General features: G+C 36.9%; 1 protein-coding gene and 1 non-coding gene across 2 annotated transcripts; both read left to right on the forward strand.

Moving 5' to 3' along the window:
• Positions 1-26,763: 26,763 nt before the first annotated feature.
• Positions 26,764-59,225, forward strand: LOC142348239 (uncharacterized). The gene is made up of 6 exons (XM_075399528.1): positions 26,764-27,010; positions 27,331-27,673; positions 53,667-53,808; positions 55,388-55,526; positions 57,828-58,036; positions 58,828-59,225. The coding sequence occupies exons 2-6, from the start codon at positions 27,548-27,550 to the stop codon at positions 58,878-58,880; spliced, it is 669 nt and encodes a 222-aa protein (XP_075255643.1). The 5' UTR covers positions 26,764-27,010; positions 27,331-27,547; the 3' UTR covers positions 58,881-59,225.
• Trnam-cau (transfer RNA methionine (anticodon CAU)) lies at positions 51,174-51,245 on the forward strand. The gene has a single exon. It is a non-coding gene; the product is annotated as a tRNA-Met (tRNA).
• Positions 59,226-72,089: the final 12,864 nt, after the last annotated feature.

The following is a 72,089-nucleotide window of genomic DNA, read 5'->3' on the forward strand; positions in this document are numbered from 1 at the left end:
GAGCAAGACCATATATGGACACCTCTGTTGAACAAGACCCTATATGGACAACTCTGTTGAGCAAGACCATATATGGACACCTCTGTTGAGCAGGACCATATATGGACACCTCTGTTGAGCAAGAACAAATATGGACATCTCTGTTGAGCAAGACCATATACGGGCAACGCTGTTGAGCAAGACCATATATGGACAACTCTGTTGAGCAAGACCATATATGGACACCTCTGTTGAGCAAGACCATATATGGACACCTCTGTTGAGCAAGACCATATATGGACACCTCTGTTGAACAAGACCATATATGGACACCTCTGTTGAGCAACACCATATATGGACACCTCTGTTGAGCAAGACCATATAGGGACACCTCTGTTGAGCAAGACCATATATGGACACCTCTGTTGAGCAAGACCATATATGGACAACTCTGTTGAGCAAGACCATATATGGACACCTCTGTTGAGCAAGACCATATATGGACACCTCTGTTGAGCAAGACCATATATGGACACCTCTGTTGAGCAAGACCATATATGGACACCTCTGTTGAACAAGACCATATATGGACACCTCTGTTGAGCAAGAACATATATGGACACCTCTGTTGAGCAAGACCATATATGGACACCTCTGTTGAACAAGACCCTATATGGACAACTCTGTTGAGCAAGACCATATATGGACACCTCTGTTGAGCAGGACCATATATGGACACCTCTGTTGAGCAAGAACAAATATGGACACCTCATTTGAGCAAGACCATATACGGGCACCTCTGTTGAGCAAGACCATATGTGGACACTTCTGTTGAGCAGGACCATATATGGACACCTCTGTTGAGCAAGACCATATATGGACACCTCTGTTTAGCAAGACCATATATGGACACCTCTGTTGAGCAAGACCATATATGGACACCTCTGTTGAACAAGACCATATATGGACACCTCTGTTGAGCAAGACCATATATGGACACCTCTGTTGAGCAAGACCATATATGGACACCTCTGTTGAGCAAGACCATATATGGACACCTCTGTTGAGCAAGACCATATATGGACACCTCTGTTGAGCAAGACCATATATGGACACCTCTGTTGAGCAAGACCATATATTTCGACACCTCTTTTGAGCAAGACCATATATGGACACCTCTGCTGAACAAGTCCATATATGGACACCTCTGTTGAGCAAGACCATATATGGACACCTCTGTTGAACAAGACCCTATATGGACAACTCTGTTGAGCAAGACCATATATGGACACCTCTGTTGAGCAGGACCATATATGGACACCTCTGTTGAGCAAGAACAAATATTGACACCTCTGTTGAGCAAGACCATATACGGGTACCTCTGTTGAGCTAGACCATATATGGACACTTCTGTTGAGCAAGACCATATATGGAGACCTCTGTTTAGCAAGACCATATATGGACACCTCTGTTGAGCAAGACCATATATGGACACCTCTGTTGAACAAGACCATATATGGACACCTCTGTTGAGCAAGACCATATATGGACACCTCTGTTGAGCAAGACCATATATGGACACCTCTGTTGAGCAAGACCATATATGGACACCTCTGTTGAGCAAGACCATATATGGACACCTCTGTTGAGCAAGACCATATATGGACACCTCTGTTGAGCAAGACCATATATGGACAACTCTGTTGAGCAAGACCATATATGGACACCTCTGTTGAGCAAGACCATATATGGACACCTCTGTTGAGCAAGACCATATATGGACACCTCTGTTGAGCAAGACCATATATGGACACCTCTGCTGAACAAGACCATATATGGACACCTCTGTTGAGCAAGAACATATATGGACACCTCTGTTGAGCAAGACCATATATGGACACCTCTGTTGAACAAGACCCTATATGGACAACTCTGTTGAGCAAGACCATATATTGACACCTCTGTTGAGCAGGACCATATATGGACACCTCTGTCGAGCAAGAACAAATATGGACACCTCTTTTGAGCAAGACCATATACGGGCACCTCTGTTGAGCAAGACCATATGTGGACACTTCTGTTGAGCAGGACCATATATGGACACCTCTGTTGAGCAAGACCATATATGGACACCTCTGTTGAGCAAGAACAAATATTGACACCTCTGTTGAGCAAGACCATATACGGGTACCTCTGTTGAGCTAGACCATATATGGACACTTCTGTTGAGCAGGACCATATAAGGACACCTCTGTTGAGCAAGACCATATATGGAGACCTCTGTTTAGCAAGACCATATATGGACACCTCTGTTGAGCAAGACCATATATGGACACCTCTGTTGAACAAGACCATATATGGACACCTCTGTTGAGCAAGACCATATATGGACACCTCTGTTGAGCAAGACCATATATGGACACCTCTGTTGAGCAAGACCATATATGGACACCTCTGTTGAGCAAGACCATATATGGACACCTCTGTTGAGCAAGACCATATATGGACACCTCTGTTGAGCAAGACCATATATGGACAACTCTGTTGAGCAAGACCATATATGGACACCTCTGTTGAGCAAGACCATATATGGACACCTCTGTTGAGCAAGACCATATATGGACACCTCTGTTGAGCAAGACCATATATGGACACCTCTGCTGAACAAGACCATATATGGACACCTCTGTTGAGCAAGAACATATATGGACACCTCTGTTGAGCAAGACCATATATGGACACCTCTGTTGAACAAGACCCTATATGGACAACTCTGTTGAGCAAGACCATATATTGACACCTCTGTTGAGCAGGACCATATATGGACACCTCTGTCGAGCAAGAACAAATATGGACACCTCTTTTGAGCAAGACCATATACGGGCACCTCTGTTGAGCAAGACCATATGTGGACACTTCTGTTGAGCAGGACCATATATGGACACCTCTGTTGAGCAAGACCATATATGGACACCTCTGTTTAGCAAGACCATATATGGACACCTCTGTTGAGCAAGACCATATATGGACACCTCTGTTGAACAAGACCATATATGGACACCTTTGTTGAGCAAGACCATATATGGACACCTCTGTTGAGCAAGACCATATATGGACACCTCTGTTGAGCAAGACCATATATGGACACCTCTGTTGAGCAAGACCATATATGGACACGTCTGTTGAGCAAGACCATATATGGACACCTCTGTTGAGCAAGACCATATATTTCGACACCTCTTTTGAGCAAGACCATATATGGACACCTCTGCTGAACAAGACCATATATGGACACCTCTGTTGAGCAAGACCATATATGGACACCTCTGTTGAACAAGACCCTATATGCACTACTCTGTTGAGCAAGACCATATATGGACACCTCTGTTGAGCAGGACCATATATGGACACCTCTGTTGAGCAAGAACAAATATGGACACCTCTGTTGAGCAAGACCATATACGGGTACCTCTGTTGAGCTAGACCATATATGGACACTTCTGTTGAGCAGGACCATATATGGACACCTCTGTTGAGCAAGACCATATATGGACACCTCTGTTTAGCAAGACCATATATGGACACCTCTGTTGAGCAAGACCATATATGAACACCTCTGTTGAACAAGACCATATATGGACACCTCTGTTGAGCAAGACCATATATGGACACCTCTGTTGAGCAAGACCATATATGGACACCTCTGTTGAGCAAGACCATATATGGACACCTCTGTTGAGCAAGACCATATATGGACACCTCTGTTGAGCAAGACCATATATGGACACCTCTGTTGAGCAAGACCATATATTTCGACACCTCTTTTGAGCAAGACCATATATGGACACCTCTGTTGAACAAGACCATATATGGACACCTCTGTTGAGCAAGACCATATATGGACACCTCTGTTGAACAAGACCCTATATGGACAACTCTGTTGAGCAAGACCATATATGGACACCTCTGTTGAGCAGGACCATATATGGACACCTCTGTTGAGCAAGAACAAATATGGACACCTCTGTTGAGCAAGACCATATACGGGTACCTCTGTTGAGCAAGACCATATATGGACAACTCTGTTGAGCAAGACCATATATGGACACCTCTGTTGAGCAAGACCATATATGGACACCTCTGTTGAGCAAGACCATATATGGACACCTCTGTTGAACAAGACCATATATGGACACCTCTGTTGAGCAAGACCATATATGGACACCTCTGTTGAGCAAGACCATATATGGACACCTCTGTTGAGCAAGACCATATATGGACACCTCTGTTGAGCAAGACCATATATGGACAACTCTGTTGAGCAAGACCATATATGGACACCTCTGTTGAGCAAGACCATATATGGACACCTCTGTTGAGCAAGACCATATATGGACACCTCTGTTGAGCAAGACCATATATGGACACCTCTGTTGAACAAGACCATATATGGACACCTCTGTTGAGCAAGACCATATACGGGTACCTCTGTTGAGCTAGACCGTATATGGACACTTCTGTTGAGCAGGACCATATATGGACACCTCTGTTGAACAAGACCATATATGGACACCTCTGTTTAGCAAGACCATATATGGACACCTCTGTTGAGCAAGACCATATATGGACACCTCTGTTGAACAAGACCATATATGGACACCTCTGTTGAGCAAGACCATATATGGACACCTCTGTTGAGCAAGACCATATATGGACACCTCTGTTGAGCAAGACCATATATGGACACCTCTGTTGAGCAAGACCATATATGGACACCTCTGTTGAGCAAGACCATATATGGACACCTCTGTTGAGCAAGACCATATATTTCGACACCTCTTTTGAGCAAGACCATATATGGACACCTCTGTTGAACAAGACCATATATGGACACCTCTGTTGAGCAAGACCATATATGGACACCTCTGTTGAACAAGACCCTATATGGACAACTCTGTTGAGCAAGACCATATATGGACACCTCTGTTGAGCAGGACCATATATGGACACCTCTGTTGAGCAAGAACAAATATGGAAACCTCTGTTGAGCAAGACCATATATGGACAACTCTGTTGAGCAAGACCATATATGGACACCTCTGTTGAGCAAGACCATATATGGACACCTCTGTTGAGCAAGACCATATATGGACACCTCTGTTGAGCAAGACCATATATGGACACCTCTGTTGAACAAGACCATATATGGACACCTCTGTTGAGCAAGACCATATATGGACACCTCTGTTGAGCAAGACCATATATGGACACCTCTGTTGAGCAAGACCATATATGGACACCTCTGTTGAGCAAGACCATATATGGACAACTCTGCTGAGCAAGACCATATATGGACACCTCTGTTGAGCAAGACCATATATGGACACCTCTGTTGAGCAAGACCATATATGGACACCTCTGTTGAGCAAGACCATATATGGACACCTCTGTTGAACAAGACCATATATGGACACCTCTGTTGAGCAAGACCATATATGGACACCTCTGTTGAACAAGACCATATATGGACACCTCTGTTGAGCAGGACCATATATGGACACCTCTGTTGAGCAAGACCATATATGGAGACCTCTGTTGAGCAAGACCATATATGGACACCTCTGTTGAGCAAGACCATATATGGACACCTCTGTTGAGCAAGACCATATATGGACACCTCTGTTGAGCAAGACCATATATGGACACCTCTGTTGAGCAAGACCATATATGGACACCTCTGTTGAGCAAGACCATATATGAACAACTCTGTTGAGCAAGACCATATATGGACACCTCTGTTGAGCAAGACCATATATGGACACATCTGTTGAGCAAGACCATATATGGACACCTCTGTTGAGCAAGACCATATATGGACACCTCTGTTGAACAAGACCATATATGGACACCTCTGTTGAGCAAGAACATATATGGACACCTCTGTTGAACAAGACTCTATATGGACACTTCTGTTGAGCAAGATAACATATAATATATGGACACCTCTGTTGAGCAAGACCATATATGGACACCTCTGTTGAGCAAGACCATATATGGAGACCTCTGTTGAGCAAGACCATATATGGACACCTCTGTTGATTAAGATCATATATGGACACCTCTGTTGAACAAGACCATATATGGACACCTCTGTTGAGCAAGACCATAGATGGACACCTCTGTTGAGCAAGAACATATATGGACAACTCTGTTGAGCAAGACCATATATGGACACATCTGTTGAGCAAGACCATATATGGACACCTCTGTTGAGCAAGACCATATATGGACACCTCTGTTGAGCAAGACCATATATGGACACTTCTGTTGAGCAAGACCATATATGGACACCTCTGTTGATTAAGATCATATATGGGCACCTCTGTTGAGCAAGACAATATACGGACAACTCTGTTGAGCAAGACCATATATGGACACATCTATTGAACAAGACCCTATATGTACACCTCTGTTGAGCAAGACTACATATAATATATGGACACCTCTGTTGAGCAAGACCATATATGGACACCTCTGTTGAGCAAGACCATATATGGACACCTCTGTTGAGCAAGACCATATATGGACACCTCTGTTGATTAAGAACATATATGGACACCTCTGTTGAACAAGACCGTATATGGACACCTCTGTTGAGCAAGACCATATATGGACACCTCTGTTGAGCAAGAACATATATGGACACCTCTGTTGAACAAGACCCTATATGGACACCTCTGTTGAGCAAGACTACATATAATATATGGACACCTCTGTTGAGCAAGACCATATATGGACACCTCTGTTGAGCAAGACCATATATGGACACCTCTGTTGAGCAAGACCATATATGGACACCTCTGTTGATTAAGATCATATATGGACACCTCTGTTGAGCAAGACCATATATGGACACCTCTTTTGAGCAAGACCATATATGGACATCTCTGTTGATTAAGATCATATATGGACACCTCTGTTGAACAAGACTCTATATGGACACTTCTGTTGAGCAAGATAACATATAATATATGGACACCTCTGTTGAGCAAGACCATATATGGACACCTCTGTTGAGCAAGACCATATATGGAGACCTCTGTTGAGCAAGACCATATATGGACACCTCTGTTGATTAAGATCATATATGGACACCTCTGTTGAACAAGACCATATATGGACACCTCTGTTGAGCAAGACCATAGATGGACACCTCTGTTGAGCAAGAACATATATGGACAACTCTGTTGAGCAAGACCATATATGGACACATCTGTTGAGCAAGACCATATATGGACACCTCTGTTGAGCAAGACCATATATGGACACCTCTGTTGAGCAAGACCATATATGGACACTTCTGTTGAGCAAGACCATATATGGACACCTCTGTTGATTAAGATCATATATGGGCACCTCTGTTGAGCAAGACCATATATGGACATCTCTGTTGATTAAGATCATATATGGACACCTCTGTTGAGCAAGACCATATATGGACACCTCTGTTGAGCAAGACCATATATGGACACCTCTGTTGAGCAAGACCATATATGAACAACTCTGTTGAGCAAGACCATATATGGACACCTCTGTTGAGCAAGACCATATATGGACACATCTGTTGAGCAAGACCATATATGGACACCTCTGTTGAGCAAGACCATATATGGACATCTCTGTTGATTAAGATCATATATGGACACCTCTGTTGAGCAAGACCATATATGGACACCTCTGTTGAGCAAGACCATATATGGACACCTCTGTTGAGCAAGACCATATATGAACAACTCTGTTGAGCAAGACCATATATGGACACCTCTGTTGAGCAAGACCATATATGGACACATCTGTTGAGCAAGACCATATATGGACACCTCTGTTGAGCAAGACCATATATGGACACCTCTGTTGAACAAGACCATATATGGACACCTCTGTTGAGCAAGAACATATATGGACACCTCTGTTGAACAAGACTCTATATGGACACTTCTGTTGAGCAAGATAACATATAATATATGGACACCTCTGTTGAGCAAGACCATATATGGACACCTCTGTTGAGCAAGACCATATATGGAGACCTCTGTTGAGCAAGACCATATATGGACACCTCTGTTGATTAAGATCATATATGGACACCTCTGTTGAACAAGACCATATATGGACACCTCTGTTGAGCAAGACCATAGATGGACACCTCTGTTGAGCAAGAACATATATGGACAACTCTGTTGAGCAAGACCATATATGGACACATCTGTTGAGCAAGACCATATATGGACACCTCTGTTGAGCAAGACCATATATGGACACCTCTGTTGAGCAAGACCATATATGGACACTTCTGTTGAGCAAGACCATATATGGACACCTCTGTTGATTAAGATCATATATGGGCACCTCTGTTGAGCAAGACAATATATGGACAACTCTGTTGAGCAAGACCATATATGGACACATCTATTGAACAAGACCCTATATGTACACCTCTGTTGAGCAAGACTACATATAATATATGGACACCTCTGTTGAGCAGGACCATATATGGACACCTCTGTTGAGCAAGACCATATATGGACACCTCTGTTGAGCAAGACCATATATGGACACCTCTGTTGATTAAGAACATATATGGACACCTCTGTTGAACAAGACCGTATATGGACACCTCTGTTGAGCAAGACCATATATGGACACCTCTGTTGAGCAAGAACACATATGGACACCTCTGTTGAACAAGACCCTATATGGACACCTCTGTTGAGCAAGACTACATATAATATATGGACACCTCTGTTGAGCAAGACCATATATGGACACCTCTGTTGAGCAAGACCATATATGGACACCTCTGTTGAGCAAGACCATATATGGACACCTCTGTTGATTAAGATCATATATGGACACCTCTGTTGAGCAAGACCATATATGGACACCTCTTTTGAGCAAGACCATAGATGGACACCTCTGTTGAGCAAAAACATATATGGACAACTCTGTTGAGCAAGACCATATATGGACACATCTGTTGAGCAAGACCATATATGGACACCTCTGTTGAGCAAGACCATATATGGACACCTCTGTTGAGCAAGACCATATATGGACACTTCTGTTGAGCAAGACCATATATGGACACCTCTGTTGATTAAGATCATATAAGGGCATCTCTGTTGAGCAAGACAATAAATGGACAACTCTGTTGAGCAAGACCATATATGGACACATCTATTGAACAAGACCCTATATGGACACCTCTGTTGAGCAAGACTACATATAATATATGGACACCTCTGTTGAGCAAGACCATATATGAACACCTCTGTTGAGCAAGACCATATATGGACACCTCTGTCTAGCAAGACCATATATGGACACCTCTGTTGATTAAGAACATATATGGACACCTCTGTTGAACAAGACCGTATATGGACACCTCTGCTGAGCAAGACCATATATGGACACCTCTGTTGAGCAAGAACATATATGGACACCTCTGTTGAACAAGACCCTATATGGACACCTCTGTTGAGCAAGACTACATATAATATATGGACACCTCTGTTGAGCAAGACCATATATGGACACCGATATTGAGCAAGACCATATATGGACACCTCTGTTGAGCAAGACCATATATGGACACCTCTGTTGATTAAGATCATATATGGACACCTCTGTTGAGCAAGACCATATATGGACACCTCTTTTGAGCAAGACCATATATGGACACCTCTGTTGAGCAAGACCATATATGGACAACTCTGTTGAGCAAGACCATATATGGACACATCTGTTGAGCAAGAACATATATGGACACCTCTGTTGAGCAAGACCATATATGGACACCTCTGTTGAGCAAGACCATATGTGGACACCACTGTTGAGCAAGACCATATATGGACACCTCTATTGAGCAACACCATATATGGACACCTCTGTTGAGCAAGACCATATATGGACACCTCTGTTGAACAAGACCATATATGGACACCTCTGTTGAGCAAGACCATATATGGACACCTCTGTTGAGCAAGACCATATATGGACACCTCTGTTGAACAAGACCATATATGGACACCTATGTTGAGCAAGAACATATATGGACACCTCTGTTGAGCTAGACCATATATGGACACCTCTGTTGAGCAAGACCATACATGGACAACTCTGTTGAGTAAGACCATATATGGACACCTCTGTTGAGCAAGACCATATATGGACACCTCTGTTGAACAAGACCATATATGGACACCTCTGTTGAGCAAGACCATATATGGACACCTCTGTTGAGCAAGACCATATATGGACACCTCTGTTGAGCAAGACCATTTGTGGACACCTCTCTTGAGCAAGACCATATATTGACAACTCTGTTGAGCAAGACCATATATGGAAACCTCTGTTGAGCAAGACCATATATGGACACCTCTGTTGAGCAAGACCATATATGGACACCTCTGTTGAACAAGACCCTATATGGACACCTCTGTTGAGCAAGACTACATATAATATTTGCACACCTCTGTTGAGCAAGACCATATATGGACACCTCTGTTGAACAAGACCATATATGGACACCTCTGTTGAGCAAGACCATATATGGACACATATGTTGAGCAAGACTATATATGGACACCTCTCTTGAAAAAGACAATATATGGACACCTCTGTTGAGCAAGACCATATATGGACACCTCTGTTGAGCAAGACCATATATGGACACCTCTGTTGAGCAAGACCATTTGTGGACACCTCTGTTGAGCAAGACCATATATGGACAACTCTGTTGCGCAAGACCATATATGGAAACCTCTGTTGAGCAAGACCATATATGGACACCTCTGTTGAGCAAGACCATATATGGACACCTCTGTTGAGCAAGACCATATATGGACACCTCTGTTGAACAATACCATATATGGACACCTCTGTTGAGCAAGAAAATATATCGACACCTCTGTTGAACAAGACCCTATAAGGACACCTCTGTTGAGCAAGACTACATATAATATATGCACACCTCTGTTGATCAAGACCATATATGGACACCTCTGTTGAACAAGACCATATATGGACACCTCTGTTGAGCAAGACCATATATGGACACATATGTTGAGCAAGACTATATATGGACACCTCTGTTGAGCAAGACCATATATGGACACCTCTGTTGAGCAAGGCCATATATGGACAACTCTGTTGAGCAAGACCATATATGGACACATCTGTTGAGCAAGACCATATATGGGAACCTCTGTTGAACAAGACCATATATGGACACCTCTGTTGAGCAAGACCATGTATGGACACCTCTGTTGAGCAAGACCATATATGGACACCTCTGTTGAGCAAGACCATATATGGACAACTATGTTGAGCAAGACCATATATGGACACCTCTGTTGAGCATGACCATATAAGGACATCTCTTTTGAGCAAGACCATATATGGACACCTCTGTTGAGCAAGATCGTATATGGACACCTCTGTTGAACAAGACCATATATGGACAACTCTGTTGAGCAAGAACATGTATGGACACCTCTGTTGAACAAGACCCTATATGGACACCTCTGTTGAGCAGGACTACATATGATATATGGACACCTCTGTTGAGCAAGACCATATATGGACACCTCTGTCGAGCAAGACCATATTTGGACACCTCTGTTGATTAAGATCATATATGGACACCTCTGTTGAGCAAGACCATATATGGACACCTCTGTTGAGCAAGACCATATATGGACACCTCTGTTGAGCAAGACCATATATGGACACCTCTGTTTAGCAGGACCATATATGGACAACTCTGTTGAGCATGACCATATATGGACACCTCTGTTGAGCAAGACCATATTTGGACACCTCTGTTGAGCAAGACCATATATGGACACCTCTGTTGAGCAAGACCATATATGGACACCTCTGTTGAACAAGACCATATATGGACACCTCTGTTGAGCAAGAACATTTACGGACACCTCTGTTGAGCAAGACCATACATGGACACCTCTGTTGAGCAAGACGATATATGGACACCTCTGTTGATTAAGATCATATATGGACACCTCTGTTGAACAAGACCATATATGGACACCTCTGTTGAGCAAGAACATATATGGACACCTCTGTTGAACAAGACCCTATATGGACACCTCTGTTGAGCAGGACTACATATAATTTATGGACACCTCTGTTGAGCAAGACCATATATGGACACCTCTGTTGAGCAAGATCATATATGAACACCTCTGTTGAGCAAGACCATATATGGACACCTCTGTTGAACAAGACCATATATGGACACCTATGTTGAGCAAGAACATATATGGACACCTCTGTTGAACAAGACCCTATATGGACACCTCCGTTGAGCAGGACTACATATAATATATGGGCACCTCTGTTGAGCAAGACCATATATGGACACCTCTGTTGAGCAAGACCATATATGGACATCTCTGTTGATTAAGATCATATATGGACACCTCTGTTGAGCAAGACCATATATGGACACCTCTGTTGAGCAAGACCATATATGGACACCTCTGTTGAGCAAGACCATATATGGACACCTCTGTTGAGCAAGACCATATATGGACAACTCTGTTGAGCAAGACCATATATGGACACCTCTGTTGAGCAAGACCATATATGGACACCTCTGTTGAGCAAGACCATATATGGACACCTCTGTTTATTAAGATCATATATGGACACCTCTGTTGAGCAAGACCATATATGGACACCTCTGTTGAGCAAGAACATTTATGGACACCTCTGTTGAGCAAGACCATATATGGACACCTCTGTTGAGCAAGACGATATATGGACACCTCTGTTGATTAAGATCATATATGGACACCTCTGTTGAACAAGACCATATATGGACACCTCTGTTGAGCAAGAACATATATGGACACCTCTGTTGAACAAGACCCTATATGGACACCTCTGTTGAGCAGGACTACATATAATTTATGGACACCTCTGTTGAGCAAGACCATATATGGACACCTCTGTTGAGCAAGATCATATATGAACACCTCTGTTGAGCAAGACCATATATGGACACCTCTGTTGAACAAGACCATATATGGACACCTATGTTGAGCAAGAACATATATGGACACCTCTGTTGAACAAGACCCTATATGGACACCTCTGTTGAGCAGGACTACATATAATATATGGGCACCTCTGTTGAGCAAGACCATATATGGAAAACTCTGTTGAGCAAGACCATATATGGACATCTCTGTTGATTAAGATCATATATGGACACCTCTGTTGAGCAAGACCATATATGGACACCTCTGTTGAGCAAGACCATATATGGACACCTCTGTTGAGCAAGACCATATATGGAAACCTCTGTTGAGCAAGACCATATATGGACAACTCTGTTGAGCAAGACCATATATGGACACCTCTGTTGAGCAAGACCATATATGGACACCTCTGTTGAGCAAGACCATATATGGACACCTCTGTTGAGCAAGACCATATATGGACACCTCTGTTGAACAAGACCATATATGGACACCTCTGTTGAGCAAGAACATATATGGACACCTAAGTTGAGCAAGACCATATATGGACACCTCTGTTGAGCAAGACCATATATGGACACCTCTGTTGAGCAAGACCATATATGGACACCTCTGTTGATTAAGACCATACATGGACACCTCTGTTGAACAAGACCATATATGGACACCTCTGTTGAGCAAGACCATATATGGACACCTCTGTTGAGCAAGACCATATATGGACACCTCTGTTGAACAAGACCCTATATGGACACCTCTGTTGAGCAGGACTACATATAACTTATGGACACCTCTGTTGAGCAAGACCATATATGGACACCTCTGTTGAGCAAGACCATATATGGACACCTCTGTCGAGCAAGACCATATATGGACAACTCTGTTGAGCAAGACCATATATGGACACCTATGTTGAGCAAGACCATATATGGACACCTCTGTTGAGCAAGACCATATATGGACACCTCTGTTGAGCAAGACCATACATGGACACCTCTGTTGAGCAAGACCATATATGAACAACTCTGTTGAGCAAGACCATATATGGACAACTCTGATGAGCAAGACCATATATGGACACCTCTGTTGAGCAAGACCATATATGGACACCTCTGTTGAACAGGACCATATATGGACACCTCTGTTGAGCAAGACCACATATGGACACCTCTGTTGAGCAAGACCATATGTGGACACCTCTGTCGAGCAAGACCATATATGGACAACTCTGTTGAGCAAGACCATATATGGACACCTAAGTTGAGCAAGACCATATATGGACACCTCTGTTGAGCAAGACCATATATGGACACCTCTGTTGAGCAAGACCATACATGGACACCTCTGTTGAACAAGACCATATATGGACACCTCTGTTGAGCAAGAACATATATGGACACCTCTGTTGAACAAGACCCTAAATAGACACCTCTGTTGAGCAAGACTACATATAATATATGGACACCTCTGTTGAGCAAGACCATCAATGGACACCTCTGTTTAACAAGACCATATATGGACACCTCTGTTGAGCAAGACCATATATGGACACATATGTTGAGCAAGACCATATATGGACACCTCTGTTGAGCAAGACCATATATGGACACCTCTGTTGAGCAAGACCATGCATGGACACCTCTGTTGAACAAGACCATATATGGACACCTCTGTTGAGCAAGAACATATATGGACACCTCTGTTGAACAAGACCCTAAATAGACACCTCTGTTGAGCAAGACTACATATAATATATGGACACCTCTGTTGAGCAAGACCATCATTGGACACCTCTGTTTAACAAGACCATATATGGACACCTCTGTTGAGCAAGACCATATATGGACACATATGTTGAGCAAGACCATATATGGACACCTCTGTTGAGCAAGACCATATATGGACACCTCTGTTGAGCAAGGCCATATATGGACAACTCTGTTGAGCAAGACGATATATGGACACATCTGTTGAGCAAGACCATATATGGACACCTCTGTTGAGCAAGACCATATATGGACACCTCTGTTGAGCAAGACCATATATGGATACCTCTGTTGAGCAAGACCATATATGGACACCTCTGTTGAGCAAGACCATATATGGACACCTCTGTTGAGCAAGACCATATATGGACAACTCTGTTGAGCAAGACCATATATGGACACCTCTGTTGAGCAAGACCATATATGGACCCCTCTGTTGAGCAAGACCATATATGGACAGCTCTGTTGAGCAAGATCATATATGGACACCTCTGTTGAACAAGACCATATATGGACACCTCTGTTGAGCAAGAACATATATGGACACCTCTGTTGAACAAGACCCTATATGGACACCTCTGTTGAGCAGGACTACATATAATATATGGACACCTCTGTTGAGCAAGACCATATATGGACACCTCTGTTGAGCAAGACCATATATGGACACCTCTGTTGAGCAAGGCCATATATGGACAACTCTGTTGAGCAAGATCATATATGGACACATCTGTTGAGCAAGACCATATATGGACACCTCTGTTGAGCAAGACCATATATGGACACCTCTGTTGAGCAAGACCATATATGGACACCTCTGTTGAGCAAGACCATATATGGACACCTCTGTTGAGCAAGACCATATATGGACACCTCTGTTGAGCAAGACCATATATGGACAACTCTGTTGAGCAAGACCATATATGGACACCTCTGTTGAGCAAGACCATATATGGACACCTCTGTTGAGCAAGACCATATATGGACAGCTCTGTTGAGCAAGATCATATATGGACACCTCTGTTGAACAAGACCATATATGGACACCTCTGTTGAGCAAGAACATATATGGACACCTCTGTTGAACAAGACCCTATATGGACACCTCTGTTGAGCAGGACTACATATAATATATGGACACCTCTGTTGAGCAAGACCATATATGGACACTTCTGTTGAGCAAGACCATATATGGACACCTCTGTTGATTAAGATCATATATGGACACCTCTGTTGAGCATGACCATACATGGACACCTCTGTTGAGCAAGACCATATATGGACACCTCTGTTGAGCAAGACCATATATGGACACCTCTGTTGAGCAAGACCATATATGGACACCTCTGTTGAGCAAGACCATATATGGACACCTCTGTTGAGCAAGACCATATATGGACACCTCTGTTGAACAAGACCGTATATGGACACCTCTGTTGAGCAAGAACATATATGGACACCTCTGTTGAGCAAGACCATATATGGACACCTCTGTCGAGCAAGACCATATATGGACAACTCTGTTGAGCAAGACCATATATGGACACCTCTGTCGAGCAAGACCATATATGGACAACTCTGTTGAGCAAGACCATATATGGACACTTATGTTGAGCAAGACCATATATGGACACCTCTGTTGAGCAAGACCATATATGGACACCTCTGTTGAGCAAGACCATATATGGACACCTCTGTCGAGCAAGACCATATATGGACAACTCTGTTGAGCAAGACCATATATGGACACCTATGTTGAGCAAGACCATATATGGACACCTCTGTTGAGCAAGACCATATATGGACACCTCTGTTGAGCAAGACCATACATGGACACCTCTGTTGAGCAAGACCATATATGGACAACTCTGTTGAGCAAGACCATATATGGACAACTCTGATGAGCAAGACCATATATGGACACCTCTGTTGAGCAAGACCATATATGGACACCTCTGTTGAACAGGACCATATATGGACACCTCTGTTGAGCAAGACCACATATGGACACCTCTGTTGAGCAAGACCATATGTGGACACCTCTGTCGAGCAAGACCATATATGGACAACTCTGTTGAGCAAGACCATATATGGACACCTATGTTGAGCAAGACCATATATGGACACCTCTGTTGAGCAAGACCATATATGGACACCTCTGTTGAGCAAGACCATACATGGACACCTCTGTTGAACAAGACCATATATGGACACATATGTTGAGCAAGACCATATATGGACACCTCTGTTGAACAAGACCCTAAATAGACACCTCTGTTGAGCAAGACTACATATAATATATGGACACCTCTGTTGAGCAAGACCATCAATGGACACCTCTGTTTAACAAGACCATATATGGACACCTCTGTTGAGCAAGACCATATATGGACACATATGTTGAGCAAGACCATATATGGACACCTCTGTTGAGCAAGACCATATATGGACACCTCTGTTGAGCAAGACCATGCATGGACACCTCTGTTGAACAAGACCATATATGGACACCTCTGTTGAGCAAGAACATATATGGACACCTCTGTTGAACAAGACCCTAAATAGACACCTCTGTTGAGCAAGACTACATATAATATATGGACACCTCTGTTGAGCAAGACCATCACTGGACACCTCTGTTTAACAAGACCATATATGGACACCTCTGTTGAGCAAGACCATATATGGACACATATGTTGAGCAAGACCATATATGGACACCTCTGTTGAGCAAGACCATATATGGACACCTCTGTTGAGCAAGGCCATATATGGACAACTCTGTTGAGCAAGACCATATATGGACACATCTGTTGAGCAAGACCATATATGGACACCTCTGTTGAGCAAGACCATATATGGACACCTCTGTTGAGCAAGACCATATATGGACACCTCTGTTGAGCAAGACCATATATGGACACCTCTGTTGAGCAAGACCATATATGGACACCTCTGTTGAGCAAGACCATATATGGACAACTCTGTTGAGCAAGACCATATATGGACACCTCTGTTGAGCAAGACCATATATGGACACCTCTGTTGAGCAAGACCATATATGGACAGCTCTGTTGAGCAAGATCATATATGGACACCTCTGTTGAACAAGACCATATATGGACACCTCTGTTGAGCAAGAACATATATGGACACCTCTGTTGAACAAGACCCTATATGGACACCTCTGTTGAGCAGGACTACATATAATATATGGACACCTCTGTTGAGCAAGACCATATATGGACACCTCTGTTGAGCAAGACCATATATGGACACCTCTGTTGAGCAAGGCCATATATGGACAACTCTGTTGAGCAAGATCATATATGGACACATCTGTTGAGCAAGACCATATATGGACACCTCTGTTGAGCAAGACCATATATGGACACCTCTGTTGAGCAAGACCATATATGGACACCTCTGTTGAGCAAGACCATATATGGACACCTCTGTTGAGCAAGACCATATATGGACACCTCTGTTGAGCAAGACCATATATGGACAACTCTGTTGAGCAAGACCATATATGGACACCTCTGTTGAGCAAGACCATATATGGACACCTCTGTTGAGCAAGACCATATATGGACAGCTCTGTTGAGCAAGATCATATATGGACACCTCTGTTGAACAAGACCATATATGGACACCTCTGTTGAGCAAGAACATATATGGACACCTCTGTTGAACAAGACCCTATATGGACACCTCTGTTGAGCAGGACTACATATAATATATGGACACCTCTGTTGGGCAAGACCATATATGGACACTTCTGTTGAGCAAGACCATATATGGACACCTCTGTTGATTAAGATCATATATGGACACCTCTGTTGAGCATGACCATACATGGACACCTCTGTTGAGCAAGACCATATATGGACACCTCTGTTGAGCAAGACCATATATGGACACCTCTGTTGAGCAAGACCATATATGGACAACTCTGTTGAGCAAGACCATATATGGACACCTCTGTTGAGCAAGACCATATATGGACACCTCTGTTGAGCAAGACCATATATGGACACCTCTGTTGAGCAAGACCATATATGGACACCTCTGTTGAACAAGACCGTATATGGACACCTCTGTTGAGCAAGAACATATATGGACACCTCTGTTGAACAAGACCTTATATGGACACCTCTGTTGAGCAGGACTACATATAATATATGGACACCTCTGTTTAGCAAGACCATATATGGACACCTCTGTTGAGCAAGACCATATATGGACACCTCTGTTGATTAAGACCATGCATGGACACCTCTGTTGAACAAGACCGTATATGGACACCTCTGTTGAGCAAGACCATATATGGACACCTCTGTTGAACAAGACCCTATATGGACACCTCTGTTGAGCAAGACCATATATGGACACCTCTGTTGATTAAGACCATACATGGACACCTCTGTTGAACAAGACCATATATGGACACCTCTGTTGATTAAGACCATACATGGACACCTCTGTTGAACAAGACCATATATGGACACCTCTGTTGAGCAAGACCATATATGGACACCTCTGTTGAGCAAGAACATATATGGACACCTCGGTTGATTAAGACCATACATGGACACCTCTGTTGAACAATACCATATATGGACACCTCTGTTGAGCAAGACCATATATGGACACCTCTGTTGAGCAAGACCATATATGGACACCTCTGTTGAGCAAGACCATATATGGACACCTCTGTTGATTAAGACCATACATGGACACCTCTGTTGAACAAGACCATATATGGACACCTCTGTTGAGCAAGACCATATATGGACTCCTCTGTTGAGCAAGACCATATATGGACACCTCTGTTGAGCAAGACCATATATGGACAACTCTGATGAGCAAGGCCATATATGGACACATCTGTTGATTAAGACCATACATGGACACCTCTGTTGAGCAAGACCATATATGGACACCTCTGTTGAGCAAGACCATATATGGACACCTCTGTTGAGCAAGACCATATATGGACACCTCTGTTGATTAAGACCATACATGGACACCTCTGTTGAACAAGACCATATATGGACACCTCTGTTGAGCAAGACCATATATGGACACCTCTGTTGAGCAAGACCATATATGGACACCTCTGTTGAGCAAGACCATATATGGACAACTCTGTTGAGCAAGGCCATATATGGACACATCTGTTGAACAAGACCATATATGGACACCTCTATTGAGCAGGACTACATATAACAAATGGACACCTCTGTTGAACAAGACCATATATGGACACCTCTGTTGAGCAAGACCATATATGGACACCTCTGTTGAGCAAGACCATATATGGACACCTCTGTTGAGCAAGACCATATATGGACAACTCTGATGAGCAAGGCCATATATGGACACATCTGTTGATTAAGACCATACATGGACACCTCTGTTGAGCAAGACCATATATGGACACCTCTGTTGAGCAAGACCATATATGGACACCTCTGTTGAGCAAGACCATATATGGACACCTCTGTTGATTAAGACCATACATGGACACCTCTGTTGAACAAGACCATATATGGACACCTCTGTTGAGCAAGACCATATATGGACACCTCTGTTGAGCAAGACCATATATGGACACCTCTGTTGAGCAAGACCATATATGGACAACTCTGTTGAGCAAGGCCATATATGGACACATCTGTTGAACAAGACCATATATGGACACCTCTATTGAGCAGGACTACATATAACAAATGGACACCTCTGTTGAACAAGACCATATATGGACACCTCTGTTGAGCAAGACCATATATGGACACCTCTGTTGAGCAAGACCATATATGGACACCTCTGTTGAGCAAGACCATATATGGACACCTCTGTTGAGCAAGACCATATATGGACACCTCTGTTGAACAAGACCATATATGGACACCTCTGTTGAGCAAGACCATATATGGACAACTCTGTTGAACATCACCCCATATGTTACTTTTACGCTATTAAGTGAATGTACTATTTTTACATAGTAACGTGCTATATAACAATGCATAAATTGTAAGTAGGGAATTATAAAAGCGGGGGGAGTGGGGAAGAATCGATGCATAAAAAAAGTGTCTGTAACTTCCATTATTAAAATGTTTTGTCTGCTCAGCTTTTTCCATAATTTAAATGGCTAGCGCTGAGGGTCCACCCAATTTTTAAAGCTTTACATATCCAAGACTGTGAATGCTTTGAACAGGCTGAACATCAGTAGTAATTCTGCCGAAATTATCAGTTATTTATATTAACCGAATTTATGTCGTCGACAAGAAAACATCAAATGTGGAAGCAAAAACCAGTAGTTGAGTTACTTTGAGACGATAATAACAACCGTTTGTTTATATTTTAAATCAACTCTCGTTGCGGTAATAACCGTTGCATGATTTAACGGCGGAACAATGCGTTAACGCTCAATTACAACTATTAAATTTTGACGCACAATTAGCACAATTACCCCCCCCCCCCAGTACGTTATGCGCCCCCCCCCCAATCACAGAGCACGTGCCATTACATAGTAATTCATTATGTAAAAATTTTGCACGTGCTTCTGGGGGTGCAAATAATATGCACCCACTAAGCTGGGGGGGGGGGGGGGGGTCACAAACGGAAAGGAAAAGATCCGCTTTGTCAATAGACTTCGACTTTATCACCACTCTTACTATAGAAACAGTGGTGATGAAACAGTGTCATATTCACATCGTCTAATTAGGGCAACAGAGTAAAAATGGCAGCCAATCATTAGAACATTGGAATTTCAAGTTGATCACGTGTCGTAAAAACGGCATAGACGGAGCAAGACAAATTCATAGAAGCAAAAACTTATTGAGGTTTAAAGACCTTTTTTTAAAATAAAAGTTACCATCGATAGATTGGAAGAATTTGGCGAGACCTTTCTTCACGTCTTCTTCACATCAATTAATAAATTATTATTATTAATTAATTAATTCTTCAGGTTGCTTTTACTTTTAGTGAAATTCAAATAAAATCCTTAGATGGAAAACAGCGCAAGTATGAAGAAGCAATTAGAAGCTTTTCCAACAAAAGTTTGCACGAGCAAACTCCAAGGAACGACACCATGTTAAAAGGTTTAAAATTATGGACTAACAACTGCACTCGCTGAAACAGCATGACCTCAAGAAATTAGGCTTGTAAAAAGATTTGCCCCGCACTGATGTTGACTTGGCGCTAGGTAAATTGAACTTTCTATATTAAAGTTTTGAAGCAGTTACGTAGTTTTTGCGACCCGTCCCTAAATAATCACCAAAATAATCAAATAAAGATGATTTTTCTTACGTTTGGACTCCATTTGAAGAATTCAAAAAATACATTGAGCATTTAATTGATTAAAAATTTTATCCTACTGCTGGATTAGTCACATCTTTTCATATTGCTCGTAATTCATTATATTTTGTTATAATCGATTATAAACATCGCATACTCCAGACAGATTTGGTAACTGGTTGCGACCTTAGCGCATCTATAGGGATCTATTAATTGGCTATAACCAATAAATGGAACGACAAACCGGCATTCCTATACGGACTAACAAGTTTCCTAATCTACAAACTTAAGACTTCTAAACTATGTTATCTAGTCTTTGAACAGACGAAAGAGTTCTCAATCTGTATCAATTTTTAAATCAGATTTTGAACCAGTATGATTTTAGTGCTCACCGAAAGTAAGTTTCCATATCTGTTACTGATTCTTGGTAACTTTGAACTCAATGTTCTATGAACAGCCATCTGGTCAGTAATGTAAACCTATTTATTTAATTCTGAGCTTTTCCTTTAAAATTACATAATTTTCAACATGCCCACTGAATGAGTCCTCTCTTTAGGCAGGTTGCTTTTTTTAAACAATTTATAAATTTTGTTGAAACTGCTATTCTTTGATCATATTAAAAAAAACTGTTGGATTTTATCTAGAAAACTTTACCTTTTAACTAATAGTTAAATAATCAACAAAACTATATTACAATCTCTTACCTTGATGCTAGATTATCGTCAAATGATTTAAACGCTCAAAATATATTCTGATCGGATTTTACATGGTACTAACCCAATTTACAAACCCAAACTGTAATATAACGTATTTTACATGCGAAAAAGCTTTAAATATATTCGTTGTGTATATTCAACAAAAGTGTTTGTTCTTGTGCAACATGTCAGAGTTCCATAGAACAAAATGTCGCTAAAACAAACGATAATCAACATCCAACAAAATTTTACAGAAGAAGAACTTGAAACAGCTGCCGGATTTTTTAGCTAAACAATTTTTAGCTCATTCGGTAACAACAGCAAAAAAATGATTTAAACCCTTTCCCTCTCGGATTGATGTCTACTTCTATGTGAAATGCTGCTGTTTCGGCAGACGATCCTACATTTCCTCCAGTTGATATGACAGTTTTTTTTATTTTCAATCTTTTCTTTCAGACCTTAAAAACCTAAAATTAACATGTTTTAGATTCAACGTGACGATATTTGTTATTGATTTAATTTTACTAATTGTTCATTTTTTTAAAAAAAAATAATTTTTTTGCAGGAAGATCTTGATTGCTTAAAAAGTCTTAGTTTATTGATAAAATTGGTTTATAAACTATTTTATTAGGCCAAGATTTAATTTGTTCATGATTGACGATTTTCAGCCATTGACGATAAGCTTTCTAAACTCGTCCGTTTTAACTCAAATCTTTTTCGTATAACTTTAACAGCACAGCAATATTTTTCATTTTGTACTTTTCTAATTGGTTTGAGTGATGTTGTTGAAGTTCGTTCTCCTTCTACCCATATGCTGTCGATATTGTTCAAATTTTCTGAACTGGACACTCGTCTCGATATTTTGACCGGCTTCAACACATTTTTTTTCTGTGTTCTTGATTATCCCAAATAGCCTACAATATGCAGAAATATACTATGGTCAGGAAGATTTTGTTCTACACAACTTCATAGGAACTCACGCAGATAAACTAGTGAAGTGAATTGAATTGTTCAGCTGTGGTTGTAAGTCAACAAACATATGAATAATCTGCTGAATATTTAGAAATTTGATAACAAATCTGCAAAACGTGTTAATTTATTATATCGAGAAGCTCAACGGAAACCTGGCAGATATTTCAGCAGATGTTTCAACAAAACGAGTGATGCTAAAAATTTTTTAAAATTTACTCTTTTCTCGAAAATGTTAATTGTAGAATTAGTATTTTAAAAAAGTTTTCTCAATTATAATTCATCTCTCTTAATTTGTCGATATTTTAGCACATTGTAAATTTAATACAATTTTAAACTTTCACAATATGTGACGTTTGTTTCATTTATACTTCTTAACACTACATTGCCTTTAAACTATGTTCTGTATTTTATAGTTCATACTCAAAGGAATTAATAATGTTTTCTTTTTTTAAAAAAAAAAAAGAGATCTATAATGTACAGATTTTCTGCCTCCGTTCGTCAGTTTTTTCATAGCGGACCTGGAGGTAATAATTAAATAAAAACTACGTTATGCAGTAGATCATCATCGGTTTGTGCCTCCATATTCAGAGAAGTCAGATTAAATGAAGCACAAAGCAATTTTTTGGTGTTTTTAACAAATTCAAAATAGAATGCAGGTGAATTTAAAAGATACAACGGAAGTTCTGTGCTCTCTTCAAAGTTAGTCGAGAAAATATGAATTTTCTCGAGATATAAAAAAGAGATCGGAGAGAAATTTGGATTTGAAAGGCTAGGTATAATGAAGCAACCGATTTTGTAGCAAACCAAGCAAGACTTTTAAACAATAATGTTTACTTGATTCAAAAACTGTGTTCCTCGTGATTAGATAACGCAGAGAATCGCAATGTTTTCTTCAGTGTCATATATATCAGAAACATTATATTTTTTCATGTTTCCTGAAAAGTTTATTGAAATTAGACGCTGACGAGTTTACGAAACTGAAAATAATCAACAAAAAAATGGTACTATCGAAAAAAAATTTGATTACTGATGAAGGAAAAATGGAGCAGAAGTATTTCTGCAAATTCAAATTGCAATTTTCCATCAAACATCAAATTACTTGATTTTGGGGAAAGGTGATTCAAGAACAAGAAAATGCAAAAAAATGGTTCCCAGGTTGGAGTCACAGGCGGAATCAAGTATGCTCAGACCGAAGATGAACGCAGGGGGCATCATGTGTTCAAAATTACATCAAAAAACGCACAAAAATCTTAACATGAACACACGAAAGTCTGAACATAAACGCAAGAAAGTTTGAACATTAGTGCACGAAAGTATGGACATGAACACACTATTTTTTTCCAGCCGTGTTGAAAAAATTATCTATTAGATGACTTAACACTCTTACTCCAGAGTACCCACCAAGTGGCAGCCTTCAATGCTGAAAGTTGAAACTCACTTGAGTCCAAAATATCAATTGCAATATGTCGATTGTGAAAAAAATGCACTCGGCCTTTAAGGTTGTTATTAAAACTGTTACTCTTAGTGTTACAAAAGTAGCCGATGTTGAAAACGAAAACAAAATCATGCCTTACAGCGATTACTATATCAAATTTGGCCAAAAATTTCATTTAATTTTTTAAGTTTAGGCAAAGGTTTTCAATACTTTACAAACCAGTTATTGATTTTGAGGATGAACATAAGAAATGAATAAGTTATGTTAATTTCTAGTATATATGTTATGTATTATTGCAGTTTGTCTGACTTTGAAAGCATGAAAGTCTGGACATGAACGCACGAAGGTCTGAACATGGACGCACAAGAATTCAGTGAACTCACGAAACTCTGGAGAAGGTACGAATGTCTGGACATGAGATCTTTCCGTCTGGGACGGTGTAGACATCGACACTTTCCTTTGAGACGGTCTGGACATGCCGGTTTCTGTCTCAACCTAGGTTGTAACTAACTCTTCTATGGAATATAGATTTCTGGTGTTACTGCTACCACCACCATCAATTTGTTTTCTTTGCCATTTGATTGGGTTCACCTACTTTTCAATTTTGTGATTGGTTAGTTAATTTTCTTAAAGTAATTTCTACAATTCAAAAATAGAAGGTCAAATGGATCCTTTTAAAATAATATCATCAAATTGAGAGTTAGAAAATGTATCTGTCGTGTTATAAGAGCACTCAACTACTCTTCTAGAGAGGCTGTTTGTAGTTGCTTTTCTGTAATCCTAAGAAATGCATTCAATGACAGCAATTAAATTTTTCCAAAAATCTTGACAATCAAGTTGGATTATCCAGTGCTATGCACACTGAAGCACGAGATCTTTTGTTTATCATTGCAGTTTTGTTATCAATGAAAAACCATCAATATTTTGTTCACACAAGCCTGAAGATTATCAGACAAGATTATCAGATGGTTTTTGAGAACTCATATGAAGAAAATGTTAATTTTCTTTGATTGCACAGGTTAGAGTTTATTAAAATAAATTATTAGAAAATAGAAAATCTAAGTATCTGTCCACCATGTCCCAATGTGGAATTCAAACAATCAGTTTTCTCATATCGTTAAGGATGTTTTTTAAGCTAAGTTTAAGGCCTAAAGGATCAAAAGAATTTAAGACAATTCGAGGTATTGACAACGCGTCATTTTAAGCAAATTACCACTTTATAGTCTTTTTTTTCAGTTCCCAATGAAACTTGGGGTCATCCATAGAAACGAGTAAAATATTGCTGAAGGAATTTGACTAAACCCTATTGTATTACTCGAACTTAATTCGATCCTAATTGATTGTTAATACCTGTATAATTGTTTTCTATTCAAATTTTCACCAGGCGAACGGTAGGAACAAAACGCATAATTTTCCTTGCTTTAATCTCCCCTCAATCCCTTCAAATGGCCAGAATAATACTGGGAAAATTGGGAAAAATTGGGAAGGAGTTCTATTTTCCCTAAGGATGTAAACTAATCATAAACAGGTGCACAGTACACACTGTGTAATAACAAGAACGTGAACAAATAAAGAAACCAAGTCCATTTTTTATTTCAACAAACAAACAAACAAATAAACCATATAGACATACACGTTTTATAACAATGATAATAAACAATGATATTATTCTGTTCGCTCAAGCGTTTAATGAGCCTACATTTCCGTATTACAACCGAAAAATCATTATTTTTGCAAAATTTTTTGATTGCTGATAAATTTTGCTAAATGTCACTATATGATAAACTAATGGTTTACAATTAAAAAAAACTCGTCTTCTAACTTTTTTTCGAATTCAATATTAAATTTGATTAAACTCAGTTTTGTTTATGGTATTTAACATGCATGTGATTTAGGCATGGTTTTTACCGAAAAATAACTCTAACTTTTGATTTTGAATTCTCTTTGTTAAAATGACCTTTAAAAGACTGTCAAAAATGACCACTGAGCTCAACAATTCGTTTAATTGACTTTTCAACGCAAAAACTAAATTTGGCTCGCAATAAATTTCTTAAAAAGTTGTTGACGAGTTTTGGGCTGACATTAGCCCGCTCAAAGATTTGTTTTTTCAGAACATTAGAATTCTTTCTACGGAAAATCTTAATTGTCATTAAAATTCCTTATTTCAATTTTTATTACTGATAATCCTCAGTTATAACTGGTAAACTAATTTCATAAGTTATAATTAACAATTTATAACTTACAATTTATAATTGACAATTTATAATTTACAATTTTAAAACTCAATTTGGTGCATCGGAAAGTCACTACTTGTTTTCACTGAGAATTATGTCTGGTCGTGTGAACAAAGTGTCCACTGCCTCTTCAACCGGGCTCAGATCAGGTGGGGGTGTGTCTGGGGGAGCTTCTTCAGCTACTGGGGGGCGATCTTCATTATTCAGTACCAGTTATCAGGTAAGCTGCGTTTCTGGTTGCCCGGGTTGGGATGTGTCAAAAATTGGATCATTTATGACAGTGTTTTACTTCTCATCGTTAGACCACAAATGTTTTTTGCTCCGACCCACTTGTGGGAGGAGAAACTCTATAACTTTATACTCAAATTTTTTTGTACAGCCAATTTTCGCCGATCGATATATTCATCGTAGAGTTGAGACTGGTATCATTAGAAAGCCTGTCCACCGTAGAATATGGAATTAAAAAGATATTTATTATTTTTGTTTTTTTACAGAGTTATAGAGGTTGAACATTTTGTAAAGAGTAGACGAAATCCGTTTTTTTTGTTCACATTTTCCGTATTTTTCGACCAAATGTTTGTCAATATTTGTCAAATGTGATAACAACAATCTTATTGGTTTTAGTTTTAAGGATAGAGAAGGCTGGTCGATTGCTTTTATCCGAGTATTTTGGTTGGTATTATTGCTAATTTTTTTGATTTTTAGACTTTTTAAATCAAAAATGGCGACAAACGCTTTTTTTAACCACTTTGTTTAAAAATGCTTCAAGCAGAGACATAAAGTACCATAAAGTTTGAAATTTCCAAAATATTATGGTGGTGGCTTCGTTTCCTATTGGAGTCTTTTTGAATCAAAATTTTGCCGGTTTTTCGGAAAATTAAAACAATAATTAAGCAAAATGCATAATTTGTTTTTTGTTTATTGAAAAATTTCACCTGCTAATTGATCATTTTTGCAAACGCATGGAAAATTTAATCGTTTTACTTGTTTTACAGTAAACTGTGGCTAGGTTTTGCAACCTCAAGAATTCACCATACTAATCAAGGATTCAATTGGGTCCTCTAAGACCTACAAGTGGAGCTATGCAATTCTTTCAATTGTGTTTTTATGCCTCTTAGGCTTTTGAATATGTTTCTTTTAAGAAAATCGCACTGATGCTTTGCTGTTTGCCAATGTTTTAAATCTATTTTTCCCCATGTAGCCTGATCTCGATACATACAGTCAGAAACTTATTTGAAGTGATGTCAAAAATGCTCTTTCAATTGATTTGCTTTTATTTTAGGTTGTAATTTGCTCGCTTTTCAATTTTTTACCACAAGGATATTTCAAATTGGCATTGAAAGAGTTTGCAAAAGAAGATTCTGAAAAGTTTTAGCGAACATCCTACAGTTTAAACGGTTGCAAGAAGATATCTCAAAAATTTAATTTGAGTTTTTTTGCTTTTAATACAATTTGTGGTTCTTTTGTTGACGTACGGCGTATTCTTGCCAACCAAAAATTTCAGTTGTTTCTATAAAAATTTAAATGAGTCTATCTACTGATCTCTGTTTATGGCTAACATCGTTTTCGACTTTCAATTTTTTTTAAAGAAAATGTTTCTTTACTTCCGACATTTTGTTCTCATTGTCGTTAACAAGTAACTTAATCTCATTTTGACAGAACTCATAAATTTTCCTTTGATACAAACAAAATTTGCACTCCTCACTTTGTTTTTTTGACAATTTTAGAGCTTTGAAATGTGTTTTTATAAATATTTTGATAAAGATGCAAGCGGAAAATTCAAATATTTTCTCAACTCAAAGTTTTTAATAGTTTTCAATAAACTCATAGTTCTAATGATTCAACACTGTCTTTTAAATTTTTTTTGTGAAATCATGAGTTCTGTCCTTAAGCCGTATCTGACGTTTCTGTCGTGTTATGACTCGACCACACTAACAAAAAGCCCAACTAAGTTCCTGGGCAGTTGTAAATTAATCTGTTTCTAGTTAAAAAAGAAAGCTTGTAGTTTGTTTAAGCTTTTTAACAAATCATCTTTTAAAACTTATTTGAAAACAAAATCAACGAATTTTTGAGCTCTAACAATTTAACCTTTGAAATTTGTTGGTTTTTTAGCTTGGCCTCTACCTTGGCAATTCGCATCAACTTTACAGGAAACCAAGATCTAATCCTTATATTGGTTTTATTTTCAACTAACGGTTTCTTGGCTTTGGTACTACAAATTTTGATAAAAGAAGTGTGCTGTTTAGAAACCTGCCCATTTCTAAGTTTTTTGTCTTATTGCAACCTTATCACACTAACCGGGTTGCCCAAAAAGCGTTGAAAAATTATGCAATTGAAGATATTTAATGTTTTTCATGAATACGTTTTCCATGATAATCGTTTGCAACGCCGCTTTGATATTTTATGAATAATGCCAGCTTTCAATTGCTTCCTTTGACGTAAAAACTAAACTTGTTGATGAGCCAATTTGATATTCATTGGATTTTTTATTTGAATTGCAATTGGTTGTTTTCAAAAATAGAAACCTTTTTTTGAACGGTGATATTTTTGCTCATCTTTGTCGAACTGTTACCGGGCCTCACAATTGACAGGTCTCAAATCTTACCTATTAAAGTCCAGGTCATCCTGTTTTGTTCAGGTTTTATCTGATTCCTTTTTCTTATGTTGTTTAGTGTTTTCTTAAATATAGACATCGTGTTTTGTTCTCAGTTAATGGTTTCAATTGTTTGATTTTTAAATGATTTTTAAATTTTAATTATTCAAAAGATATGTAAAATTTTGGAAGTTTCCGATCTCTCCTCCTTTGGACGAGAGGGTTGGAACTTTATGTGTGAACGCACACTACCCAGCCTACTTGTTTTTCAAATTGTCACTTTTTTAAAATTTAAATATATATATACTTGAAATTTATGATTCTACGCATTTATATTGCTGCTTAATATACTATCAATGTTTCAATTTCAACGCTCATTAAAATTTTTGCTCTCAGACCAAAGCGAGAGCCTGTACTGAACTCCAAGTAGGAAACAGTTCTGGGCATGTCTAAATGTAATTCCCCAACAGTACTGATTCATGCACTGATTCATGTCAAATACTTTACTCGCCAGACGTTTGTTTATACTGATTCTACAATCGTTCTTTAAGGACAAATTGAATAACATGGAAAAGCTTGGGTTTCAAAATGAAAAAAAATCAAATAGAAAAAGAGATAAAAATCAGCAAGCTGAAAAATGTCCAAGAAAGCGCGCAATATCTTCTTTCACAAAATCCCCTTTGCAAACTTCTTGCGCAAAGGACCCATTGTAACCAATACAAGTTATTATTACGATTTGATTATTAAATTATTCAAAACACTAGAACTGACTGAGGGCAACATTGGCTTTGTACTAACAAAAGTTGAGGCATTTGCATAATTTCCAAGTTGTGAATTGATTCCTGTTGTTGCTCGGTACCCGTTAGTGCTCTGAACCAAATTTTGTTTGGATTTGATTTCGGATTATAGGACCTCGAGACAGCAAAAAGACATCCGATATGTTCCCCAGTTAACAATTTTGCAATGGTTAGACAATTTTGACATTTGGTATATCTAAAAATTACAAAAATTTGGCGATTTCGGCTAATTTTGGGCTGTAGTTTGGATTCAAACTGCTGAAAATGTCAATGTAATAACCAAATGAAAACGGATGAATGTGACTCCTCTGACCCCGGGGTTACTGACTGACCAATCTGTGTTTTAAAAACACCGCTGGGAAATGGATGAAAACTAATCCCTGAAGAGTGCACTTGAACTTTTACTCAAAAATTTTTGAAAAACTAGTTTTGACTTTGGAATCAAACTGCCAAGATACGACCGATATGACCTGATATGACCGATTAATTGATTTTGTAATAATTCAGTACTGATTTTATTTGAAAAACTGGAATCTATGCGCGCCCAGTACTGAATCGTTCTTAGAGTTCGTCACGGGAGGGCATTTACAAAGCAGGAGATATCAGTCTCATGCTAATAATTCTCAAATAAGTGTCAAAGTTAAATATTAGGGTGCAATATTGCAAATGATCCTGAAAAACTAAAAGTCATTCTAGATGGGTAAACTAAACAATTTTTTTAATAAATAAAATAAGAAAATTTTTAAATGATTAATTAATAACTGAGTTCTGTTAAATATCCTTGTGCGTACAAGTGACCAGCTCAAAAAACACGGTCATACGCGGAGCGAGCTAAAATGACTGCTTGTAGTCTGGGTGGGTGTGAACATGGCTGGATATTGTCTGACTTGTCTATCAATTAACGCACATATAGTCCTCGTGTGAACCATCACGCATGTTTAAACCGGGTCTCTATAAACTATTAATTCTTTTGTAAACGTGATTTAGACCCGTAATTATTCTTTTTCTTAAAGTAATTTTCATGTATGACTTTGCATTAAACGTCTAGCATCAAAAATTGAGAGAAATCAAAGTTAGCAAATTGTTTTCTACTATATGGATGAAAACTGATGTTTGGACTGTAAGAAAGCTGAAGCGATTTATTGCTACATATCATTTGCGAAACTCTTCAATTGGTAAATTGCGAAAACGCAAATTTAATTTTCTTGTTTGAGAAACCTTAAGTACATAAGATGTTAACTGAGAAATTACGACACAAATTAGGTGAGTGTGCATATCAATACAAACGTAAAAAGTTACATCAATGTAAGTTTTAAGTTTCAATCAATATGTCCTTGTTTTCAACGTCATCTCAGAACATTTGCGTTAAAAACTAAATTTGATTTATTTTTGTTCTCAAACTTCAAAAAAGAAAAGCACCATGATTGTGGCTAACAAAAAATGCCGGCAAATGATAACTTTGATAAGGGTATTGGTAAAAAAAAATAGTAAAAACAGTTTTAATTAATTTTTATTAAATTTCATTGGTAGAATTAATGGTTTAAATTTCCTTCCATTATTTGAGTGTTGTGTCCGTTTATTTACCTCAAAGATTTTTATAAAAGATTGACCAAAAAAGTCAAGACTCATTAGACGTGATCAAGCAAACTGTTTTTTTTAAATGACGACTTTAAGTTTCTAATAAGGCATTTTGTTGTTAAAAACCATCTTTTCAAATACGTATTTGGGGACGTTTCAAATTGAGGACGTCACAAAAAACAACCTTCAGTAAGTACCTTATTCGAGACGAAGTTTTTTAAGGGGCTGTTGGGAACTTTTTGGAAATTAATATTCGCTTTCTGAAACTCACTTTAGGTTTGCTTTTGTCGCACTTTCTTCGGCATTTGCGAGTTTTTGTCAGCAATCGAAAATTGAAAGACATGTGAAAATCAGTAGACAAATGTAAACATCTTTTATACAGTACATCCAAATTAGTAGTAATATAGTGAGCTACACTCCCCCGGGGGGGGGGGGTGAGGTCCCCCATTTATTAAGATAGGGTATAGCGTATTTTTCGGGATTTGGGTCCTCCCTAACGTATTAAGATAGGGAATGAATTAGCATGTATTAAGATTAGGTATAGCGGGGTTAATGTATTAAGATTAGGTTGCATGTATTAAGATTAGGCTCCATGTATTAAAATTAGTTATAGCCGGCGATATGTATTAAGATTAGTTATAAGCGCCGACATGTATTAAGATTAGTAATAGCCGCCGACATGTATTAAGATTAGTAATAGCCGCCTACATGTATTAGGATTAGTAATAGTCGCCGACATGTATTAAGATTAGTTATAGCCGCGGACATGTATTGATTAGGTGCCGCCATGTATTACGATAGGGTATAGGTTTTGTGTATGTATTTGTGCATGTACATTTTTTAGTAGTATAGTCGGAGCAATTGTGGGGGGTAGGTTCGGAGAGGCTCCTGATTGGCTGAAATTTTGAGGGGAAAATATCAATGTTTGTGTAGTTATTAAGTGTTTACTTGAGAACAATAGAATTGGCGTGGGTAATTAATTGCTGTAATTATATGAGTGGTAATTATGTGGCAGGTTGATTTTTGTTTACAAATTTTATGTTATTTAATTGTGAAATCAATTGGTGGGGTTTTTCAATTACCCTAGTTATCTGAGTGGTAATTATGTGACATGTTGAATTTTTGTTTACAAATTTTAGGTCAATTGCAAAGATTGTTCCCCTAATTGTTTGAATCAATTGTGTAACAAATGTCTTTTGCGCGCTCATTAATTGGAAAAAATTCAATGATAGAAAAAAATGAATTAAAATTGTATAAAATTACAGACACAGTATAAATGTAAAAGAGAATACTAAAGAATTGTGCTCTAGTAAAAGGATTTAAGTTATATGTTGAGTGGTGCTGTATGAATACCGTCAGACTGAACAATACGCTTAGCGTAGAAATAGGACAGTCCCTTCTTTGTCTGCTCATACGTAGCAACACAATGGTTTATTGTTCTGAACCCTCTATTTGTTGAAGTAAGATTGATAATTTCATCCATCACACGTCGATATTGATCCATCGGTCCATCTCCGTTCTCTTCTAGTGTTCGTTTATTGAGAGCTTTACTGCTGAACTTGTATTTGTCAGACTGTGCATCGTAGCAACAATAAGTTTTGCTACAAAGACAAATCATTTCCGTACATCTGAATTCTTCCTTGAAAAGTCCTGGTTCCCGTTTATCATGCTTCTTATGCTTAGAACAACATGTTCTAGGGAAGAAATTTTGAATAGCATCTGCTTGGAAAGAGTCGTTACAGTCCTGCTGTCTCAATGCTTCCCATTCTTGTTTTTTAGCAGGTCGAATATAATCATACAAATTCTCAAGAGCTAATGCTAAATAGAGAGAATCTGTATCCATCTCTAACTCCTCGAATTTATCCACGTCGCAAAATCTGTCAAAGAAGTTATAGTAGAGCTCCAACATACGTAATTTAGCGTACTGAAGTATGAAGAATCCAACTATTATAGGTTCGCCGTGTTCAATTTTTGATTTTGCTAGCTCAACTTCGTAAAGCTGTTTTGAGACATTGATCAACCGCTTAAACATTTTCCCATTGATTGCTTTGTGCGTCTTCTCATCGTTCAAATATTTGGTTTCTGTATGTTTGCTTCTGTCCATAATCTGATAACCGTAAGAGCTATTACTCAATAATTTCATAGTCTCAGCAACAACGCTGGAATCAGGATTTTCATCTCCACCTCTTCTAGCGTCTACCACTGACTGTACAAAGGTGTTGAAACATTTGCGCGGCGTGTACTGTACAAATCTATAAATTCTCGTACATTTCAGACCGAGGCTGATGTAGAAAATTAGTAGGGGAGTAATAATTGTTCCATTTTCCAGATTAAAACTTGAAATTAGCATTCGCTGAGGTTGCTTCAGTAAGTTGTTTTCGACAGCGTAATCTGTCATATAATCCCCAATATCAGCTCGACTAACGTTGAAATTTTTAAAAATAGGCGGGCAATTCGAAAACTTGTACTTCAAACCTGTGGGAACTTCCAAATCACATTGTACATATCCAAACATCTCCCCATCTCTTATTTTAGCTAGTAAAGACTCTTGCTTCAAAGGTAATTTGAAAGGCAAGTTCTTTCTCACGTGATTTCTGACATTTTCTTCTTCTTTAACACTTTCCCACCATTTACACGCCCAGATTTCAACAATCTTATATCCTTTACTTTTTAAGTAATCTCTTCTCAATTCATCATGTTCTCTTTTTCTAATCCCTCTCTGTGTTTTCTCTTCCGAGAGACTTGCTTTAGCTTCCTGACAAGGACAGAAATGAAAGTAACAACCCATGGCTGCAAACACCGTATTACAATGTGTGCAAAATCAGTCTACGCTAAAACAATCAATCTTCTTCTGTTTTCCGGTTGTGTAGTGGCTCTCAATTTTACATTCGGAACGTTGTGATTGAAGATATGACATAACCATGTTCTCAAATGTTCGAAATCTGTTTGTTCGAGCCCTGAACTTTGAGAATCCGTATCAAATTCCCATCGAGTGTATAGTCCAGTGGGCATTTCTCGACACATTGAAAAGGGATAGAAATGGCTAGGGACAGAGTTTCGTATGAAGGTCTGATCAACTACTGCTTTTCTAGTAAAAACAATAGATGGACCACCAGTCATATCCTCACGTATTTTGTCATGTAAATCTTTGTCAGCTTCAACAAATGGAAAAAACTTGTGGTTTGTTGACTTGTGAAGACAGATATTAGCCAAGTTCGGAAGTGTACATCCGAGTTTTAGCATATCGATACCCTTGTTGTGATAAAACTCCATCATTTTTTGCATTGCCTCCAGTGTTGGAACAACATCCTTGTTGTTGTACCACTTGACAAAATCTCTGAATGTAGACATTTTTTCTTGCTCCCAGACCACTTTCAGGTAATTGTAATTGTCAATTCCAGATGGAGGAACATTCTTCAACCTCAACTTTTTAAATGACTGTTGTTGAGAAAATCCACTGTTAAGCAATTTAGTGAAATCAGTAAATTCCTTCTCCAGTGGATTATAGTTTCTCAGTTTGCTAAAGAAACAGTCTTAAGGATGGAGAAAAGTTGCATCGAGCTTTTCGGGAGAGTCAAACCACTCATAGGGGAAGAATCCTTTAGTCTCATTTGTCTTTTATGCTTTAAGGAAAGAATCAAGTGATGTAGCTCCACCGAGAAAGTTGAGGATATCGAGAAACTGTACATCACCAAACTTAAGAGAAACAAAGTGATTTGCTTTTTTAATAACAGTAGTTTGAATGTCGCGCTCATGAATAAGATAGGGTAGGAGATAGGACTTAATGTGATTTAAATCATATTTTCCACTATTGAATCCGAACACAGGTAAAGTGTTCACATAACGCTCAAAGTGTTGCTGTAAGTCCAAAAGCTGGTTTTTCTGCATTTGGAGAAATTGCGTAGACATATCAGCTTCATCATCTTCTTCGGTACGTTCATATTCACACTCAAATGTTGAAGCGTTTTGTTCCTTTCTTTTAATTAAATTTTCAACAATTGCGTTAACTCGTGCTCTGATTATTGCTTCAATAGAGGAAAACTTTGTCCACATTTCAGTTTTACTTTTGTTTACTAAGTCTTCAATAGCTTCAACAGAAGATATAATGAGAGCTTTCGGATCTTTATCACACAGGAAGACAGGTTCATCAATTAAATTGGAGGAAATAGAGACAGAGTTTGGTTCATGCTTTCCAATCCAAGTGGCTGTGTTTGTATCTTTTAATTGGTCGGAGGGTACACATATCGATTCAAAGTCAAAAATAGCCAAGTTCTTTAACAATTTTTGATCATCGTTGTAGGAAATTCCAAATCCGTCAAGCTTATCAAATAAGGTCTCGCGCAATGTATACACACTCTTTGGGTAAATATGCTGTACTATATCTTTACACGTTTTAACATGGCGGTTGAAATTTCCCGCTTTCTGAATGAACGTATCGCAACTGGGACAACGGAATCGTTTAAAGAATATGTTAATATCATCCACATAGCATATGTGGTTGTTGTAACGTAATAAATTAATATTTTTCTCATACATTTCAATACTTCTCCTCGCAAGTCCACCAACAAAATCTCCATCTTCAATGTCAATATCGTAAATAAATATGTTGTGCTTTATCGCATTTTCAACAAATACAAGATGATCGATCGATAGCCCTCTGAAATTGATTGCGTATTGTCCAGATTCATGGAGGAATGCACTAAGCAAACTTTTTGCATTAATCTCAAGCTCCGATGATCCATATAAGTCAACAGCTATAGCTCGGAATAAGCAAAGATAATTTTTGTAATTCTCACCATAGCCATTCGATACGAGAGAAATCTCATCTGGTCGTCTGAGTAACTGTTCAGGAAGAACAGCATCGATACATCCCATTGGAATGGATTTTAGGAGAGCGCAAAATATGGTTACGTTAGTAGTCAAAGCAAATCGCCACTTTGTATTTTCCCTCTCCTGTGCACACGTCTCCACTAAATCCATCTTTTCAATCCTGTCCTGATGAGAGACTAAGTCTCCTTTGGAACAGAGTAGATGAGATTTCTCGAAGAAAGTTTTGTTCTTGTGAGCGTAGAAGTATCTTTATTCGTCCGTATCCACATTTCTTAATATAAATCCTAGAGCTAAGTTGACTTTGGCTGCACAGTTGAGTTTTTCGAATACTTCTTTCAACTTTTTTAATTTCATGAGGATCGAGCTTGGACAGCTTGAAGTTGAACACTTGATGTCTTCCATTTGCCATCTCAGTATCGTCAAAAAAGTGCTGGCAAGCACTAAGTTCTTGTTGTAGCTGCTCGTTGTACTTTTCCAGCTCCTCTGATTCTAGAACTTCTTTAAGCTTTTCACTCGATTTTGTTCCAACTTTTGTTGAAGTTCCAAGCTTTCTCCTCTTGTGTTGTTGAAGAGAATAGAAACTCGAAAACTCCTCCAAGCATACAGTACACATAGTACTTAGCTTTGTATTCTTAGGAGCGTGATGCTTAGCAATGTGGTAATTCATGTCTTCTTTCTTCTTTGTACTGAAATGTGGACATTTGGGACAAAATAGAGTCCCACTATCACAAGACTGCTTGTGTCTTGCCATATTCTTCTTCACCACCATTTTGTTGCACTTTGTGCACTTCACTGGGAGATTTCTATCGAGAGATGAACCAAATTCAAGATGAAACAAATTCGGGTATTGTGACGAGCAACTAATTGTGACAATAACAAAGTGAGAATGAAAGAAATTATTGTTGTACATTTAGGGAACGCAGCGATGACGCATCACTCCATATATGGAAATTTATCGTTTCCATTTTAAGAAGCTTGTTGTCATAACCGAACATTCTAGAACATAATGAATATACCAATCAGATTCTTCCATTTACAAATACTTTTAATATTTAAAAACATTCTTTTTAAATGTGTGAATTCATTCCTTGGCGTAAACTCAAAAATAGCAAATCATTCTTATATATCTTCTTAATCATTTCTTTTACGTTTTATATAAGTTTTTATATTTCATCCAGCCACAACAAATTCAAACAAATTGTTCCAATCTTTACAAACTCTGTGATTCAAATTTGTGTCTATCCGCAATTGACAGAATTCGGTGCTTGCAAACAAATCTAGTCCTATTGAAAATTGAAATTAGGACATGAATGTGCTTTGACAACAATGTTAAAGATGTCGAAAACAAATATTCATCCATACTTCACGAACAAATATTTACTTTACAACTTAACGTTATTGTCTTGGAACCTCTCAACCAAACAAAATCCAGTGTTAAAGAAATTATTCTGAAGATTAACGATTTTATTTTGTGTAATTGTTTCTTAATTTTAAATTTCTTTTACATAGACAGAGCATTGCGTGAAATTTTGCTCATTTGCAAAAAATTTTAATCAAAAATCATTTACAGTTGCTGGAAAAAATATATAAGAGGAAAGAAGGAATTGCCGATGCTTACAAAGTTGACGAGATTGATGTTGATTCCTATTTTTTCTACAATTTCTTGGACAATTGCGTTCAGAATGACAGAATAATCCGATTTAGTAAAGGATTCTAATATGCAACATTTTCTATTAAAAAATTCAAATATGATGATTATATAACGAAACAATCATTTGATTTATCGTCAGAGCTACACATTAACAAGTACGAAGTTTTATTTATTTTGAATTCTGTTTCCGAAATTTTAGAACAGTACAGAAATCTAGCACAAGCGAACTGTATTCCAATTCCTGACCCCATAGCAATCACTTCATCTGTACAAAGCGCGTTGTTTTTTCATTATTATACAGATTACAATTCTGAAGGAGTAAAAATTCGATTTGGAATTCGGCTCCCAAATATATATAAACAAAAGTTCTGTTCCAAAAATGGATTATTTTCCGAGATTGATTTAAAATTTAACGAAGTTGAACAAATTTATCAGAGCTTGACATTTTTGGTAAATTATGTCAATTCGTTCCCACTGAGCTATCCTTATTTAGTAAACAAGTACTCATATCATGTGATAAATGTATTATTCAAAAACCATATTTGGTTTCTATTCACGCATTGATGTTCCTGCTTCGTATACGAGCATCATTTTATAACAAATTCTTCCATGCTTGGATACATTAAATGATTTCCATTTCCTGTTTCGGTTACTAACGTCACTTTTTCTACAAAATATTTCCTTCTTTGGTTACTTTGTTCTTTTTGGACGGAATTCACTATAAATAGAAGCGAAAAAGTTAGACATCATCATTCTCTTTCATTTCCTCAAAATTAATTTCACCTCTGTTCCTCATCGTCCTGCTAACTATTCTTCAAAACTTTATACAATTGAATTCCTACAATCACATTCCTCTTATCTACAGAGCTTACTTCAGTTGTAACGTTTATCTGTTTCTAACTCAGATATTCTTTTTGTCCTACTATAAAGTGAAATTTGTTGTTTTCTAACTTACTCTCTACTTGACAGTTTTCAACACGTTCATTTACAAACTGCTTTTGTTTCTAAAAAATCCACTTCTATCAACTCATCTGAACAAAATGGAGTTTACTGTGCAAAACAACAGTCTTCTGTACTCAATTTCCTTCACTGAGGAGACTGCTCGGATAAGTGTTAAAGACTTATCAAACGGATTATTTGAGTCTGTAATCACTTTACCCATCACTGTGTGGCATATTATTGAACACCAGCGACAACAGTTCGACACCCATCATCAGGGTCAGGTTCCAATTACGGAGAATCAGCTGGGAACTCAAGCGATGGGACACGAAGTTGCTGTTATTAGTGGGCACCACTATCCCCACGTTGCTGGGACAGAATTTCCACCTACCTACGTCGCTGGCAACATTCAATATACTTTCCCTCGGGGAGAAAGGCAAATTCCCAACTCTTGGTTCTCTAGCCTGGATGTAAATCAAGTTTTGAGTTCAGTGGAGGAGTCAGGGGATTTGCTTCAAACTGTGTCAAGCTTTGATGGGAGCGAGCTAAGTGTTGATACTAGCACTTGGATAGCAAATGAACAGCAGAACTTTGATCCGGCACAGTACTATGGTTCTACTGATATGTCGACTACTCCATCAATGACAACACCTTCCATAGAGGATGGAACGGCGCACAATCCAATTTTGCTGACTGATGAAAATTCAACAACTTCAATCAGCGTTCAACCAACTGATCCTGCAGTAATATTTGAACGTTCTAGACCTTTTGGGAATGAGATTCAAAAGTTACCAGAGTATGCTGTGAGAACTCTGTTTGAATAGATTCGAGTCGGTACAATTTTGCAGCTTCATTTGTAATCGATCTTAACGGAAAAGTTGTATGTTGATTTATACCGGAAAAGTTGTATGTTGATTTAAATACATCAAGTTGTATGTTGATTTATAACGGAAAAGTTGTATGTTGATTTAAATACATCACCATTTTCCTGGTGATGTATTTAAACATTCTTTGTAATATAATTTTTCTCATGTGAGCTTTGTTTTCTAAACCAGTTCATAAGGATATCATCAAACAAAATTTTGAATTTTGAAACTTTGTTACAAAACTTGATATTTAACGGAAATAGCATTATCAAAACTCGACATTTAACAAAAGTACTTGATCAAAAATTTGATATTTAAGAAAAAAACAGAGCAGAAATTTGATTTCTAAGAAAAAACTTGTATGAAAACTCGACTTTTAAGTTGTTATAGAAAAAGAAAACTTGTCATTTTACAAATTAAAAAATCTCTTCCTTTTTTGCGTTAAATTATACCGTAAACTGGTGAAAATCTGGAAAAAATTTGCGCTTTATTGTATCCAATTGGAAACTGTTTTTGATATTTAAACAAAAAAATTGAATGAAAACTCGACATTTAACAAAAATTTCGTTGAGAAAACTCGACTTTTATTAAAATAAATTGTTCCAAAACCCAACAGTTAACAAAAATTTTTGTGAGAACACTCGACTTTTAAAAGAATAATTTGTTACAAATCTTGACATTAAACAGATTAGAGGTATCAGTTTAAACATTTAAGAAAAGGTTGTATAAAATGAGAAATTGATTTTTTTTTATTTTTAAACCAAATATAAAACTGATACTATGTAAATAATTGTGATGCAATAACAAATTTATTACTTTCTAATTTCAAGATATAGCAGAGAATTTTCAATTAAGCCATGGCCGTCTAACAAACAGTCAACAATTTTTATCAATTCACCCTCATATTTTGAGTTTTTAAGAGATTGAATTCTGTCCAGAAAAGAAGATCCCATTGTTTGTGTGCTTACATTTCTTTGTTCAGCGCGCAGTAGATGTCTCTTGAACTTCTTTCTACTCAATCTTTTTTAAGACACACTAGGTAACTTCTCAACATATTTTTTCTCATAATTGTGTTGTACTGCTCTGTCTAACTGAGTAAAGACAAGTTCCGATTCTTCCAAAATATTGCCAAAAAATTGACGTTTATATAATGTATATAAACAATCAACTGTCTGTTATAAATAGAAGAGATCTTCCAGTTTTTGAAGCAAGTCTTCGATGGAGAAAGAAATGAGAACAATGTGACATCGACAGGTTTTCAGGGGACAGAAACTGTTGTGTGAAGCAACAACATATTCATTTGTAAGAATATATGGTCTATAATCTTTGACAGATACAGATATAAACAACGCTTTTTCACAGAATTTTTTGTAAAAGTGTGGTAAAACCTGACACATAACTGCTGCCATTCTGTAAAATTATTTAGTATGTTCAAATAAGGAAATCAATTTCTTTAGAATTTAAATTCCAAATAAGGAAACTAATTTATTTATTATAAATAAAACCAAATTCCAAATAAGGAAATCAACTTATAAATTACAAAGGAATTCAAATTCCAAATAAAGAAACCAATGAAATTGTTATGTGGAATTTAAAATCTCATTTGAACTATGAATCAGTTCAAGAAACAGCGGATTAAGAAATTTCGATGTTTTAATTGTTCAAAATATTTTCGTCACTACTTCTCTCTAATGCAACACAGACGTGCTAAACACAAAGACTCTTTTTCTATAATGATTCAAAAGTTTTCTTTATTGAAAATTTCTGATTAGAAATCCTTTTAAGGAAGAATTCTAAATAGACACATTTTTCTCTTCTTTTTTAGGAAATTGTGCGAAAACAATGATGTCATTAGCATAAAAGGAAATTCTGCGTTGTAGAGGCCCTTAATTTTTTAAGCAAATCATTTAATCAACTTTCCGCAGCTTACTCAAGTTACGTAAATGTCTCTCTCCAAAGTATCTCCTTTTTACTCGAGCGCTCCATCAATGTTTACAGATTCACAACCTAAATTGGGTACTGATTCCGTCCCATTTTATATTGACTTTGGCTCTCATCCAAACAGATTTGGGAGATTTACTGTGTCCCAAATATTTAGAAATGGACAAAATTACTCGGAACCAACTTTTCAAGTCTTTAAAAAAGATAAATGTGGAAGATTTGAAAAGTACCAACAACTGAGAATTGGAGATTACGAATTCAAGAAATTTTGTCTTCTGAAGAACGATCTGCTGAATGGAGACTGGGAAATTCGAGAAAATCCAGCTCAATTTGAGAAGAACCCAAAAATGGAAGACGTGCTGCAACAATGTCACAAAGCAAGAGAGATCAGCATTGGAAAAAATCGAAGACTCTACGTTACCTTTATACAGTACGTTCAGGACAATCCAGCTTCAGTTTATGTCCAGATCCGACTATTTTGTCGCAAAGAAAGCAATGAGTTCAGGCAAGTGACTTACGTCAGCTATAAAATGGAAGAATTCAAGGAAGTCATTGAAAATCTTAAAGATTTCTCTAATATTGAACAATATTATAATGTGTTTTTTATATTGAATGATGAATATTTGGTGATTATATGTAATTGACTTTCAGTAAACGTTTTTTCATTTGAAACTTTTTTCTTCTTAGAATGAGTTGGGATATTGGATGCTCTAGAAACATTTTCTTAAGTCTCAGAGACAAATCAAAAATTTTTCACGTCAGGTTACATCACGAGCTTAAAAGGTATTCATATACAGTTCTTGAAGCGCAAAATTTTCCCAATTTGGATAATTTAGACGTAGAGTCCCAAATTTCTGAATTCAAGTGGGTTATTCATAATGGACTGCGCAGAACAACTCTAACATATCGTTCTGACAAACAAGAAATTTCCATTTCTCAACATTGCTGGAACGGATATCAGTGGAGTTTTCTTACAAAAATTGATTTGAAAAGAGAGGAGTACAAAAATCTAGTAGATCATCTATCAACACTTCTTTCCTATATAGAAAATTACAAAAAGAGTTGCATTATTTTGGAGGAAACAACTCAGAGTTAATGAATATTGTTACTCTGGTAAACATTTTCAATTGTTACGGAAGCATACTTTCAATGTTCCCTACGAACGAAAAACGTAAAAACTGTTTTCTCGCAGCGTGTAAAATTTGGGAGCGAATTGTCAATTTGGACGAAATTGATCAAAAGTTTCCTCACGGAGGAAGAATTGGATATGGAAACTCTCTTCTGGACTTTTTCTTAGCTAGATCAAAAATTTTTCGTCTACATGCAATTTTACATGATTCTGCTGGAGCTGTGAAAACAACAACAGACGAAGGACCAGGTTATTGTTACATGCTGCCGCAATTACCCAGCTCCTGTCTTCTATGTCATATAAATGGATTATTCTTTTGTCTCTACATCAAAGTTTGTCATCCTCATATTTTCAAAATACTAGATTGTTAATCATTTGTCAATTATCTCAGCTAAAAAGAGGATGACTCTCGTTGTGTTTGATATTGAGTATTGGAGGGAACAGTTGTCAAGGAGCTGGGAATTTTCAAGGACGGAATTGTGTTAGGACATACATTCCTCCCACCGAATGGCTACAAGCCAAAATTTCAAGCAAAGTGGAACACAAAGAATTTACATGGAATAAACTGGAATAATGGAAAAGTTGATTACTCAGATCTTCCAACCATAATTCATCAACATTGTTCTCCTACAACCGAATACTTTGCCAAAGGATTGGAAAAATGTAAAATCCTATCCAATTACTTGTGTAAGGATGTGGGAAATTTGGACGATTTTGGATGTCCAAAAGCCTCTAAGTTGATTTCCAACGAAGATACGATCTGGGAATGTAGTAACTACCCCTACCGACACAAGAAAACATTGCACTGTGCAGAGAAGAAAGCTTAGGCTTATGGTACTTGGGTTCTTAATTTTTTTGACAAAATTTAATATTTGTAAAACTTTTTATGTACTTTGATTGTAATGTATCATATTGTCTTTCAATTAATTTTTGAAATCATTTTTTTTCTCTTACAAAACAAAGAAAAGTTGCTTCAAAAATGAGAAAGTTGAACAAATTTTGTCCTAGCGTCACACAGTTATTCTTCATTTCAATTCTGTCGTTTTTCTTAATTTTGATTTTATTCTCCTTTTTTATGCTTTCTGTTATTAATTCTTGTGAAGAGATAGTGTTTTGGCTGTCGCTGTTGATTGTTTCTTTTTTATGTTTAGAATTTTATCTCATTTTTTTAATTATTTACATCACAATTCAGTTGAAACCTTTTCTCTATCGTCTCAATTATTATTTTTAAATGAATGAGCATATAGATAAAGGATTAAATTTGGGTAATTTTGTCTTTGATGATAATAATCAGGAACGACAATCATGGAAACGTTTTGGACAGACTTGTAATAGATCTCTAGTCGTTTTTCTGTCCCAATTTTTTGTTATACTCGTAATTCTGGTCTGTTGTATAGTACGAATAACATTGGCTACAAAGTGTGAAGAAAAAACAGTTTGGATTGCAATTCTTTCTAGTACAGTTGGTTATATTTTACCTTCACCTAAATTATGAACAAGATAATTTCCATAAAAGAAAGAATTTTTATTTCATTGGTTGGTCCAAGCGGATATGGGAAATCTCATCTTATACATGAATGATTAACAATGGGAACTTTTCAACCAGAGTTCGACAAAATTTACTATTTTAACATTATCAACATTATCAATCTCTTTATGGTTTAATGTCTAAAGATGTTAAAAATATTGAGTTTTTAGAAGGAGTTGATTTTTAGTTTATTCAAAACCTCCCAAATAACGAAACAAAGTTTCTGTTAATTTTTGACGAATCTTGTGAGGAGATTTCCAGCTCAAAAGATTTCGTTAAAATTGCAACAGCTGGAAGACATAAATGACTCAGCACAATATACATCAAACACAATTTATTTGATCAGAGTAGATTAGGAAGAGATATAGAGTTACAAAATACTCATATCGTCTTGTTCAAATCTCCTAGAGCTGTACTGCAAATAAACACTCTGAGCCAACAGTGGGATTAGGTTCACAATTAAAAGATTGGTATACCAAAGCAACTTCTCTTCCTTATGGTCATTTACTTATTGATTTGACTCCCAAAACAGTCGACTATCTTCGATTTTGTACAAATAGTGGATCGATTCCTTCAATTTTTTTCCCTCCACAACATAAACATCAGACCACATTTTTGAGTGATGAGCACACATGATCTTTCTACTCTGACAACGTTCCAAAGTTATTCCCGGAATTTCAAAAGAAGTTATCTAAAAAATTGTCCAAGAAAATTTTTTCAGTTCCTAAACGAGAGCATCGTAAACATGCTCAGAGGAGAACTGCAAGATATTCAAAAACGAGACGTAATAAAGTATCAAGACGAAATTCATCAGCGTGTTCTAAAAAGAACTGGAATAAATAAAAGGAGAGCGATTTTAAGTTCAAGGAAAGGAATAGAACTTATATCAATTCTAACTCAATCTATCATTAACCGTCTTTCTTGAAATGGAACCGTTTGTTTTGATTCCTCAGCAGCTTTACGAACAAAAATTCAAATTGCATGTGTACAAATTGGACAAGAGTGAGGAAAAAATTAACTTCGTCCACAAAATTTAGATTCTCTTCACAAGGACATCACCACTAACACAAAATCATTCAAAAACGAGTCAGTTGTAGATCAAATACTCAAATGTCCTCGAATCAGGCTGTCCCTCAGTGACTCCATTTTACTAGATAGAAGAGATACAAATGTAGCATTTACCGATTTTATTTACGCATTGAAGAGAAAAAGTATTGCATTTCCTGATATCTATTACACAATACTTGATGCTACAGGGATAAGTCCGAGCAAAATTGTAAAAAAGGATGCCAAAAGCAAAGACAGAGGGAATTGGATCCCTTTCAAAATCTGAAAAAGCGAAATTTCAACGATTATACAAAGAAGGAAAAGCCGCATTTGGATCGGTTAGAAGTCTTCAGAAAGCAAGCGGTTTATCAAGAGGCAAGGTTATTTCCTTTCTCCACACTAAAAATTCCTATACAAAATACCGTCAAGCAACTCGACATTTTAGTCGATTACCTGCATTTGCAAAGCGGATAAATGAAATTTGGTGTCTTGATTTAGCTTTTATGGACAAATTGACAGAGTTTAATAACGGAGTAAAGTTTTTATTAATCTGCGTTGATGTATTTTTTGTCGTTTTGTCCGTGTTCAACCAATGAAATCAAAGTATTCTACAGATGCTGTAGCAGCTTTCAAAAAAATGCTACGAAAAAACAACATCCCACAAAAATATGGGTTGATCAAGGAACAGAGTTTGGTGGCGAATTTCGGAAACTTTGTGGACAAAAGAAAATTAAAATTTATTCAACGAGAAGTGAAACAAAAGCTGCCGTAGCTGAGAGAGCTATCAGATCTTTGAAAAACATTATTTATCGCTTCATGGAAGAAAACGGGCATAAGTACCTTGTAAAAATGGGCTCTTTCCTAAATACAATGAATAGTAGAGTAAATAGATCTACAGGTAAAGCCCCAAAGGAGGTAAAAAACAAAGACTTTTTATCAATTTTTTACGAAAATCCGATCAGACAATACAAAAAACCTCGGTTTAAAGTAGGGGATAAAGTACGAATTTCGAAATACGATATTCCTTTCAGAAAAGGATACAAGTCACCGTTCACGAGTGAAATCTTTGAAATTGTTAAGATTGCTACTTACAAACCTCCAACATACAACCTCAAGGGAGATCAGGGTGATGAAATACTAGGAAAATTTTATGAACACGAGCTCTCAAAGTGTATCATTTAGAGATGAACTCTTTTAGGGTAGAGCTGGTTTCCAACGCATCCTTTGATTGTTATCCAAATAATACATTGAGTTCTTTTACCAATTTCCTTCCCGAACAGATTAGCCTTGAAGGAGAATGGGAGGTGGCAATAACCGAACTATCATATCCATCTTTGTACCAGAATATTACAGATGGAAAATTTTTCTATCTAGATGCTGCAACTCCAGATACAAAACCTTCCGATTATTATACAATTGATGCAGGACTATATCCATCAATATCTGATATTGTGAACGAAATGAACAAAAAAATTCAGGAAAGAGAAAAGTATGAGAAAACTCCAATCAAATTAAAAGTCAACAGAATTACACAGAGATAATCCCTAAGCCTTCCTAATGAAAAATCGTTACTAGTTATCTTCAGTACTGATCTCTGTCACGTATTTGGGTGTGAGGAAGCTGTTTACGGAATGGGAGTTTTTATGAGTGGTGCTGGACCACATTTTCCTAATTTTCCCTATGATATTGTTCGAATTCATACTCTCATGATACACAGTGATATTGTTGAATACAATATTGTAGGTGATACAAAAGCTGCGCTTTTGAGATGTATTCCGTTTATTTCTAAAAGTAAGAATGGAGACATAATATCTACTGGACAATACATGAATTATCAAAACTTCCCAAATCTACAATTTAAAAAAATTCTTAAAAATTCTTTCCACAGCATTAAACTTGAGCTCCGCGACTCCTACGGTGAAAAAGTTCCCTTCAATTCAGTAGGTGTAACAAGAGCTGTATTGATGTTCAGAAGAGCTTCAGACAATCATTTCTAAAATTAAGTTTACAAAAATGGTTGCAGACAGTGATTTACCGTATTTTCGTTGTTATTCAAGACAAAGGGGAAGAGGATTTGAAGCTTTAGCAGAAACAATTGGGAGAACTGCATTTCCTTTTTTGAGACGATATGTTGTACCAGCAGCTAAAAGAGTTGGTGCTGACTTGATTGAATTAGCTGCGCCAGAAATCGGAAATGTATTAGCTGGAAGGAAAAAGTTCAAATCTGCAGCCACAGGTGTTGGAAAGAAAACTTTACATAAACAACTAGGAGGAGGAAAACCTAGAAAATGACGTATTATTCGAAAACGCTCGCCAAAAATCTGTCGACGTTGTCGAACTAGGAGGGATATTTTTACCAAACTAAAATGAATACCAGATCAACAAATGACAGTAATTTCCGTTATGGGCACTTTACAAATTCTTGCGTGGAGATTTTTGACAAAATTCCGGTTTTGGAACCAATTGAATCATCCCATATTCAAGAAGTTTATCCCAGTACTTCATTGGATGAAAGCAGCATTGAATTTGAATTTGAAACAGATAGAAGTATTTATCTCGATATGAGAGATATTCATTTACAAATTAAAATTGGATTACAAAAGGGAAGATTATTTGACGATTTCATGAAAAAAGAGGAGAATGGAAAACCAGATATGGGTATGACTTTCACTGATGATGATTTACAATATTTGACTCATGTCAAAAACTTGTTACACTCTTTTTTCTCCAACTGCGAAGTGTATTTAAACAATCAACAAGTGTACAACTCTTACGGACTCTATGGCCACAAATCTCTAATATCCAATGAATTCAATGCTTCTACAATGAATAATGAAGGAATTTTGGCTTGTCATGGATACGAATTTGAGCAAGATCCTAAAGATTATGAAAAAAGTCCGTTCATAGATAGGGAAGAAGAGCTTTTGTTGAAAGATGGGATTACTTTATATGGTAAACTTGCAATCGACTTATATCAATGTGAAAAATTATTACTTCCAAATACAAAAATTAGACTCAAAATGATTCGAGCGAGACCAAAATTTTACATGAATTCCTACAATCCGCATGTTTCCCTTAAGAGTTCTTGACTGTTCACTTTTTGCGAGACGTGTTGTCGTTAATGAGGTCTATCACCAGACAATCAAGTATCAACTAACACATCAACCAGCTTGCTATAATTTTATGGAGACAATTGCGCGAAATTTATTATTCCTTCTCGACAAAATCAATTTATTCAGGAAAATGTTTTCAATAATGCCCCAATCAGACGAATTGCAATAGCAATGAACACTAATTCAGCATTCACTGGACATTTTCAAAAAAATCCTTTTCATTATCGAAAGTTTGGACTGCGGGAGCTGAGAATTGTTCGAGGGGGAGAGCTGTTGTCTCAATTGATACAACCAACAATTGTAGAGTTTATGTTACAACAATGAAGGCAATGAACTTCAACGAAGAAATTCCTGCATTACCGAATGATTTCTTCACAGATCATTATGTGTTTGTATTCGATCTCACCTCACTCCAAGATGCTGGTGAAAATGTTCATTATATTGAACTCAGTGGGGAAAGTCTTCGTTTAGAAATGTTCTTAGAACGTCCGCTAACCAGTGTTACCGAGCTAATTGTTCTCGGAGAAGGAATCTCAACAGTTAAAATTGATCAGTTTGGAACAGTTGCTTAAAATGTCTGAAGAACTCTGCATTAATCAAGATTTTTTAATTTTCTTTTCAATTTTTCATGGCTTTTATATTATTGCCTTCTTCGTTGGAACATTTGTTGGATATGTACTTTCATCGCACAGTTGCAACCCTTTTCACACTATAATATCACGATAGGGAATGGATGAAAATTGGGGTAGACCTACTCCAAACTTATATGTATACCTTTTTTGTGCAGTATTCCTGGGACTTTTAATCATCATTATTATCTTTCATCCCGATGTCACAGGTATCAGTGAAGACAGAGTAAGTAAATCTACAGGAGATCTGATACGTAAAATTCTCCAATCTAAAGATTGTTGCTTTATTGAAAAGAACGAATCATTTCAACTTGATTGTAATGTGAGAAATCCCTGTTCCAAAGGAGCTTGCGAATTGAAACAGAAGATTATTTGTCATGGATAATCAATCTCTTCAACAATTTATTGAACGCATTCCTGACCTAAAATTCAAATACATTGGATCGTTTCCAGCAGATTTCGTTCCAAATTTACCCAAATTCAGCTTTGCAATCATTAACACTGCTTCGAGTAAAGAAGTCGGTGAACATTGGATATTGATTGCTCGACTCAACAGAAATTACTATTATGCGGATTCTCTGGCTCGATCAGTAACACATTACAAAATTTTAGGTAAAAAGTACCAAAAAATAATACATCGACCACTTCAGAAGATGCAAAATTTGTGTGGATTCTACGCAATTTTTGCAGCATTTCAAATATTTAAGTTTTTCCAAACCAACTTGAACAATATTCATGATGTGCACGTGTTAAATTTTATAAGTAACTATATGTAGTAGGGTTCATTTTGGTATTCAATAAGCTGAAGTTAATAAAGTCGGTAGTATATGTTTCTCGTAACTGTTTCTCGTGAGTTTTCTGATCTTTTTTATCGAACTTTATTAACCACTCGGCTAAGTGTACCTTAATGTTCATTGAAATTTATACAATTGATTGTAAATGATTGAGTAATTTTGTATTTTGATGCTCAAAATTTGTACTGTGTCTGTCATTTTATACTATTTTAATTCATTTTTTTCTTTTATTTAACATCTTTTTTCAAATAATGTACAAAAAATAATGCATATATGCGTGTAATTAGCAAGATGGCGCAGTGGGAGCGCGCTGGGCCCATAACCCAGAGGACGGTAGATCAAAACTACCTCTTGCTATCTTGACTTTTTCCAATTAATGAGCGCGCAAAAGACATTTGTTACACAATTGATTCAAACAATTAGGGGAACAATCTTTGCAATTGACCTAAAATTTGTAAACAAAAATTCAACATGTCACATAATTACCACTCAGATAACTAGGGTAATTGAAAAACCCCACCAATTAATTTCACAATTTAATAACATAAAATTTGTAAACAAATTTCAACCTGCCTCATATAATTACAGCAATTAATTACCCACGCCAATTCTATTGTTCTCAAGTAAACACTTAATAACTACACAAACATTGATATTTTCCCCTCAAAATTTCAGCCAATCAGGAGCCTCTCCGAACCTACCCCCCACAATTGCTCCGACTATACTACTAAAAAATGTACATGCACAAATACATACACAAAACCTATACACTATCGTAATACATGGCGGCACCTAATCAATACATGTCCGCGGCTATAACTAATCTTAATACATGTCGGCGACTATTACTAATCCTAATACATGTAGGCGGCTATTACTAATCATAATACATGTCGGCGGCTATTACTAATCTTAATACATGTCGGCGCATATAACTAATCTTAATACATGTCGCCGGCTATAACTAATTTTAATACATGGAGCCTAATCTTAATACATGCAACCTAATCTTAATACATTAACCCCGCTATACCTAATCTTAATACATGCTAATTCATTCCCTATCTTAATACGTTAGGGAGGACCCAAATCCCGAAAAATACGCTGTACCCTATCTTAATACATGGGGGACCTCACCCCCCCCCCTCCCCGGAGTGTAGCTCACTATATTACTACTCAAATTGGCAAACCTAAGGGAACTGAACCACCCAAAACAATTACATTTAAATAGAGTTGGCTCTAATAAAAGTAAAACAATGATGTGTTTGAAAATCATATAGATTAAGAATTCCGTTTCGAGGTCTCTATAAATTGTGTTCGAGTTCTCTATATTTCTTTAAATTCTGTTGGATCATTTGTTTATATTGATCCAGCAAATCAAAGTCATATTCAACTACTCTAGAGTTTCGCAACACCTACTAATTTTACAAGAATTTCAGTTTACTTTTAATTGCCTTTTTTTGTATTCCATCCTCTGGATTCTCCGTAGCTTCTGGAATATCATATTGATAGTAGCAGATAGCAGATATCATATACGAAGCCGTGTTAAACAATACTTCTAAGAGAGAGAAAGAGAGAGGGAGAGGGAGAGAGAGAGAGAGAGAGAGAGAGAGTGTGTGTGTTTGAGAGATAGAGAGAGAATACAGAAACACAGGGGAGAGAGGGGAGAAAAACAAAAAAAATGTACCAATTGAAACAAATTGCAAAAATTGAGATACTAAAAAATGCATTTTTTCAAGGCTCTCCTAATTTTACTCTTGCCATATTGGTGACTCTGAGCCGCACATTGAGAACAAATTATTAAAATAACTGAAACGCAAATGAGTCTCAATTGATGACCAATTTAATAAACAAGAAGTAACCTTAATCTGCGAAGTGTCAAAGACTGCATTGTTATCTTTGTTTTAGTGGTGCGGGCGAGAAGTTTTCAATGTCAGTTGAAACAGATACAGGTTGAAATGTGGGTTTTCTGATAGTTTGTTTTCCGTTTCATCAAATTACTAGGCACAAAAAATTACTTCAAGAAGGGTTTTGTTCTTTTTTGTAACCGAAGTGTTCATTATTTAGTTGTATATCGCATGATGCATTTTTCTATATGTAATTTCTTTGACTTTTGAACTGCAACATCCTATAATATTTTAAAGGATGATTAATTTTTTCGGAAAGTGAGTTTCCTTGCTTTTTTTCGTGTACAACCAGTGAAATAATTGTCATGGTCAAAGATAAGAATGCAATAGTTTTCTGTCGTATTCAAACTATTTAAATCTGTTCAAAGCTGAAGGGGAAAATATTTGTTTAAAAAACTCAGGATCATGCAAGTGCGGATGTTTTGGCACTAATAATATTTTCTCGGCATAAGCGAAGGTGGAAGGCTAGCGATGACAATTTAGAAATTTTTACACCAGCAGAAACTTTTTGTATTGTTTTTTTTCTGTTTGAATGATAACGTTTAAAATCTATACTTTATATTTGTTAGATTGTTGAGAGAGAGAGCACCCTAATGTAAATTGTGCATAAGATAAGCTTGACAAGAAGCTCTACTTGTTCAACGTATACTTGGCTAGAGAAATGAAGCCTTGAGGAACAAGAAAAAACGTGAGAACGGGTTTTATGAGATGCCCAAGTTCAAGAGCTTAAGACCAGTTGGTGTAAATGGGTAGCACACTAGGCTTGCAAGTAAGAGATGCTGTTTTGAATCCAGTACTGGTCCATTTTCACAGTAGTTGCGCCTGCTAAGACCCCCTAACAATATTAACTAAAATGAGATATAAATTTTAGGAGTATAGAAAGAGTGGGTTTCTGGCACTGTGTGGTCTTCTGATGACTGGAGTGGGTCTGGGTCTGTTTGCCATCTACATCCAGTCAGACCACATATTCTCACAGGAGAGAACTCTACACAAAGCTGTATTCGTCATCATAGGTTCTTCTCAATTTATTCACGGTTTCAATTTTTTTGTTTTTTTTTTTCAATAATTTTTTTTGCAAAACAGTTCAAGGGGTTATTTTGAACCTACTATAATAATAATTCACATGCTTTTTATTATAGTACACCTATAAATCTTTATATTCGCCTATAAATTATTGCTGATTCCTTTTAATCGATTCACAAAATTTGGCAATCTTGGTTTGATCTTGGAACATTCTTGCTTCGTTACCTTATCAAGGTCTTATTTCTTGAATAATTTCTCGCAAAAGACATTTCATGTCTACATATGTTAACGTTTTCTTGTCAAGAATGTTACCAAGATCTGATGTCATCAGGATTTGTCAAATTTTATTATGTTCTTATCAACGTGTTTCAAGTTTCCTTTCACTGGGTAGTCACAAATACGGTCAAAGTGACTGTGGCATAGAAAAGTTGAGGTGTGTAAATACGCAAGGGAGGGGGGCAAAGTGGGTTACTGGATTTTTTTCATCAGAGAGGACAAACTCTGAACATTAAAGAGCATTCGCAATTAGTTGGGCATTTAATCGCATTCGGGCAATTGGGCCAAAAACAAATGCTAGAAAGATTTGTATATAATTTTTGTTGCTTGTTTGCATGACCATTGGTTATATTTTCAAATTTTTATTTATCTATTGAAAAAACAATGCTTTAATGATGATATCTGTATAATGTTTCGTTAATTAACAATTACGGGAAACTCTCAATCATCCGAGAAAAAAGCAGAAATGAGGATTTTGGTAGATAAAAAACAGTATACGATTGGGATTTTTCCCACATTTATTTTGTGTCCCCTTTACGTTATGCAACCCCACCCAAATTTACAGTCCGGGCCATTAGACAGTAAGTAATTACCCGGAGTCCACCAACAGTGTAGTTCGGTACAGTATAATTTAAAGTGCATTGTAAAAATGTATGATTCATTGCAAAGGAAGCAGCAAAATTACAATTCCGTCTATTAAGAACTATCCAGAATTAAGATTTCTAGCCAGAACTGTTGATCGGCAGCTAAGTCATCGAACTGACCTTTTCCCCGCCTGAAGTGACTCTAAACAGAGTCCACGTCAGCCATATCTTAAATCAGCATGTACACATTAAAACACAGTGAAAATTTATTGTCGAAAATTTCGAAAAGAGGCCAAGTTGCTGCTTGTAAAGATGGTGACCACCTCAAATCTTCACAAGCGTGAGATCATGCCTTCGGGGTTGAGACTAACCTGAAAGTTTTTTAAATTTACTTTAGATGCTCTTGAAATCACAGAAAGACTCTTTTAATGTTTTCGGCACTCTTGAAATAAGTTTCACTTTCGGCACTCTTAAACGTCGGCATAGTATTACGTCGGCATAGTTGTACGTAATCGTAAATTTTGACATCAACAGATACATGGCAAGCCCTTTTTGCATGATGTTTTTATAATGATTCAATAATGATTTACCCTGGCACCAAGTTACGTGTAATTATATGAAAATATGAAACGTGCGTCAGAGGTTCGAATAATATGCACCCAATACGAAGGGGGGACGGGGCAGACAAGGAAAAGATGCGATGTTTTAGCCGTGACTTTTGGCTCAGTGTTGACGTCACTGGGTGGGTGTGTGTTGTGTTATGGAGGATGTGCAATGATAGAGTTGAAACTGACAAATGCCCAAATCAGAATACAAAAGGGACATGTTCAACAGGACAACAGAATCAGGTATGAACAAAGGAAGCCCATATGAAATAATCAATTGAAGTGGAACTGTTTTGGCTGCTTCGAACCAGGAGTAATTACTGTGAAGTGGGTTTGTCCGATCCTCTCTATATCGCAAACTCTTGACCTAGCCGACCAATACCTTTGTCAATTCATACAATGGATTTTTTTCCGTTTCTCCATCCCCCAGGAATTTTTTCCGGTTTTGCAGCCCCCCACACCCCCACCCATCAATACTCTCATCCTCCTGCAAACCAGTACGAGCATAATTAACATTACATGAAGAAAAATCCAAAATCAAAATCCTGTTAGGGGAAAAAATTATATGCACCAACATGCAGTGGCAAAAAACGGCAACAAAACTTATTAAAGAAATTCGAACAATTAAAGGGGAAGAATATCACCCAAGCACTCTCTACAACATTGCAATGATGATTCAAATATATATCAACGAACGTGTCGATAACACAACCAAAATAATGGAGGACTATGATTTTCTTGGTTTTCGTAAATCTCTTGATCAAAGAATGCGAAACTTAACATCAAGTGGCCACCGTACTGCTCGAAGACACGCAGAAATTATTACAGATCAAATGGAACATGAACTATGAGAAAAAAAATATTCTTGGAAGGAATGAACCAAAAAAACTATTAAGAACAATTTATTTCTTAGTTGGTAAGCACTTTGCTCTCAGAAATCGTCGAGAACACCATGATTTTCGCCACGGAATAGGAAGCCAAATAAAAATTGTTGGTTTGGAACAAGAGAAAAAACTAATATACAAGAGTTGTCAAAATTTAATGATGGGGGACTGAAACATGCTAACTACAAAGCAAAAACGGGAACAATTTTCTCAGCTGGTGGATCACACTGTCCTGTTGAAATTATCGAAAAGTACTTGAAAAAAAATCCCCTGAAATCCAAATCGTTTTATTGTAGACCACGAGAAAACGAAAGCAAAAAACTGGTTCCGCAACCAAGCAATTGGCCTAAACACCCTGGCTTCCATCATTCCAAATATTGCAAAAGAACAGTTTGGGATACTACCAAATTTTGGAGCGGTCATTCTTCGAGAGCTTCTGCCATTACCGATTTATATGATCATGGAAATGATGATAATTCCGTAAAAAAAATTTAGTGCCCACTGATCAGACTTCGCAGTCTGCAAATATCAGAGATCGGAGAAACGCAAAAAGCAAACAAGTGAGATTCTCTCACGACCAGCTAAAGAATTCCGTGTAACGCTTTCACAGGAGGATATCATTGAGGAAGATGAAGAGTTAGAATTGGCAACGAGCCAAATCTTTGAAAAAGATGGATTTGAAAGTGATTCAACTATTGAATACGAGATGTATCAAATTGACATACCAAATACGTTTTTTTTTTACTGAAGCTGTATTTAATAATTGTACAATTAATTTTAAATAAAGAACGCTTTTTAGATTTTTTGGAGTCAACTTTTAAAAATTTTCACTTCTGGCTAAGTATATAGGAACTTCTGGCATTTCAACTTCTGGCTAAGTATATAAGAACTTCTGGCATTTCAACTTCTGGCACTCGCGACTTTTGGTATTGTAAAACTTGCACGTGCGTGTTTTAAATCTGTTAGCTTTTTCTTGTTTGTTCCTCAAAGCGTCATCGATATAAATAAGTGTTACTTTGATCTATTCGAGTTTTTGGGTCTTTCCAATTGTAGTCCCTCCCCCCCCCCGCTTAGTGGTCAGATAACCTATAACCTCCCAAATATGATATTTATACCGTAATGGGAGGGCTATAATTTCATAGGGGGAGGGGCTATAATGGGAAAGACCCGAGTTTTTTTGAGATTTCTTTATAGCTATGAATGACTAGCATGACAGCATGTATACTAACTAGGGGACTCGTCTGCCATTTTTGTTTTTTTTTGTTCCAGACACAAAATGAGGACATATTCAATGATAATTCAGAGACATTGCTATGGATTGGTATTGTATCATTGAAATGATCCAATACTGATTCTTTGACGGGGGGGGGGGGTGGGTTGTTGTTATTTCAATTATTTTAGCCTGAAGTCTTGAAAAATCCTAAGACTTCATAAAGACGTCACCAGCATGGATTTGCATCGTCTGGGAAATAAACCCCCACGGTTTTTTTCCTGGTTTTTTCCCTATCTAAAACTGGGTGGAATCTCTTCCATAGTTTTTTATTAAAACCGTGATTTTCTAGACAAAAGAGTGCGTCACAATGGAGAAAATCTGATCAGAACCTTAAAATCATGCAATGATCCATACTGATTAAAAAATATATACAATCTAAATTTTCAGCTGGAACTCGAGTGAGCGAGCTAATGAGCCTCGAGCTTCCATTTGGGCAATGAATTCCACCCCAGCTGCAAATGTCAACTCCACTTCAGTTGAACGGATCAACAGTACCTCTGGAGGTGGGGGTGATAACGCAATCCCTTCAACTGCAATGTTAATCACTGCCAATGACGTCACTACTTCGGATGAAGGAGGAGGCATGGATAACTTAGGTAGGTCTACCAGAGTTGACTAATTCCATATTTCGTCAAAGAAATCAGAAAATGAGAATCGGCGTGTTCTGTACAAAGCGACAATTTTCTAATTAGGCGTTTTCTCAAAATAGTTGAAAATAAAATCGTAAAAAAAATTGATGAAAAAAACTATACGAAAAGTAAAAGAAAATAGCAGAAAATCCAGAAAAGAAGTTACAAAATCCATGAATAAACTAAAATAACAAGAATACTACCAAGAATAAACTAAAAATCAAATAACAACAGGCTAGCAAATAACTCATTCGAAATCCGAAAATCTATTTTTTTCAAATACAGATAAAGTTGAGCTGTTATCTTCCGGATAGACAAGATTATGGGTCATATATTCATTTAGAAAGCAAACACCATAAATCCATTAAAAAAGCTGCCAATATCTTGAAAATCAAAAAAGTCAGGTTTGACATTTCGAAGTTACCTTAATGTTATTTTAAGCAAATGCTATTCAATTCCATTATCTTATCAGGGGAAAAAATACATTTCAAAATGACAGCAATCGCAACTTTCTTTCAGTTGAGTTTTCTTTCAAAATTTATGGAGTACCTACGAAGGGCTGTAGGAAAAACACTACTCGCCTTATTTTTCTTTTTCTCCTTTTTTTGTTTCATTGTTGTTTAAATTCAAGCATATATATATATATATATATATATATATATATATATATATATAAATATATATATATATATATATATATATATATATATATATATATATATATTTGCTTTGACTTTGTTTTTCTTCTTTTGTTTCAGGTGTGCCGATTTCGTTTGGGAACCACATTAACCTCACAGCAGACGTAACATAAGTACACGTGAAACATCTTTCAGAGACTGCAGTTTAGCTGAATAACTCGTGGCAAAATCAAAAATTCAAATGACAAAATAACTTTATTATTTAGAGTGAAAATTATAATAGAAAACGATAAAAAGTAGTGCTGCATATTAAAGCAGATTAGATAATTGGATGTTCATTTTTCGACAACCGCTGATTGTGAACTTTGGAATGTGTTAGAATTCCAAAATTTTGGATTGGAGTTAACTATTCTATTATTTTTTTATCACATCTTGTACTGTTTATGAAATAGATACTATTACAAGTTGTTTGTTAGAAGTGAGAGAAAATTATTAAAATTTTTACAATTGAACTAAGTATATGCTGTCTCTGCGAATGACGGAGCAATTCTGATTATTTTGCAATATAGAGGAGCGTGATGTTGAAAAATAGGAACGCCGATTACAGAAAAAATTGAAAAAAAGTACGCAAAAACTACTGTTTTTTTTTTACAAATTTCAATTTGAAAAGGCCAAATTTAGGTAACTGGTCAGCTTGAAATGTTCCAGTTGTAAGTTGGGATGAGTGCCTTAGCAGTGACACCAATTCAGTCAGCTAAGATTGCATACAGAAGGGCATTTGACTCCCCACAGAAGCTTTGAAAATACTTTTTGTTACTACGAGCTCAAAACCCAACAATAATGCGACAGTGTGACATGAATCAGATGTTCAACAAAACGATTCACTTGAATAATAAACTTTGAATATTACGATCTTACACAACCAACCTGGTTTTAAGACCAGGATTTTGAAGGCCGTTCCGAAGCTTAACCAGTCGCTGCAGGCCCCAGTCGATAAGGGGTCTGAAGCAAGCTTTTTTAAAGAAAAGTCAAATCTGATGTTGGCATGACTAGAGATATACCAAGAGAATTCTGAATTATATTTGGGGATCGTATCGGAGTGCAGGGTAATGCAATGGTAACGCTCAAATATGGTAACGCCATGTGTTAAAAATTAACCCAAAAAATATCAATGGTAATTGAACACCTGAGCTACTTTGGCGACCCTTTGTTTGCACTGCGAATTCGTCCACATTGAATGGGGGGCATCACAAGCTGTGTACTCGCTCTGTAAAAACAAACACAAAAAGTGAGTTAACCGAGGTCATGAATTTTTTGACAATTGACAAAGTAAAAAGAGATCTGTTTCTTCTTGGAACAGTGACTCCCAACCACACTTAGCACCAGGAATGCCTCCCCATATACGATTTACAACAAAACAAGATCAAAACAAAGCTGCTTATTTGGGAATGCTTTCAGGGTCATATGATTTGTTTAGGGAAATAACAGCTCAGTCTCTTTTTGAATAAGGACCAGCAGTCTCAGCGAGAACCTTGATTCTTTTGAGTTGCCAGAATTCACTAAAAAAATCTTAATGAACAAAATGAATGAATTGACTTGGATGAAAGCCAGACAGCAGTGGAAAAAACCATACTTTCGTCAATAGGGTGCTTACCTTTTGCACAATAAGGTGCATGGTTACTTGCAGCGCGCAGATTGGAATTGAGCCTGCATTTCTCCCCTACTGAATATCGGACGAGCTTCAAGTACTGATTTGGAATCTTAGTTGACGGCTATGATTGAAACCTTTCAAATGGGACTTCGGACACTTTGAATACATTCAGTGACTATGCTGACTGATATTATGAAGAAGGACACATCTTTGCAAGAAGCGATAGATCACTCAACCGGTTGGCAACAGATTGCTAAACGGCTAAGTTTTATCTGTTAGTAGCATAAATCTCACTGTGTATACCAATTTTCAACCTATTGACATTTTTTCCTGCCATCAAAGACTTCAATGCGATCCACTATTTTTGATGTTTTTTTTCGACTTTTTTTCCAAACCAAATCCTGTCCAGAGCAGCTGAACGGTCAAATTAAGGCATTAGGGGCGTTAACGCATTAGAAGTATAAAATTAAATTAACGGAGGATCAAATATTCAAAGTTAAGGAGCAAATTAGTTCTCAACGAGAATTTAATTTTGCACCACTGGTAGTGGAAATGTTAGCGGTCATGTCTTCAACATAAAAAACAGCATCGAGACGAGAAACCACACTTTCGAAGAGGTGATATCAGTTCGAGGTGTTTTCCATTGCTTTGGACAGGCTGCCACAACGGCCCAGATATTCGGTTATGCTGCCAGACCGCGTGCCATGAACCCCACCACTGAAGTCCAGGAAAGTCAAGCAAGATGCCACCTGGATCGGCGACTGGAAAGTGATTGTGTACTCTGTGAGGGCGTTGCGCAATCTTCAACATGTACAAAAAAATGGTGGGTATTTTTTCATGCAGATTTAATGGACTCACCAAATCGTATTACAAAAACAAAAACAATTTTTGAATCAGTGTTTCCACTGGATTGCAGAAAATGTTGTTCAGTATAATACAACATTTGGGTAGCAATTTCAGAATCGGGGTCAAATCTACCTTCTACTGTGACTTAGTGGGTGCCTCAAAACATAACGCTGCCGAATAGAAGCCGCCGTTTAGTATGAAATAGTCGTCAAAGTTAACAAGCAGTTAATCCTTCAGCTCAACGATTGGCAAGAACTGATGCACATGGATGAAAGAAAAACATCATTACAGCTGAAAACTGAAGACAGTGTCAACTCATTATAAAAGACCATAATTTGTTGTCATTGTTTGTGCTGCTATTAAACCATAAAAAAACTCAGAACACAACTTCATTTTGAAATTAATAAAATCTTTAAAATTGGTGAATCATAACAATCATTTGCAACAGTATTCAGCATCGTGATGCAAGTGAAACCTGAAGAGCAAATAGACCCTTCATTTTCTCATAACTTATAGATAATGGAACGTATTAAAAGGAATTATAAACATAGCCAGTATAGTACCAAAAACGACTCAAAGAGTTGTTCAATAAAGACTCATAACTACTTATTGCAGAAAAATCAAAACAGAAAAAAACAGTATGCAGTGAGAAACTGCCAATTTTTAGTGAGGAATTGAGGTTGAGGTGAGAAAGCGTAGGGTGGTATGTCCGCGGGGTGAGGGGTAGTTACGAAGTGCAGTGGATACTGAGGTGGAGAGGTTAAGAAATGTGTGGTGGGTAAGGGGAGGCGGGCGGGGGGTACGTTGGTGGACTGGAGATAAGTAGGTTGGGCGGGAAGGGGGGTAGGTATAGAATAGGTTTTGGGGATTGGTGGTGGTTATGGGGGGGGCTGTTTGGGATTAGGGGAGGGGCAATAGATATGGGGTTAATTATGTGGTGATAGTTAGGAGAAGGAGAGGTTTGGCGGGGTTGTTTGATAGGTAGAAGGTTGCTGTGTAATTTAGATAATTAACAGGGACTTACAGGCGATCAGAATCTCTTAAAATGGTCAATTTTTAAAGATAATGTTCTATGCGAAAGGATGCAATTTAAGCACTAATCTAACTTACTAAAACAAAAAAGACTAAAAAGAAGAAATAACGAAGAAGTCAGTAGTCTTGCGAAGCTAGCCGTTATTTTAAAAAAGCAGACTCAATTTAGCAGACTGAAGTTTAGAGGTGTTAGGCAGTGCGGGGGGGGGGGGGGGCTGGTAGGGGGATTGGCGGAGGTATGTAGGTTTGGGATGTAGCAATGTTGAGATGGTAGTTGGGGGATTTTAAGTATTTGATGAGTAAGTGAGGGAGGGGAGAGGTACAGTAGGAGGCTAGATTTGGGGACAGACAGGCGGTTGGAGAAGCAGGGTGTCTGTTCTTGGAGCCTGAATGGTAGCTTAGGGTATAATAAGTTGGTGGTTAGGTGGGGTGGAGGCATGTGGGGAGGGCTAAATGGAGGCAAAGGTAGAAAATGGTAGAGGGGTTAGATAGGTCAGACTGGTTGGTGGGGATGTCTGTAGCTTGAATAGGGAGAATGAGCTGTTATGGGAGAAATGGGGGAAAACCTACTCAAAATGACCTTTAGACTTTGAGTATTACAAAAATTTGAGTGTACCTAATTAGTTTGATGTATCAGTTAAATTACTATTAAGGTGCCGTGTTCGCAAGTCCAATGTTCGCAAGTCGTGAACAAGCTTGCTGCAGCTTATAAAAACCTAAAGAATACCAATACTCCTTTTCGAGTTCGAGTCGTAAAAAAACCTGTGCAATACCATTAATCCTCTTCAAGTCGTAAACGCAATAGAGTGAAGAGAAAATAGCGATTCTTTGATATGAAAACCGCGAAGCATAAACCCTGAAAATCATGACAAAATATTGCGCTGCTCAATTTAAATCTCGTCACGACCGTGGGATGTTGAACAATTTCTCAGCATTTTCTGGGTAGTCAAAAAAGCAGAGCTGTCTAAGAGGTATTAGAATTACATTTCCTAAGCCAAACATCAAAGCCAAACAGAGAGTCAATAATGTACAAAATGGAGGGTTAACTTCAAGATACTGACATTTTACTTTAAATCTTTACTCGTTTTGATCATTCCTTTTACTCTCTGTCCTGTAAAAACTGTGCTGCATTTTTTGGTGTTACTGTTTCTAATTAATGCATCGGAAGGACTTATTTTACCTGTGCAGTTTGCATCAATGCAATGAAAAGTGACAGCGGATTCGGGAAGCGCCTTGCGCTGTCTTAAACAAAAACTTCGCAAAAAATGGGGACAATTTTTAATGCCGATTCACACTGGACATACAGGGACTCCTTGAGAGAACTGAAACGTTTTCGGATGAGTGTTTCCACTGTGTTGAAAAAAATAATACAGCACCTGGGTTTCAATGGGAATCCAATGCAAATCAACCTTCTTTTGTGATCTAGAGAGTGCCTCAATGCCTATTGCTGCCAATTAGAGCCCGCCGTTCAATATGACATTGTCTCGGTCTTCCCTCAAAGTTAATAAACATTGTGCTGATTCATTAGTGCTTGACTTCAACGGCAGTTGACAAAAACAATGCAGATCACTTATGTAAAAAACATAACCGACTAACTTCGGGCGAATTGCTCTCAAACGACCGGCGAGCTGTTGGCTTCGTCAGTAGCCAGCCACGGTTCATTGGGGCTAGCTTCAGCTTAATTAAAGGGGGCGTGAGGTGACAGTGAGGGGGGCAACAATGGGGGGGACGGTGGAAGGGGGTTTTTAGCTGCACGGGGCCCTTAAGGCCGGAACAATTTGCAGGGGTGGGGGTGAAGTAAGGGGCTGATGTGGTGGACTAGGTTGTTGTGGGGGGGGGGGGGGGGGGTGATGCGAGTGGGGGTCAACCTCTAAGAACCGCCCTTCACACCATAACTATATGTTTCCAAAACAGTTTCTGTGAACTGCATAATTGGAGGCTAGTGATCTGAAAAGCTCTAAGAGAACTTAATTCCCGCTGGGCGCTACATTTTTTACCGTTTTTGAGGAGGACGACAAGTCAAATGGGTAAAACGAAAAATCGGTCAAGCCAAAAATTGCTTAAAAAAGACCAACAGGACTAATATAATTGCAACAAAATCCGTTTGAGTGCAATTAATTATTATTAGAGGCAGAAACGGAGCAGATCAGCATGAAAAAAAAGTTGCTCCAAAATTTTTAGCCGCTAATGCATTATCGAAAGTGAACAGAATCTAACGTAATTTTCAGCAGCAATTTCCTTTGTTTGTTCCATTGTCTGCGAGGACAGTCATCACTTTTGCGAGCTTTTTATTTGTCAGGCAGTAATTTTAATGTAGCTAGTGAAGAAAGCAGAGCAAGTGAAGAACATTTAGTTTAGCAGTAGCTCTAAACAATAGGAAAGAAACAAAGACAAAATCAACAGCCCCCCAAAAACACTTCGAGCCCCAAGACTGCGAATGCACGTCTCTCTCCTTGCGAATCCCATGGAAATTGGGAATTTGAGGCGCATTGTCGTTTTCCATGGACAAAATACTGTTGAGGGCAAGGAAAACATTGTTTTATAATTCCAAGTCACGTCAACTTCCTGTTTGACAACATAATCAATGTCTTTTTTGTCGCAAACCCTCGGTTCAAAATTTTACCATCGTACCTGCTTTTTGCTGATATGATGTATATAGTTTTTGATTGGCGCAGTTTTGCGCACCTAAAGATGATTCACAGAACAAAATCTTAAATAAAAAAATAAAACGTTTTCTAGTAAGCTAGCATTGCTGTGCAAACTAGGCCGCACAGAGCCACCATTTGCTTGATAGGTCAACAGAAGGTCCGACGGTCCTCGTCAAGTGATGCCTGTAGCACTACTCAGAAACTTTAAAAGAAAGATTTTCAGCGGCTTAAGATGCAAAGGATTTGAAATGATCAGCATAATAAATTAACGGAACTATTCGTAGGTTATTTCCAAAATAATTGTCTCTAAAACTATACCGATAACGTTTCAATTGTTTTTTACTCATAATTTGTACTTCTGAAATGAAATTGGGGCTAAATTTTAAAATAAAGTTCAACAATTTTCTTATTCTTACGCCTAGTCGTTTAGGGCTAAGTATACTAACTGCGTTTGTCTCTTTAACTGAAGGGATGATGTGCTTTTTGGACACCAACTGAACCTATTTCTTTCTTTGTTATAAGAAATTTTAGACTATTCAATTCGCTTTTCGATCTAAGTATCTCTGTTAATATTTTAAATAGTTCAAAAATGTGCAAATCTTTGATCAAATTCCTTTAATTTCTTTAATTTTTGTGATTTTTTAATGTGTTGACTACGTTGTTCTTTTTTGAAGATAATTCTAGCAATTTGTTTTTATTTTACTTCTAGAGGTTGAATTGTTGTATTTCTACTGGTACCATAGACTCAAACACCATAATTTAGTATTGGTTGTACGTAAGCTTTATTTGCTACAAGAAGCTGTACAGTTGTTAAAATTGTTCTCAAGTCATAAAACAAACCAAAAAACTTGGATTATAATTTAAGGATATACCGATTAAATTTAAGTTTTTCATCAATTTGTACTCCTATGTTTTTTAAAGACGCTTTTTGATTGATCGCATCGTTATAGACATTTTATCTTAATGAGAAGATTTTCTGATTGCATTTAAATTCACAAGGTGCGTTTTTTCTAAATTGAGTGTCAATTTATTTCGCAAAAAACATAATCGGCTACCGATTCGATTGACATCTCGAATTTTTTTTTTACTTGAATAGGCATTTTGCTTCAGACAGTGTCATCAGCAAACAAAATTTCAGTTGAGTCACCACAGAACTCCTGAATAATATGTAAACTGGGAAGAGCAGTGGTTCTAGCATCGAACCTTGCGGCACTCCATACTCTCTTGGTAAGAATTCAGACCCAAACTTAACCGATTTGATGCATTGTTGTGAGTTTTTTAGATAGGATTTCAGTAATTTTTGTACAGGTCCTCTCATTCATATTATTTTTTAGCTTTTCCAGGAGCAAATTTTGTTCAATTGTATCAAATGTTTTCTTCAGGTCAATGAACACAGCCTTCACTTCTTTAAATCCATTTTCCCAGTCTTCTCTGATTCCCTCGAGGAAATTAGCTAATGCATCAGTAGTTCCTCTATATTGTCGGAAATCAAGTTGATTTTTAATAAGCAAATCGTATTTCCCGAGTAATTTGGTCTTTCGATCACAGAGTAATTTCTCTAGGTTTTTTTTAATCGTTGGTAATAAACTAATTGGCCTCTGCCTCCTAATATTTTTTGTTAATAGTTCTCTGCTTCGTAAGAATTCCCGCACTTTTGTAATGGATTTACTACTGCTATTCTGAAACACTTTAGGAAGGTTCCTTATTCGAAACTATTATTGACTAAAAAACCCAATTTAGGAGCTATAGCATATTCTGTTTCTAATGTGTAAAGCTATTGAGTCCGTCACAATCAGTGCTCCATTTTTTTCATTTTTTCAATGACTAGTGATATTTTGGCTTCATTTGTTGAGGTCAAAAACATGATGTTTGAAGTTCTTTTTTTGTAATCCATTTTCCAGGGTCAATTAATTTATTCGATCAAAATTTTCCAACAGTTGTTAAGTAAATTTTAAATCTTTTAATCTGTTTCTCTGACAACTCTTTATGTTCTTATCGTGTTTTTCCACTCAAAATTTTCATTGTAATAAAAAAACTGCTGAAATTGTTTTTCGCGTTTTTGTGCAACATTTTCTGATAAAAAATTCTTTAGTTTTCTCTTAATTTCGTTCGCGTCTTGTTTTTAATTTTATAGGAATTTTCCTTGCTTTGTAGTTTTTGTGTCTCACAAAAGTTTGGAATAAATTCTTTTTTTCTGCTGCTAAAATCTTTATACTGTTGTCAATCCAATTTGCTGGCCGAGAAGTTTCTTACTTTTTAATAGCATATAACCATTCACTTCCTATAACCATTGTCAACTTCCTCATTGGTAGCTTATTGGGTTTTCCCAAAAATAAGATCACAATCCAAAGCTTAAAATTGCAAAAAAAATCTGCCTAATTTGTCTCCCATTTTTAAAACCATTTTTTAAAAATTAAGTGGCTTCCAAGAACAGTCCAATCTCAGTAAACTTTGTTTTTCGGTACGACAATCTTAAAAACGTTTTCAGAGACCACGATTTGGACAGTAGTTATCAGTTACTGCTGACTTGATTATTTCAATTTCTACTGTCTTCGAGCAGTAAACAGCCTCAATGGTAGTTCTTGACTTTGCTGTTTTTTTTCTATTATACCGACGTCTGACATATTGTTTAAGTTGGAAGAACTAAAAAGGTTTATCAATTTTGTAAGCCAGATTTTTTTTGCTATTATGATCTGTTTTTAAATCTCTGCAAAACTGTGTCCGGTTCCGCAGTCAGTTTTTCAAACAATACATGACAATTTTTTGATATTTCATTTATACTTGTATTCGGTTTGATGTAGATCACTGTTACTGAAAAACGTTTGCTTTTTTGTGTTGATTTTCACAGTTAACATTTGAATACTGGTACAGCAAAAATTTTTTAACAAAAATTTGTTGTAAGGCCATTCTTACAAATATTTTGATCCTTCCTCCTTTAGATGTATTGCGTTTGATTGTAGCAATCTTCTGGTAAACATCAAGGTTATTGCACTTTGTGTTAGATTGCTCCTTGAGCCACGTTTCCGCCAAACATATTGATAGAGGCTCACTTGACCGTTGTTTCCTGAAAATCTCATTTTTTCGTTGAATACAGTACCAAATTTTTTTATTTTGTATCAGGGTTTCAAATGCATTTTGGTCAAATCTAATAAAATCTAAAAAATAAAATCTGAAGAAAAAAATAGAGTAAAGAAGGAAAAACATCAGAAAAAACCAATTTGAATTTTTGAATGTGCATGGCCGCGGATATTGCAGGCCTTGCAATAAAAAAACTGAAAACATTTCGTTTTCTAACCTAATTTAAATCAATTCCTAACAATCCTTCCAAACAGTTTATACTATATCGCATAAATTCGTTTCGCTGACAATTTGCGGATTTTTTGTCTGAATTCACTGATCACGTTCTAATTATTTGGTCTTTTGTCTGCGCTGCATGGTTCACATTTCTGCTTGCAACTGCTCTTTTGGTATAATTCGTATGTACTTTATTTACTTAACTCCGTTTTGTTCGTTTTATTTGGAAATTTGAAAAAAAATGTGGCAACAAATTTGCACTCTAGTTTCATCAGTAAAAAAACTATATTGTTCCAGACACAAAGATTTGGCCAGAAGCAAATTTTGTTCAATTGTATCAAATATTTTCTTCAGATCACAGGAGACAGCCTGCACTTCTTTAAATCCTTTTGATTCCCTCTAGGAAGTCAACTATTGCATCAGTAGTCCTTCTATATTGTCGGAAATCAAATTGATTTATTTTAAGCAAATCGTATTTCCCGAGTAATCCGGTCTTTCGATCACAGAGTATTTTCCCTAGGTTTTTTCCAATCGTTGGTAATAAACTAATTGGCTTCTGCTTCGTAATATTTTTTGGTAATAGTTCTCTGCTTCGTAAGCACCCCCGCACTCTTGTAATGCAATTACTACTGCTATTCTAAAGCATCTTATGAAGGTTCCTTTTTCGAAACCCTGACTGACTAAAATCGCCAATTTAGGAACTATACAATATTCTCTTTTTGTGTATAAAGCTATTGAGTCCATCACAACCAGTGCTCTATTTATTTTTCAATTTTTCAATGAGTAGTGATATTCTGACTTCATTTGTTGAGGTCAAAAACATGATGTTTAAAGTTCTTTCTTTTTATCTTCCATTTTTCCTGGGTCAGCTAATTTATTCGATCAAAATTTTCCAACAGTTGTGAAGTGATTTTTAACATTTTTAATCTGTTCTCTGACAACTCTTTATGTTCTTTTCGTGTTTTTCCACTCAATGTTTTCATTGTAATAAAAAAGCTGCAGAAATTGTTTTTCGCGTTTTTGTGCAACCTTTTCTGATAATAAATTCTTTTGTTTTCTCTTAATTTCGTTCGAGTCTTGTTCTTCATTTTATAGGAATTTTCCTTGTTTTTGTAGTTTTTGTGTCTCAAAAAATGTTTGGAATAAATTCTGTTTTTCTGCTGCTAAAATCTTTATACTGTTGTCAATCCAATTTGCTGGCCGAGAAGTTTCTTACTTTTTAATAGCATATAACCATTGACTTCCTATAACCATTGTCAACTTCCTCATTGGTAGCTTATTGGATTTTCCCAAAAGCAAGATCACAATCCAAAGCTTAAAATTGCGACATAAGTCCGCCTAATTTGTCTCCTATTTTTTAAACCATTTTTTAAAAGTTATGTGGTTTTCATGAACAGTTCAATCTCTGTAAACTTTTTTTTTTCGGTAGGACAATCTTAAAGACGTATTCAGGGAACAAGGTTTGGACAGTACAGTTATCAGTTACTGCTGACTTGATCATTTCACTTTCTACTGTCTTCGAGCAGTAAACTGCCTCAATGGTAGTTCTCGACTTTGCTGTTTATCTAGTATACCGACGTCTGACATATTGTTTAAGTTGGAAGAACTGAAAAGGTCTATTAATTTTGTAAGCCAGATTTTTTTTCTATAAGTGTCTATTTTTAAATCTCTGCAAAACTGTGTCCGGTTCCGCAGTCAGTTCTTCAAACAATATTGACAAATTTTTGATATTTCATTTATACTTGTATTCGGTTTGATATAGATCACTGTTACTGAAAAAAGTTTGCCTTTTTTGTGTTGATTTTCACAGTTAAAATTTGAATACTAGTACAGCAAAACTTATTAACAAAAATTTGTTTTGAATCCATTTTTACAAAGATCTCGATCCCTCCTCCTTTAGAGGTATTACATTTGCTTGTAGTAACCTTCTTGTAAATATCAAGGTTATTGCACTTTGTGTTAGATTGCTCCTTGAGCCACATTTCCGACAAACATATTGCCAGAGGCTGACTTGACCGTTGTTTCCTGAAAATCTCAAACTGGCTCATGTTTTTGTAGATCGATATGATGATTTGCAAGATTATTTTGTTTGCACTCTTTGAAAGTTTTTTTCGTTGAACACAGTACCAAATTTTTTTTATTTTGTATCAGGGTTTCAAATGAATTTTGGTCAAAACTAATAAAATCTAAAAAATAAACTGAACAAAAAATAGAGTAAAGAAGGAAAAACATCAGAAAAAACCAATTTGAATTTTTGAATGTGCATGGCCGCGGATATTGCAGGCCTTGCAATAAAAAAACTGAAAACATTTTGTTTTCTAACCTAATTTAAATAAATTCCTAACAGTCCTTCCAAACAGTTTATACTATATCGCATAAACTCGTTCCGCTGACAATTTGCGGATTTTTTGTCTGAATTCACTGATCACGTTCTAATTATTTGGTCTTTTGTCTGCGCTGCATGGTTCACATTTCTGCTTGCAACTGCTCTTTTGGTATAATTCGTATGTACTTTATTTACTTAACTTCGTTTTGTTCGTTTTGATTTGGAAAATTGAAAAAAAATTGTCGCAAAAGATTTTCACTCTAGTTTCATCAATAAAAAAACTATTTTGTTCCAGAAACAAGGATTTGTCTGTGGCAAATCTCGGAAAAATTCTTGTTCCAATGAGATTTTTGTGTCGTTTGATATTTTTTTTATATCGTTGTGGGTCGTCCTCTCAAAACTCTGGCTTCAAAAATGTTTGTATGCATGCTGTGTACTGGATCTCGACTTTAAATGAAGTTTTTTTTCGTAATTTTGTCTGCAAATTGATTCAACATAGCTGGCAGATTGCCGAAAAATAGCCGCGATAGACGCTTGTGGCCTACCATGAATTGAAACAACTAAAGAACTTAGATAGACAGCCCGACCACTAGTCCTTTTAAAAACCACTAGACTTTTTGGGTTAGAATTGGACTGTCAATTTTATGACACATACGGCTATAAGGACAAAATCCTAAAAGTGTTTTTTCAAAATTCATATTCAAAATCAAAAACGCATGAATCATGCTCAAGAATTAAGGCAGATAAGTTCGGCACTACTTAGATGCACACTAATTTTCTTTAACTAGTAAATATTCATAAAATTTAAAGTTCTATATGTGAGTTCAGAAGTCATTTATCTGAGTGAGGTAAGGAGAACAGAAAACCACTAGCGAGAATTGTAAATTTGATTCTAACAAAAAAACTAGGCCTAGAATGACCTATGAATGGATTGGGAACACCATTTAGAAAAAGATCTGATAAAAAAATCGTAAAAACAAATTCGAAGTGAAATTGCCGCATTTGAAAAAAAAACCACTACCAAGAAAGGGATTTTTTGTTCAATCACCGTATTCTCACTCTACGTTAAAATTAGAGCAAAAAAGTTTCACGCCGCAGGAAAACTCGCTTTTTCGCTCCATTTCTTGTTTCGACGTGACCAAAATCACTACTCCAATTTGACTTCAAAAATCATGAAAAGTTGTGAACAGATCTTTAAAAAAAAGATAGCGCCCCAATACAATTCAAATTCATAGAATTGTAAAAAAAACCACGATATCCTCAACAATAGTCGCTATCGCTTCGCGGCTATTAATAACATTTAATGGTGTAACAACTTGGTAAACATTGAAAGAAAAATTGCAGTTTAACCTTTGTTTCTATTTAAGCTGAGAAAACGAAATGAAATCTTTTAAAACTTCAAACTTTCGCCCACTTACGAAAAATTAGCTTACGGAGCACGGATCATGCTTAAAGAGGAAAAAGATGTCAGTATAGAGTTTTCATACCGTAGTTTATTGTCGCCCTCTAATTTAAAGGAATTGATACCTTATACCTTACGTAATATTTAAATGAATGTCAAAAAAGAATGGAAATGAAAAATGTC

The sequence above is a fragment of the Convolutriloba macropyga genome, chromosome 10 (genome assembly GCF_964194025.1).
Source record: "Convolutriloba macropyga chromosome 10, txConMacr16.3, whole genome shotgun sequence".
Taxonomy (NCBI): Eukaryota; Metazoa; Xenacoelomorpha; order Acoela; family Convolutidae; genus Convolutriloba; species Convolutriloba macropyga.

Bases quoted from the DNA above. Each gene is read 5' to 3' on its own strand.
- LOC142348239 (XM_075399528.1), top strand. From the start codon at position 27,548: ATGTCTGGTCGTGTGAACAAAGTGTCCACTGCCTCTTCAACCGGGCTC. The intron at 55,527-57,827 runs GTATGAACAAAG...CTAAATTTTCAG, and splicing joins CAACAGGACAACAGAATCAG to CTGGAACTCGAGTGAGCGAG. The intron at 58,037-58,827 runs GTAGGTCTACCA...CTTTTGTTTCAG, and splicing joins AGGAGGCATGGATAACTTAG to GTGTGCCGATTTCGTTTGGG.